Source organism: Pelecanus crispus, chromosome 6 (assembly GCF_030463565.1).
Source record: "Pelecanus crispus isolate bPelCri1 chromosome 6, bPelCri1.pri, whole genome shotgun sequence".
Lineage (NCBI taxonomy): Eukaryota > Metazoa > Chordata > Aves > Pelecaniformes > Pelecanidae > Pelecanus > Pelecanus crispus.
Genome location: NC_134648.1, coordinates 2,005,372 through 2,074,082, shown reverse-complemented (window position 1 = coordinate 2,074,082; position 68,711 = coordinate 2,005,372). Strand labels below are relative to the sequence as shown.

The window sequence follows — 68,711 nt, the reverse complement described above, 5'->3', positions numbered from 1 at the left end:
TTTGGGGTGCGGGGAAGTTGGAAAATCACCCCGTTGCTGTTGGGGGAAAAAAAAAAAAACAACATTTTGGGGTGGGGGCAGCGGCGCCGGGGTGCGGGCGGGCGGAGGGGGAGGGGGGGAGGGGGGGAGGAGGAGGAGGAGGAGGAGGAGGAGGAGGAGGCGGGGGGGGGGGGGAGGAGCCGCGGGCCCGGGCGGGGCTCAGCCGCGCTCGGCGGGGCCGATGGGCAGCGGGCGGCGGCGCTGGGCGCCCGCAGCGGCTCCGGTGGCGGCTCCGGGGCCCGGCCGGGGCGGCGGAGCGCGGCGCTGAGCGCGGGGCCGAGCGCGGAGCGGGGGCCCCGGCACGGCACGGCACGGCGCGGCGCGGCGCGGGGGGATGCCCCCCTGCCAGCGGGGACGCTAGCCCGGTGCATGGCCCAGCGATGGAGGTGGTGGACGAGACCGAAGCTCTGCAGCGCTTTTTCGAAGGTAACGGGGGGGGGGGGGTCCCAGCCTTCTCCCGCTGCCCCCCGCAGCGGAGGCGGGACGCGGCCGCCAACTCGCCCAGCGCCCGCTGCCCGGGCGCAGGTGGGCACCCTGCGGCACGCCCGTTGGGTGTGGGGCGCCCGCCGCCCTCGCCCAGGAGCTCGGCGTTGGCCTTCGCCCGTCCTCGGGCTCCCGACGGCCGCTCCGGCGCGCGGCTGGCGGACGTCGCCGCGGGGCCAAACTCTTGGCCGCCCTCTCCGCTCGGGACCGGCGGCTTCCTTACCTGTCCCGAGCCGCGGCCGCCGGGCGCGGTGTGCCGGGAGCAGGCTGGCCGCCGCGCGCTTCGCCGGGGAAATCGCTCCCCTTCGCTCCAGAAGGCAGCGGATCCGACAGCGGCGGTGCCCGGCGGCAGACCCCACGCCGTCTCTTCCTCACCATCTCTTCCTCGCCGTCTCTTCCTCGCCGTCTCTTCCTCACCATCTCTTCCTCACCGTCTCTTCCTCGCCGTCTCTTCCTCGCCGTCTCTTCCTCGCCATCTCTTCCACACCGTCTCTTCCACACCGTCTCTTCCACGCCGTCTCTTCCTCGCCGTCTCTTCCTCACCATCTCTTCCTCACCGTCTCTTCTACACCGTCTCTTCCTCGCCATCTCTTCCTCGCCGTCTCTTCCTCACCGTCTCTTCCTCGCCGTCTCTTCCTCGCCGTCTCTTCCACGCCGTCTCTTCCACGCCGTCTCTTCCTCGCCGTCTCTTCCACACCGTCTCTTCCACGCCGTCTCTTCCTCACCATCTCTTCCTCGCCCTCTCTTCATCAGCGTCTGCACGCCAGCGCTGCCCAGCCAGAGCCCGGAGCCCTTTGGGCACCGTGTGCCCGTGCATCGGAGTTTCCTTCCCGTCGGCACGAGCCGAAGGCGGCTTTCCCTGAAACCGGCGGCGGAAGAGCGGCTGTAAAGGGAGTTTGGTGTGGATCGAGCCGGCGCAGCGCAGCCGAGGGTTCGGTAGGGCTGAACCGTGAGGCTGCGGAGGCGTCGGGACCCCCGCGCCCGTTGTCGTTCCTCCCTCGGCTCGGCGTTCCTTCTCCCCGCTCTGGCTTTCTTGGCACGCTTTGCTCTTCCTTGTTGACTGTATCGCTGGCTTCGTTTCTTTTCCCCCCGTCGCTTCTTGTCTTTGTTGCTCTCCGGCGCTGCGCCCCGCGCCGCGTGCCCCTTGTTCCGGGGGTTTCGGTTGCGCGCCTTTGGCGTGAGCCCCCGCGTCGGGGCTCAGCCCCAGCTCAGCACCACGCAGCCATCGCTCGCTGCCCCGGTGGGATGGGGGAGAGAATCGGGGGAGTGAGGGTGAGAAACACTCCTGGGCTGAGATAAGAACAGTTTAGTCATTGAAATAAGGTAAAATAGTAATGATAGTAATAATATAATAATGATAATAATGATATCCAAAGCAAGTGATGCCCAATGCAATTGCTCACCACCCGCCGACCGATGCCCAGCCAGTTCCCGAGCAGCGATCGCTGCTCCCCGGCCAACCCCCCCAGTTTCTATACTGCCCATGACGCCGTATGGTATGGAATGGCCCTTGGGGCAGTTGGGATCAAATATCCCGGCTCTGCTCTCTTCCAGCTCCTTGTGCCCCTGGCAGAGCATGGGAAGCTGAAAAGCCCTTGCCTGGCATAAGCAGTACTGAGCAACAACTAAACCATCAGCGTGTTATCAACATTATTCCCATCCTAAATCCAAAACACAGCGCTGTGCCTGCTACTAGGAAGAAAATTAACTCTGTCCCAGTGGAAACCAGGACACCCCGGCGCGCAGGAGCGCTGGTCGCGGGGCACCAACGCGCCCGTCTTAGCGAGGCTGCCTCGCTCCACCTGTCCTCTTCTGCCGGTGCCAGAGCTGGGGGCCGCCGGGCCGGACCCCCCGGTCCGTGGAGAGCTGGCTGCGCCCGCAGGTCAGCTCGGGAGCCTGGATCCCCTCCGGAGTCGTCGCGGTGTGCTTCGCCTGCGGTGGGATCGGGCAGCACGCTGCCTGCTCCCGAGCCGCTCGCTCGGCGTGGGTTGGGGTCTGCGTCGCTGCCGCTTCTTTGGCTGGTGGAAGGCTTCAGCCTGGGGGGAAAGCGAAGACGCACCGCGGATGGAAGATGCTCTCGGGAGCAACCAGAGGCTCAAGCCGCTTACTCCTCACTTTCCTCTCTCCTGGCATCCGTGTGGCGCCTCGGTAACGCATCTCTTCTTCTTCAAAGAAAAAAAAAAGCATCCCCTGTTTGTTCCAGCTGTGATTCTGGATTCCCGGGAGCGACGGGATTAGCGAGGATGGGAAGCCTCGCCACGCGGGCTCTTACCGTGTGCTCCCAGCCCGCGTTCTCTTCAGCCTTCAGGGGGCTTGGGTTGCGTTTTAGGGTTCCACTTGGAGCGATCTCCTAAATCCTGCTCGCCCACCTCCTGTCCTGGGGGCACCGAGCACCTCCCCACCGTCCTGCACGGCCCTTGCCCGGCGCCCCGACGTTGTTCACGCAGGAGGCTTCCACTGCCTGTCTCTTCGTTTGTAGCGCTGGAACTTCTCTTCCCTCCCAGAGCATCTTTCTTACAGGGTGGAAGGGTTCGGTCTGTCTGTCTGTCTGGCTTGTTCTTTCTGGGTGCTGTGGGTCACCCTGCTTGAGCAGGGGTTGGGCAAGACGACCTCAAGAGGTCCCTGCCAACCTCAACCATTCTGGGATTCTTTCTTTTCCCTTCTTTTCTCTTTCCCTTCTTTTCTCTTTCCCTTCTTTTCTCTTTCCCTTCTTTTCTCTTTCCCTTCTTTTCTCTTTCCTTTCTTTTCTCTTTCTCCTTCTTTCTTCCCATCTCTCTCTCTTCCTCACTTTTACATTAAAACCATCTTGTCCCTGTAAAAACCAAGAGTGAGGGAAACTGGGGCTGAAGGATATTTCTTAGCCTCTGCTATTTGCTTACTTGTATAACTTCCTTTTTAGAACTTCTCTGAGCTTAATTTTGGGTTGGTTTTTTTTGTGTGTGTGTGGCGCCCAACGTGGCTGTTGGTTTCGTTTGGGCAGCTAGATCCCTTTGGCGGTGTTAGTGAAGAGCATCTGCTGCAGCGTTTGGGGGTGAGAGGGGAAGAGGAGAGCGTTGTACCACGAAGGATTGCTGCTCCGTTCAGTTTATGCAGCGAGCGAAGATCCGAGGCTCTTTTCCTTCTGTGCTCTGAAGGAGCACGCGGCCAAACCGATCCTCGGTTATTCGGAAGTGAAGGTCGCTGCCTTGAATTGCCGGCTTTGCAGCACGGAGTCCAATTTGCCCTGGGATCTCGCCGTCGTGAAGAATTCGTGGTGTCTGGATGTGTAATATAGTGGTGAGCAATAGATCTGTTGGAGTTTATTAATTTACAGGAATAAAATCATTAGTAGAACCGATTCCTCGCGACCCCATCGCTTCTTTGAAAGGTGTCTGCCGATTCCTTTCCTGGGGGGGAACACAGCTTCAAACCCTATTTTTCTCCTATAGTGAAATATTTTTTCTTCTCGCAGATCTTCTTCTCGCAGATCTTCTTCTCGCAGATCATCTTCTCGCAGATCATCTTCTCACCACGCGGAGATTTTATGCTGAAGGGATTTCTTCCTGTACACTGCAAACCCTGAAGTAATTTGGGAATTCCCTTTCCTTTGCTTGACTCCGGTTTGCACAGGATCTGAGCCTGCTGTAAGCAATCCCACCATGTTTAAGAGTAATCCTTTAGTGCTTGTATAGCACTCGGTATTTCAAAGTGTCAGACGAGGATTAACCGGTCTCTTCTCGCAGACTTTTGGGGAGTGGGGGCTGTGCTGGCTGAGCTGTGGAAGGGAGCTGGGGGCTGTGCGGATTCCAAATCCTGGCATTTGCCTGGCTCCAGCAGCAGCGCGGCAGGTCCCGCCACGGAGCAAGGCTTGTATGGGGGAGCGAGCGCTCCTGAGATCTCAGGTCCAAGTGCCTGCGCCCGGTTTTCCCGGCTGGAAGCGATGGACCTTTATTTTCGTAAAGAGGGCTCCCGGTATTTGCTTGGGCAGGATATCCTCATTTCTGCGGAATGGGGCTGTCTGCTCTTTGAGAGTGCGATCTCAGGCGCGCGAGGACGGGGAGGCGGAAGAACGAGGGGAAAAATCTCGGGCTTTGCTCCGATGTTTGGGAAGGGGCAAGGGAAAAGCGTGCGCGGTCTCTGGAGAGAAAAGATGGACTGGGCGAAACTTCCGCACCCTCCCGGGATGAAGATGCCGTGAGCGCCCGTCTGGCTGGCGGTACGGCCCGAGCGTCCTCGAGGCGAACCTGGCCGGCGTTAGGAGCGTCGTTGCTGTCCCGGTTTGCGTTCGCACGGCGATGGTGGATGTGTTTGGTGGGGCCCAGGACCATCCTGCCAAGGAGAGCGTGGGCAGGCAGCTGGGAAAGCTCGGAGGCAGAGAGCGTGGGATGCTGGGGGTTCTGGCAGCAGAGGGAAAGGAGCTCGGCTTGGTCTTTCCATAGTATTGGGAGTGTTTACCCAGGGCATTTGTGTTCTGTATCAAAGGCAAAAGAGGGAGTTGAAAGCGTCTGACCCTTGGCTGGCATCCTGCTAGAAACCTTACCTTCCTCCCTGCCTACCACTCGCGTAAGGGAAACAGTTACGACAGAGCTCAGCTATTCGGGATCCCTCTCTCGCTCGGCTAATTTATGAGATAAGGCGTCGTTAAAGAATGTCTATCGGGAAGGATGTGCGGAGCAGGGCTGGGGGGGCAGGGGAGCGGGCGGTTTGGCAGACAGCGGAACGGGGATAGGGCAAGAAACAGAGAAGGAATAGCGAGCGCTGGAAGTTAGGAGGATTTGGGGTTGAAGTGTGGTCGGGGAAAGACTAATTGCTTAAACAGAAAGGGCCAGTGTCGGGGTTCAGCCCCAGCACCACGCAGCCATCGCTCACTGCCCTGCCCCGATGGGATGGGGGAGAATCGGAGGAGTGAGAGTGAGAAACACTCCCGGGCTGAGATAAGAACAGTTTAATAATTGAAATAAAGTAAAATAGCAATGCTAATAGTAACAGTATAATAATAATAATGATATCCAAAGCAAGTGATGCCCAATGCAATTGCTCACCACCCGCCAACCGATGCCCAGCCAGTTCCCGAGCAGCAATCGCTGCTCCCCGGCCAACCCCCCCAGTTTCTATACTGCCCATGACGCCGTATGGTATGGAATGGCCCTTGGGGCAGTTGGGATCAACTCTCCTGGCTGTGCCCCCTCCCAGCTCCTTGTGCCCCTGGCAGAGCATGGGAAGCTGAAAAGTCCTTGCCTGGCATAAGCAGTACTCGGCAACAACTAAACCATCAGCGTGTTATCAACATTATTCCCATCCTAAATCCAAAACACAGCACTGTGCCTGCTACTAGGAAGAAAATTGACTCTATCCCAGCCGAAACCAGGACAGCCAGATTTCAGCGAGGGCACGCGAGTCCTGCGCAGCGGAGCAGCCCTTTCCAACCTCCCACCGAGCGCGAGAGGCCGGAGCCCTTGGCAGCGTGCGTTTGTCGGGCGGCCGCGTGCGGGCATCGCGCTCGCTGCCGGAGGGGCCGCCAGAGCCTCTGGGCGAGCCAGCGCTGCGCGTTTCGTTGGCGAGGCAGCCCGCGTGTGCGTGTCCGCGGGTTTGCCCGTCGGAGCGCGTGTGTACGCGCGTTGGCGGTATTGGTTGCTTGGCGTTTTTTATCGCGTATGGTGGAGCGCGTCGTGTAGGCGGGTCGGAAACACTGCCTTGCAGCCCTGCAGGAAGAGGTCTGGGCCGTTGCCCCATTTTCTTTGCACGGCAAAATACGAAACGATGGGGCCGAGCTGAACGCCGGACCCCCGGGTTTGCACCTTGTCCCCCACGCTGCGTCGTAAACGTTGGGTCTCTGCCTGCAGGCGGATCTGGTGGCAGATGGGAACGCACGGAGAAGGACTTCGCCGGTAAAACTTTCACTGATGCAAACCAGTGAAGCCGCGAGCGTCAAGGAAGAGGAGTGATGGTTTCTCTTCAGAGCTGGCCAGCACCTCGCGGTGGGGAGCCGCGTCCCTGAGCTGGAAGGGCGCTGGCTGCGGGCAGCGCTGGTGTTACAGCGCGCTGCGGGTTCGCGGAGCTACGGGGCCGGTTTCGGTTTCTGCCAGGCGGGAGGATGGCAAAAAAGAGTCGCAGAGAAACAAGGGACTGCTTTGGAGTCTTCCCGGGCTGCTTAGGGGTGCAGAGGGGAGGCCGGTGGTTTCTCGAGGCTAAAAATACTGGGAGCAGAAAGGGCGGGAGGACGCTGGCCCCGGGGCCTCTCGAGCAGAGGCTGTGGTGTCCGTCACAGCGCTGGCTGGCGGGCAGAAGCCGCAAACTGGGACAACTGGCCCCGCGTATGTTTTTAGGCACCGGGGCTTGACATAGCAACGCACCTCCAGGGGATCGGAGCATCTAGTTCCTTTGAATTGTAGGGAAGAGTGGCTTTTTGGGGAGCTGGGCTTTGCGCTCTGCCTGTCCTTACTCTCTGCATCCCCCAAATGCATCTTCAAGCTCCGATGCTGTGCTGGGGAGAGGATTTCCTGCACCGCTTGCGTGGAGCTGTTTGATGTGGCAAGAGGACGGGCAGAGAGAAGGCGGCGGGGAGAGGCTGGGAGAATGACGGGCTCCATGCGAAAAGCACGCCGTGATCTTTGCCTGCGCGTCGCCGCGGGTGCTTTGTGCCTAGACGTGACGCTCGGGAGGAGCGGGGCTGGGCAAGCGGCGGCTTTGCGGTGTGATGGTTTCTCCAGGACCTGGCTGGTGCGGTGGGGAAAAGTAAGAGGCTTTGCGTGGAGCGCTTTGCTGGACGGAGTTAGCCCGTGACAGAATGGTCCTGGGGAACCTGGTACAGCACAAACACATGACCATCCCTCCCGGTAATCCCCTCGCAGACCCAAATCCCAGCGTGCAGTAGCAGCCTCCCCACCTCCTCCCTGGCCCTCCCACTCTTCCCTGAGGGAATAGAAAAAGCAGGAGGCAGCAGCCCCGGGACCTAGACAAGCTGAGCTAGGCAGCATAATGACAGAGGGGGAGAGCAGGGACGCAGCGGGAGCTTGACGTCTGCTCTCACCATGCTCAGGATGCGCTGGATCCGCGCAGGTAACGGCACAGATCCCCCAACCCTTCCACGTCTCGGCTTGCTTTTCCCCTCCGCCTCTCCATCTCTCTTCCCAATGTGGTTGTTTCCTGGTCCTGCTCTCTCTGCCCTCCATTTCAAGCCTCCCCTGCCCACCCAGCTCGCCGCCTGCCTCCGGGCAGCGCGTGCCCGCAGCAGGAGCCGGTAACGTGAGGCTGCTGGTGAACGCAACGCCGTCCTAGGGCCCGAGCAGAGGAGGGAAGAGAGAAAAACGTTGCCTTGAGCTCATCGCCAGCAGCCTGCAGCGCTCGGCTGAGGCCCCGGGGGCATTCCTGGGCGCAGGGGGAAGCTGCCACCTCCATCCCAGCAGGACCGGCAGCAGGAGGTTCCCAGAGTCTTCAGCCAAAGCACTTGTCCTCGTCCGCTCCTCGGGGCAAGGCCAGTGCAGACCGGCCTGCCGCTTCCAGCGTGGGCTTGGGACTGGGCTGGTACCTCTCCGGGGTCTGCCCTCTCTCCCCAGTCTCCCCCAAATTCCGTTTTCCTGGAGGGGAAAAGGGCAGGAGACATCCCGATGGAGTGAGGCCAGGGAGCTGTTGGTAGGAGGGCGGATCCCTTAAGACGTCTGATAAGGGCCGGGTTGTGATTCAGAAAGAGCGGTGTGCGCGCACGCCCGTCGGGGACGGAGAGGGGTACTTTGCCCGTGTTCTGGTTAATGTGTCTTCCGCGGGTTGGTGTCCGGGGAGCGACACCTGGACACGGACCAGGAGGGGGTTTGGGCGGAGGTGGGAGGAAGAGGCGGCCGTCGGGGCAGGTTAGAAGGGAGTCGTGCTGGAGGTGTGACCGGGCTGATGGAAACGGGCACGCTGGTGACTCGGAGATCCGGCTGACCCGTGCTGCTCCATGTGCCCGGGCTGGGGTTGTGCAAGGGCTGCTGCGTGCAAGGCTACGGGGAAGAGATGCCGGCCAAGACGGAGCCTTACTGGGGTGCTGGATAGGCAGGGTTTCCCTCCGCTCCCTCACCCTTTTCTGCTAGAGCAAAGCATTCCTGGACCGATGGAGTTGCTCCCATGTAGTTAGCGATAGGACGAGAGGAAATGGGCTTAAGCTGCGCCAGGGGAGGTTTAGGTTGGAAATTAGGAAAAATTTCTTTACGGAAAGGGTGGTCAAGAATTGGAACAGGCTGCCCAGAGAGGTGGTGGAGTCCCCATCCCTGGAAGTGTTTAAAAAATGGGTAGATGTGGCACTCTGGGACATGGTTTAGTCTGGTCTACCCTTGATTGGCTTAGAGTAGACTTGGTAGTGTAGGTTAATGGTTGGACTGGATGATCTTAAAGGTCTTTTCCAACCTAAATGATTCTATGATTCTATGATTCGCTAGGGCTGGCCTTCTGGGGCCAGAGTCGTCCCAGCTGCCGTGTCACCGGCTGCAATAAGAACGCGGAATAAAAAGACTCCTGGGCATGGTTAGCCTGGAGGGAGCTGGGCATCGCCTGGAGAAGTGCAACCACACCTGAGTGGCGTGCGGGGAATTGCTCTCCCCATGGGCTTTCTGCCTCCTGTCGTAGTTCAGCGGCCATCTTCTTGCTGTCTGCTTTCACCCTGTCTTCTGCCCCGCCGTTGTTCTCAGCCCCTGGTCACTAGGTGAGAAATAAAACCAGAAGAGGCCTTTCAAAGAAGGACGAGCGATGGAGCCCTGCTGTGCTTGCTCTCTTCTGGTTAGGGGCCTTGCGGATTCCTCCTGCCGGGACAAGACCTGGGTGACGGGGAGCTGTGCTAGGAGGGTGCCAGGCTTGCGGGCCAGCGAGCCAGCGAGCCCCCCGGCCCACAGCAGCGCTGCGGGTGTCTGCCCTTCCTCTACGCTGCCCAGACAGGGTCCTAGACCGTGCCTTGGCATCCCTCCAGCGGGTCTCTGCCTAGGGATTTCCCTACCCGGGGATGGCGTCGCTCCGGCAGAGCTTTGCGGAGCTTGCCGGGTAACCCCCTTGCCTCTTTCCAATAGTGCTGCTGATTGGACTTGGACTTTGCACTCTCTGATAAGAACCCCAGTAAGCTAAACGCGTCTGAGGAATGATTAACTAGCGTGCGCGTTGCCAGAGGACGGGGGAGCAGCTGTGACTGGAGGCACAAACAGGAACAGGCTGGTGGCTTTTGGGCCCGAACTGGTGCTTGCCGGATGCCCCTCCCATGCGCCAACTCCTTGGGGCAGCATCCTTCGGGAGAGACAACCCGCACCATGGCCTTCTTGGTGCTTTCCAGACATATGGTTGGACTGGATGATCTTAAAGGTCTTTTCCAACCTAGACGATTCTATGATTCTGTGATTCTATATACCAGAAGTAGGGGCGGACAGAGAAGGATGAGACTGAGTCAGATCAGCAGGGGAGGTGCAGAATGCAAGGGAGGATACTGCTGCTGGGTAGGGAAAAGGGGAGCTCTTCGGAGAAGAGGGATCGCATCGGACACTTGGCTGTCATCTGCTGGCTCCCATGGTTTCGTGGATACCGCTCTAATTCCTGCTGACTGGCACGCTTTGGCGTACCCTTGCTTACCCGCCAGACCTTCCTTCTCCCACCGACGCCGTTGGCCCCGCGCAGTGGGGACAGAGGATGTCTTCCGTCTGAGGTGGTGGAGGTGGACGGGCTTGTCAGCCCAGGAGCCTGCGCTCCCCGCCGCCTTCCAGCGCACCCTGGAGCATGTTCGAGGCGCGTTTGAATGAAAGGCTTCCTTCCGACGGGAAAGCGTCACGTGATGCTCAGGGTCCACCGCTTATCTCGCTGAACTTTGTCTGTTTTGATGCAGTTACTCAAAATGGCGAAAGGGAGACCTGGGAGCAAGGCTGCCGGGCTGGGGAGAGTGCCCGGCCCTGGCTGCAAAACGGAGATGCCAGATTTGTTGTAGAATGAGAGCAAACGCTTGCGGATTTTGCTGGCTTTCGGGGAGGAGGGCTGGAGTTTTAAATAGCCTCGGTGTGCTCGCATCCAGGATTTGAGGGCAGAGGCTAGGGTGAAGCCGGAGGAGCAGTCCTGGCAGTGCCACGTGGCTGCGATCACAATCCCGTGGCACGTCCAGGGCTGGGGCCAGCGTGCAGGGCTGCAGGCAGAGGCGGGAGCCCTTTCCCCTGGTGCAGCACAGCATCGACGCTTCTCTTTCATGTCCCGCTTGCTGTGACAGACCGGCTTGGTCATAGGAAAGCTGGCATCGGTCTCTGCAGCGGTTCAAGTTTTCTTAGCGTCTCTGGCTTATCCTACATTTTCTTTTTTCCCCCCGCTCTTGCCCTTCCCCATCCCTTTTGCTCTATCCAGTCGTCTTTTCTTCAGCTGCTCTCACCACTTGGTTGCAGCGTATTGAGGGAGTTGTGCTGAATTATGCCCTAAGTGATTGCAAACCGCATCAGTAGAAAAAGCAAAAAAAGCGGGCCTGTGATTGCAGACCAGTGTGTAGTGTGAACAGAGACTGAACAGGCTAGCTGAAGCAGTGTGGGAAGGGACCAGAGGTGAGTAAAGAGCTGGTAGGCACGTGGTCTAGCTTCGGTGGCATCTCTGCTTTTTTTAAAAACAGTAATTAAAGCATTTTTTTTGCTGGGGCTGATTTTTTTTTTTTTTGCAGCTGTTGTTTTTCTGTAGAGTCTTTTGTCATCACCCCAACATTGCAGCGGGTGTATTATCTCGGGAGACTTGGAGTGTCAAATTGATCTGGTTTTCTTACCCAAGGAGAATAAGATAGTAATTGGTGGGGAGGGTGTGGGGCATGGGACAGGACTTGTGGAAGACACAGGTAGGGTTTCCAAAAGAGTTGGACACCTAATTCCTGCAAGCTGGCTGTCCGCTTCAATGGCGAGGACCGTAGAGCATGCCAAGCTGCTCTTGCTTGCAGCCATGAGAAGTGGACGTAATATATAGAGTACGTTCAACTTAATTTGGAATATGAAGATTCACTTTGTGTCTGACAATACTTACTAATCAACAGCTATCATTTATGACTTTTAATCCCGTGTGCTGATTACAGCGGAGTGCTAGAAACCTAGGTAAACAGCAAACCAAACAACTTATCAGCCTCCTTGATCTTGGCTTATCTCTTCTGTTACGACAAGCAATAGCTATGGACATCGATTCAATAAAGCACTAAAAAGTGTGCTTTGACTTGACTGGAAATGAAACACCTGCTTAAGTAAAGCAAAAGCTTAAAAACTGTGCATTATAAGGGCCATCAAGCCATTTCACAGTTGGCTGCTTGCTGATAATATAATCAATGCTCCGCTCGGTGTAAGAACAGAAATGGTCTTTTCCCTGATGAGGTCCCATCCGAATCAAAATCTGAGGTCAATGAGAAGTTCTGGGTGTAGGAGGACTTCCGTCCATCTCCCCTCCCTCCTGTCTGTTTTAATTCAGTCTTTGGAAAGGGGTGTTGGAATGGGGAGGTGGATGGTGATGAGTTTTCACGTGCAGCATAGTGGAACGTGTAGTGAAGAGAGAAAGGTGACAAATGATGTTTCAAAACTCATCTCGTTGGTGTTGAGGGGCTGAAGGGATGCAAGAAACAGCAATGTGGGGACCTGCAGGCTGGGGACAGGCTTCACAGCCCAGAGCGAGAAGTTTGGGTGCCGGAGGTTGTGCTGGCGCGCAGGGGCTTGGGAAGGGGAACTGGTCAAAAGTCAACCCAGTCCAACAGGATGGTCTCTTGGAATGTCAGGGTAGGGACCTTTCCTACTCCTCTGCTTTTAGACGCAGGTGCTGTGGCTCTGTTACACCCAGGAGGCACCTATGGATGCAATAGATCATGGATGATCACCGATAAGAGATTTTTACGGAATTTCTACCATGAATTTTCAGCATAGCTTTCTTAATTTAGTCAAGGCACAAATTTGCAGGTGATCATGACATTGGGCCAAGTTTGGCTTTGAAAGAGATGGGAACGATACCAGTGACAGTCTGCTGCGACATGTAGTAAAGTTGATACCAGTCACCACAAATATTTACCACCACTGGTGCAGGGCAAGACCTTGTCGGGAGGACGTAACGCGTAGGCTGGAACACTTTCGGTTGGCTCTCTGAAGGAGAGAAGTAGTGGGGTTTACTGGGCTTTTTTGTTTAAACCCTCTTCTCTGCAGTTTTGGAAACCAAACCACGCCGAGAGTGAGCTTTGAGAACTAGATAGTAGGAATGGGATGGAGAAAGTTGGTCCGATGTGTCCTTGTTTTGTGTTTTAAGAGGCGGGTTGATCGGCCAGTGAGCAATCAATGTTAGCAAGCGAAAGGGGGACATGAGCTTTCGGAATGGGGGTTGCTCCCTGGGGATAGTCACTGCCTGAAGGGGACTTGTGGAGGCCTCTGTTTTTGCAGAACTAAACCCTAAGTTTCGTAGAAGTTGTTGCTGCTTTGATCAGCCTGCTGTTGAAATGGGTGAGGGTGGTGTTTGTTGGTTTAGGGCTTTTGTCAATGCAGGAAAGCCGTGTTAAATTTTTTTTTTACTGTTTTACAAACTGTATAGCGCTCAGGAAATCCAGAAGCTTTGTGTCGATGAGCGGTTGGGAAGTCTCATATCATAGAATCCTAGAATCGTTTAGGTTGGAAAAGACCTTTAAGATCATCCAGTCCAACCATTAACCTACGCTGCCAAGTCCACACTAATCCAATTAAGGGTAGACTAGACTAAACCATATCATTAAGGTGTTTCTCCTCATTGCCGGCTGCGTCGCAGCAGGGCTGAGCTCCAAACCTCTTTGGACTGTTAGTGGGAGACAGGCCTTGCCCTGAAGTCTTTATGGTCCAGGTGAAGTGTGGAAGAGTGGAGAGATGGAGCTTCACCGCTTCCAGAGGCAGCTAAGGACCACCTGGGATAAAGTGACCTCTCCTCTCTGTCTTTCTATAAAATTACCTTCTGATTCTCCCTACTTTGATAGTATCGTTTCTTAAAATAAAGATGCTTAACTGAGTTTCACGTTAGAAGGAACTATCAAATCTTCCAGCCTGACCTGTTTGAGCGATGCAACCTCCAGCTGAAACTGTGGAGGAATAATAGGTTTGGTGGGGTTTTTTTTACTGCCACAGAGAATTTATCTATGAGATTGAGGTTAACATCCTAGCTTTGCCAGGAGAACTGTCAGGCTTCTCATCATGTGTGATGTGGGTTTGTGTTTCATCTGTTACAAAAAAAAAACCCCAAACCCCAACCAACCAACCAACCAAAAAGCCCATAGCTCTGGTTTGGGGCTTTTACAGGAAGGAATATGTCGTGTTGAACTGTGAGAAACTGGTCAGTCTTTGCCTTTGGCTCGGCCCTGAGGGTCTGTATGGGCTGAGGACTTCTCTGAGGGACAGGAGAAGCCAAAGAGGCTTAGCGCAAGTTGTCAGAAATTGTCCGTAATTCATTTGCTTCTGCAGTAAGGGTTGTTTTTTTTAAAAAAAACAACCAAACAAACAAAGAAACAAATAAACAACAGACATTTCCAACAAGAGCACGGTGTACCGGTTGATTAGCACATGGGTCTGACTTGCTGGCTGGTCTCAATACAGGTCGCTATAAAAGAAAGCTTTGTGTCTGTCCTGTCAGGGGCAGCGGCTAGGTCTGCCAGCTTCTTCTAGCAGATCTTCAGGTCTCTGTGATCTTTGCTGAAGGGATAAGCAGGGGTCCCTTCCAGACAGCACAGTCTGCAGATGTTTTTTTTCTGTTTTGAGCTCCACCACCGTTTTACAGCACGAATCCAGGCAGCTCCCTGTTGCTTTGCCTGCGTCAGCCCTTCGTGTAACAGACTTGTACGACTTTGGGGCAAGATCCATCTCTTCCTTTCTTCTATGCGTGCAGCCCTTTGCACAAGCGACTACACAGAAATAAAAGGAAGGCAATCTTGGGAATTTCTTTTGCCCCGCGTGGGCAGAGATGTCACGGGGATCAGAGCTCTAGGCATGGGTACTGTAGAAATAACTGATGGAGACTGCCGTGATTGTTCAAGAAGTGTGGACTGGCCTTCTGGGAAAGAGGCCACTCGGCTCTCCCAACGGGTGCGTGCCGGCGCGGTGCGCGGGACGAGGCGATGGGCGCAGCGTCGTGGCGGTACCTTGGACAGCAGTGCTGTCCTGGCAGGACCTTCCCAGCGCCCTTCTCCGGCCAGGAGGTCAGCTCCGTCCCGATGGAGAGCCCCCGGGCCGCAGGGAGATGGCAGGACGGCCAGCCTCTGCAGGATAGTTGCAGCCCATTTCGCGTTTGTAGACACAGTTGGGTGGAAGAGCTCCAGAAAGGCCACCGAGCACCTAGAAGGAGGTGCGTTAAGCTGAAAAGTCCCATTTAATTCAGCTCTAGACCTGAGGCGTAAGCACTGACGTACTTCGCTAGTGCCATGGTGTTGCTCTTCCCTCGCCTCATGTGTGTGCGCAGACTTCTAGGAGAGACCCGGGAATCTGCAGAAGGGGAAAGCGGCTTTGCTGTCGTGACAGACCCCATCCACACAATGAACCTCCAAAAGAAGCGGAGTGGGGGTCTGGCAGGGGGTAGATCCCGGCTGCAGGGTACACCCGTGCTGTTCCAAAGACATATTGGAGTCTGTCACAAAAGAAAGTGGGGAAATAAAGCTTAGAAAACTACAGCAAAGCGGGCTGTGCTGTCTTGGGGGAGTTTTGGGTAGTTGAAACCCTGGTCGTTCATCTTCTTGGCTTAGCTTTCCCCCTCAAAATTGGTCACAGTCAACACCACAGCCATTCCAGCCTTTTAGATCACCGTTCATTGGTAGCTCCCAATGTTGTTCATAGGTAGTGAGGAATTGTCCTCCAGCCTTTGGAGGGAAACTAGCTCCAGAATAAAAGTTAGTGCTTCTGAGGTTAAGGAATGGTTTGTCCCTTGTGTGTCGGCTTCCAGGGAAGCTCCCTCCACAGCTGGGGACTGTCTGAAAGACTTGGGGCAAGGGATGAACCCAGCGAGCTGTGCGAGAGGGAGGTGTCTGGTGGGAGCGGGACGCAGTCAGTGCTGTCCCTGTTCCCCTTCCATGGACAACTCATGATTTATGGAGCTGCGGTAACGCGCTGTGAATGAATTTTGCTAATAGAACTCCCTTGGGAAGATCGATGAACTACAGTGGGGATAAGGAAATAGGAAAATATTGTCAAAAGTGTTCCCGAACTGCTGAAAACCCTGAATCAGCTTCTAATCACTGAGTTACCTCTGAAACCTTTGTCCATAACTCAGTGATGTGGGGAAGCTGAAGGACAGTCAAACGTGGGGCCACGGTTGTGGTTTTCTGTGCTGAGAAAGTTTGGTTTGTCTCCCTGAGCTTCTCATATCTGCTGAGACGTGTTGTGTTAGATTCAGGGCTTTACAACTAGGAGGGGCCTCCAAGATCTCCAAGAGGTAGAATTGCTCCCAGAGCATCTCTTTGAGAGTAATTTTTTATAGTTTCCAAAAGATAGTGACCAATAATGTTAATATTCATATTTATTGCAGTCGGACTTGAGGGCCATGGGCCTGCTGTGGCCGTGCTTTGCAAGCATGGAGGAGCAGATGGTCCTTGACCCTGCGTGTTTTACCTCTCTGGGAAAGCTGTTGCTCCCTGCTAGGAGCAACGTCTTATTTCATGGCTGACGCTGTCGAATCTTGCACTCCAGCTGCCATATCCTCCTCGCAAGACTGAAACTCCCTCCCAGCAGGCTGCTTTCTCCAGTGCGTGTTCATATGGTTTAGTAGGCGTGGTGGTGTTGGGTTGATGGTTGGCCTGATGATCTTAGAGGCCCTTTCCAACCTTAATGATTCCTAGTTTTACGTTCATTAAAAAATAATGCAGCCAGCAAGCCAGGAAACATGAAATTATTCCTCTCCCTTTAACTGGTTTAGTGGTGGACTTGGTAGTGTTAGGTTAATGGTTGGACTTGATGATCTTAAAGGTCTTTTCCAACGTAAACGACTCTAGGATTCTATATACATGAGGATTCAACCACTGCTCAGCCTCCTGGTAATAAACAGACCAGAGAGGGACTTTTGTAAAGCTTCTTGTGCATCCCGAGTCGCGTTATGTCAACCTTTTCCAAAGTCTCTCCAGTATTTCCATGCCGCCTTCCAGACAAACAGAGGTGGGCCACCGATTCCAGCAGCGGTACGCAGAAAAGCCAGGACCATTTCTCCGTCTTCGGCTCGATAGTCCCCTTGTGCGTGGAGAACTCTGCAGTCACTCTCAGAGCTGCGACGTTGTGTCGAGGGCTTGCGTGGCTGTGGTTAGTCCTGAAAACTGGAGCCTTTCATTTAGTCTTTTTTTTTTTTTTCCCCCACAGTTTCCCAGCCTGTACGTGCTACTTTCAGGCGATTGTCCTGCCTCTTGCTTTGTTGTTATGCAGCAGACAGATTGCTGTCACTTACCAGGTGATTTGAGACGCTCTGTAAGAATAAGTTTTGGGTTTTTTTGGTTTTTTTTTTCATTTCTTTGCTATTCCACCAAGATGTTTGCCACCTTCAAACTTTGCCGGTGGAGAACAGCAATAAAAAATGCTGAACGGCTTTGGCCCAGGTACCAGTCCCTGGGGGTCTCTGCTAGTAACCCCTCTGCCCTTTGACGCCTCTATATTAACAGCTGTATTTTAGCTCTGTCGGTGGTGCAGTGTTTGATCTCTCTCATGTTCTCCCTGTCAGTTCCACGCGGGGGAAGTTTCTAATCAGGACGTTGTTCGGCATCAAGTGAAACGCACTGGAGAAATTCAAGGCTGTGAACGCTGCAGGGCAGGAGCTGTCTGGCTGATATTTGAATTGACAACACCCAGCCCAGCAGACCTCGGAGTGTGGTGTTACAGAGGCACCTCAATAACAAGTGTATTTAGCAAGCTAAAGATGCTGCCAGTACCGCAAGCATTGAGTGAGAAGATGAAAAGTGGATTTTGCAGAAGGCCAGCCTTTCTGCTCCGTTTCCGATGAAGTCAGCTGAAGTGGTTCAGCCCAGCTGGAGCTGTGGCCCTCGCTTTTGGAGAAAGCAAAAGAAGATGCATCTGGCTTGGGGAAGACAATTCCAAACACAGATATTCAAAGGGAGGGAGGCAGCTTCCCCGCTCCCGGCTGCGACGGATGCTGGGGTGGCAGTGGGCGGCGATGGCACGGGGATCGTTGCGCGCGGGCTGGGGACAGTCGCAGGAGACGGCTAACGTCAGGCTGACGGTCGTCACAACCGGAGGAGTTGGCCTGCGAGCAGTTGTGGTTAGAAGATAGTGAATGGCCCAGCTGCGAAATCCTGGTGCTGTTTAGCACAAGGGGCACCGGCGGTGAGCGGAGATAAGAAAGGGAGCATTCAGGTCGGGCTCTGAGGAGGGCAGCCGGACTCGGAGGAGTGTGGGGCTGCAGCGTCGTCTCCCGAATGGAAGCGGTGAAAGTCCAGACGCACGGGGCAGAGCCCCGAGGAGTGAGCTGGGAATGAATGACCTTATGCTGGCCTGGACAGAAGGCTCTAAGAGGTCTTTTAATCTATTGATCTAATGACTCATACAATTTGTGTAATTTCCTTGCCTTCCCACTCTTCCCTCGTAACTCGGCTCTTTGTCGCAGTTCTGGCTGGCAGCAAGACAGACTTTTTGCTCAGGACCTGCACGCTGCTTTCCCCAGCAGGTGCTTTAGAACAGCAGCGGCGTGTGAGCTCTGCTTCGGTGGAAGGAGCCGGCCGAGCGGCGCCGGGAAGCAGCCGCAGTTACTGCCCGTCGTCCTCCGCGCCGGAGGGAGACGGAGGGAGCAGAGGAGGGGTGGCTCCCCGAGGTCTGCCCGGGCCAGCTACCAGAAGAAGGCTCTCCATTTAGTTTGCGGGTCCCTGACCTTCCTCACGCGTCTCTCCTGCGCTCAGTCCTTTGTGAGAAGGTCTTACCCGTCGTCACGCAGCCCTTGCGCTTCTGCGCCCGTGGCTCAGGCAGCGCTGCCGGGAGGTTTGTCTCGCTTCGGGCGCACCTCACCCTTATTTCAGTCCCAGGATTTGCCTCCGCTCAGTCTCGCGCGTGGAGACGGCCCGTTCTGCGCATGGAGAGCCCGAGGAGCCGTTCCGCCTGTGGGAATGTGTGCAGTCCATGCCTCCCACCTCCCCGGGCCCCGGCTGACCTCCTCATCCTCTCCTCCGTGTGCTGCCCTCCCCACGCAGCGTCCTCGAGCAGCGTGCCAGGCACCTTCCCCCTTGGTTTGTACCGCTCCAGACTGCACGCTGCTTTGAAGTGAGACCCAGAACACACAGAGAGCTTGCAGGGTGGATGGGATCCAAGCAGCGCGTTTGGTATCTGATTTGTATTGTCTGGTAACTGTTTGCTAAATCCCTGGTGCAGGAACTATGTTCCGCTGCAGGGAGACAGCTCACAGTTAGTCAGAAAATGCAAACAACAAATTTTTTTTTCTTTTTTAAAAAAAAAAAGAGAAACCTCGGTTTCAGTCTGAAAGCCTGTATGGAAATAGCCTGCATGGCAGTAATCCCTAGGGATTTTTTTTTTTTTTAATAATTATTTTAATTGCATCATTACTTATTATTTATTTTGGGTGGCTAGAGAAGCTTAGCTTAGCTCAGGAAAGGGCAAAGCATGAAGGTGACTGAGCTAGTCCACAAACACCTTGCTGAGAAGCAGCTTTCTTGGAGCAGAGGGCTCTTTCGCCTGGTAGTTAAGGGTATGGAGATACATTGTGCAGACTGAGATGAGGAACCCAAGGGTGGAAGTGGATTAGTGTGGCCCCTTCCTCGGGAAATGAATTAATCATCTGAAGTCGAATTGGGAATTGCATTTGTCCGAAGGATGTGTCCTCTACGGTGAGAAACTCTGGGTTTGGTAGGGGACACCCTGAGTAAAATTCTGTGGTCTGCGTGATTCGGGGATAATAATGGTTGGTATTGCCTTAAGATGGATGAAATCAGAAAGTGTCCACCGTGCCCTTCGGTCCATCCCTCTCAGGAGCACAAGGAGGGCAAGAACTCCCAAGCAGGGCACATCAGCTCATGAATCCACCCTGACCAGAAGCCAAGCGGCAGAGCAGGAGGGTTCTCGCTGGACCACGGACACGACCCCGACGCTGCTGTCTAGCCTAGCGTGCGCCGGCTGCGGGAGCACCTGCAAACAGACCATGGGTCGCCCGCGGCTGCGGGGTAGGACTTAGACCGCTGGAGCAGGATGCGTTGAGTCTCCTCCTTGTTTCCTCCTTGGGGAAATGACTGCCCCGTACCTGTGTGCCTGACCGGTCTGCATCTCGTGGTCGCGTTGCTCTGCTCTTAGATCCTGGGAAGCGGCCTTGGGAGGTTTGTGCCACGTGTGTAGCCCAGGTCGATGAGGGTTTACTGCAGCGATGGTAGAGGAAACCCAACGACGTAAGACGCTTTTGGTGCCCTTTGTGATTTTCACAAGAGTCAATTCTGGAGCAAATGCTCTTGCGATGTAGCACTGAGAGCAAGTGCTGTATGGTTGCACGTCCCAGCTGTGTGAGAAGAAGGAAAAGCCTGATGACCTGACACTCCTGCTTGTGAAAGATCGGTGTTTGTTGCACAAAAATAGTGATGGCCCTCCCCAAGCCCTGGCAGAAGTCCCATCTAGATAAATCGCTCTGCTTTCTTACGCTCAGTCTCCTCTGGAGGCTGTCCAGGCTGGACAGGAGAGACCTTGTTGCCTCCCAGTTAGAAGGGAGGAACGAGACGCCCGATCTGGACGTGGTGTTCCAGGCGATGCTTGGCTGCCTGTAGGTTTGTATTCTGTTGCTGTTTGATTATTAATCTTCCTGTCTAAGGATTGTTTTGTTCTGGGGGGGTTTCCAGGAGAGGCAGCGCAGCTCCAAGCCCCGAGTCCCCCAGGTGTGTGGCGTGCACGTCTTTTAAGATTAGGCTGAAAGTGGTCTCCGGAGCGGCTCCTGGATCTCTTGAGTTTCCTAAGAGCTTTTCCAGGAGCCACAGACCCAGTGTTGGTGGCCCTGCAGCGAGGTCAGTGTCCGGGGGACCGTCCCCCTGGGCTCTTAGATTGGATATTAGGAAAAATTTCTTCGCGGAAAGGGTAGTCAAGCATTGGAACAGGCTGCCCAGAGAGGTGGTGGAGTCACCATCCCTGGAAGCGTTCAAAAAGTGGGTAGATGTGGCACTTGGGGACATGGTTCAGTCTAGTCTACCCTTGATTGGTTTAGTGTGGACTTGGTAGTGTTAGGTCAATGGTTGGACTGGATGATCTTGAAGGTCTTTTCCAACCTAAACGATTCTGTGATTCTATGAAACGGGGTGGCCATGTGGCTAGCGTGCCGTAATCCCGCTCAGGGCACAGCTGGAGTTGCTGGGCACGTGGTGCTGCTCTGCCTCGGCTCGGGCAAGCCCACCAGCATGAAGGAGCCTCGGCAGACGGGATCCGGAGGCTGTGCTGCAAAGCCTTTCCCCATTCCTCTCATCCTCCTGGGCTGGGGAATGGAGGCGTGAGTGCGGCAGAGCCGGCCTCGTGCAGCGGTACCTCCCAATCGGTCCCGCGCTCGGGAAACGCCGGATGAAGTGGCCTTCTCTGGTCCTGTTGTCCCTCCTGCCAGCCCTCCGACACCCTCAGTCCAGAGAGGGAGATAAAGGCGTTGTCTTCTGCCTCCGCGGGACTCCAAACAAACAGGGCAATGTGCCCCCCTGGGCAGGCACCTTGGACCCCGCCAAATGGCGACGCTTGTGTGGATGCTGCTGTTCCTGCCATCTTAGTGCATGAATGGACAAGCAGGGCATTGACGGCTGCGGGGACACACACAAACGCTCCACTGTGTCCCCTCTCACACCTTCCCCTCCTCCTCCTCGGCCCCGATGCCCGGAGGACAATGGCTCTATCCATGCCAAGGTTCACAGCTGGCAAGGGCGGAGGAGAGGCCAGGACAAGGGTGGAGAGCCGGAAGGAGAAGGGACTGAGGAGGGTCCGGAGGGATAACGGCTCCGGGAGGGAAGGGACGAGGGGAGATGGGGAAATTCGAGAGGGGCTGGAAGAGGTGGAGGTGCTGAGCGGTGGCTGGCGGCGAGGCCGGAGAGGGCCAGTGGGAAGGAGAAGAAAGAGGAGGGCTCAGGAAGGTTTGGGGGGGAGGATGGGGCTCGGTCATCTCTTCCGCATGGAGCTGCCCACCTTTTCCCGCAGGGCTCCACGAGGGACGTGCCCGTGCCCATGCCCTGCTATGGCGCAGCGCGAGGATTTCCTCTGGCTCCTCACGTCTATTCTGTCTTGGGGTGCCTCTCACCACACACCTTGTCCTCCCTGAGGCCTGGGAGATGGAGAGAGGGCATTATCTCCCTATATATACACCTACACAGGGTACCTATACTGGCTTGTACGTGAGGAACAGCAACTCTGCAGAGCAGGTATGGGAGTGAGGGTTGCCGTGGGCCTGAGCCAGGACACGTTAAATGGTTAGGGACGCCTTCCAGCTTATCCAAAGGTGCTTTTGTCAGATATATTCTTCTGTGCATGTAACCTAAGGAGCTATGGGCCTGTGTGAGAGCAGAAAGGAGCTTTCCAGGGGACGTGGAGATGCTGCTGTGGATGGTGCTGCTGACGCTGGACGCTGGGTTGCAGGCTGGCGACGGTTTGGTTGTACCTCTTGCCAGTGCGGTTCATTACTCCGAGCGTTTTGCCACTGGTGCTGGTTCACAGTTCAGGTTGTTGCCCCAGGTTCTTCCTGGCCACTGGAGACCCTTGCAACCTTTTGTACCCACTACGGTAAATCTGGGGCTTGGCTAAAGCCCACCAGTCCCGTATCTCCCTTCCTCCCGATGCGCTGCGTTCTCTGCATCCCACCCTAGCTGGCTTGGGAACGTGGTAGTTTCTCCTCTCCACAGCGAGCGGATTGCCGCCGGGTTACGCGTGGGAGCGGGGATGCTGTCTGGGAGCTCACTGAGAGCGAGCGCGCTGCCAGGGAGGAGGGGGCCAGGGGCAGGCGGGCTGGGTGCGGGCTTGGCCTCTCCGCGGAGAAGGTGTGGGGTGAAGGTGTGTGAGCGTGTGCGTTCAAAGCCCCTCTCAGTTGCTCCGTTCATTAATTCTTTTCAAATGCGTCACAAATTAGGCGCCCTGGAGCCCACGTGTTCTGGGTGATGCCCGAATTCTCATGAACCCCCATCAACTTTGCCGTGAGTTTGGTGTTTTCCCCAGGATAGAATCATAGAATCCTAGAATCGTTTAGGTTGGAAAAGACCTTTAAGGTCATCCAGTCCAACCATTAACCTACACTGCCAAGTCCACCACTAAACCAATCAAGGGTAGACTGACTAAACCATGTCCCAAAGTGCTACCTCTGCCCATTTTTTGAACGCTTCCAGGGATGGGGACTCCACCACCTCTCTGGGCAGCCTCTTCCAATGCTTGACTACCCTTTCCGTAAAGAAATTTTTCCTAATATCCAATCTAAACCTCCCCTGACGCAGCTTGAGCCCATTTCCTCTCATCCTATCGCTAACTACTTGGGAGAAGAGCCCAACACCCACCTCACTGCACCCTCCTGTCAGGTAGTTGTAGAGAGCGATAAGGTCTCCCCTCAGCCTCCTCTTCTCCAGGCTAAACTAGATCTTGTCCCTCAGGCTCCCAGAGCTCAGCCTTGGCTGCATTTCTGGTGTGACTTTGGATCTTGGGTTTTCTGCTCTGGCGTGAAGCAGGGGAGGCACGAGTTGCCCCGTTTTTTTGGAGGGGCAGGGCTGTCCTTGGCGTCGGGCTGACAAGGGAATGTCCCCAGGATGGGACACAGGGGCTGTACCTCTGCGTTGACTGGGACAGTCCAACATTTTGTGATGCTGTGTTTGCATGTGTGCGGGAGAAGGGTGTCCCGATACGACCGAAACTGCTCAAGGATGGTATTTAGGAGCGAGTAACCAGCCGGTGCAGCTCAGCATAGCTCCATCTGCGTCGGATCAAGTGAAGGCCCCTGAAGTCAAGCGGTTGCACGCATTGACGCCATGTAAAAGTTTTTCCTCGCTGGCAGCCCGTGCAGAGCCCAGCGGGCTGTCCTGGAGGGGCCGAAGGAAGACGATCATAGAATCACAGAATCGTTTAGGTTGGGAAAGACCTTTAGGATTGAGGGGTTGGCGTGAGGAGGGGCTCACCCCATGGAGGAACCATGCTGCGTTGCAGGGAGGGGGCCTGGGGGCCCCTTCCAGTGCCTCGGCCGGCCGGGGCTTCGCTCTGGGGTGGTCCCGAGAGCGCTTTGAGGGAGATGGGGGAGTGGTCTGGCTTGGCGTCCCACTCGGGTTACAGGAGCCCGAGCGACTGCTTATCGTTACAGTCAGGTAATAAAGAGCATTAATTAAGGAGGAATGCCGGGCCGGTATCTGGGGGGGAGGCAGGGGCTGCGGGGTCGCGGTCCCTGCCGCCGGAGGGGATGTTTCTACCCCTCCGCACCCTCTGGGCAGCCCAGGGGTGGGCACACGGGGCGATGGCAGGAGCGTCCCGCTTTCCCTTACGCGAGGAGCTCTGTCCCTGCGGCCGGCTCTCCCCGCCCGGCAGACGCGTAGCCCAGGTCTGTGGGCAGGGACGGGATTTTGTCGCAGCCCCTCGGCCCGTGTCCCGCTCCAGGCAGCGCAGGCACGGGCGGGATGCCATCCCCAGCCGGAGCGGAGCAGGGCTGTCATGGTGCTCTTCGGGCTTCGCCCGTATGTGGCAGAGCCAGCCGGGCTCCTGCTGATGGGAAAGCGGGTCTGAAGCCGAGCGCCGGCCCCGCAGCTCCCCGGGCTTAGGCGGTGTTTGGTTAGCCAGCCACGGCACGGATTCCTCGCGCTCGCGGCCAGGCCGGCAGCCAATCCGCCCGGGCCCAAGGATAAACAGGGGAGGAAGCAGAAGCGGGTGCTGAGCAGCGTGAGGCTCCGGGAATGTGCCGATGCGGCAGCCTGGCCTGCCGATTGCACAACCCCTCAAGCACGGCCGCCGGAACGTGCTCAGGGCCGTGCTGGGGCTCCGTGCCTAGCCGTGGCACTGGCCGCCCCAGCGCGGCGTGCCGCTGCTGAGCTTCGCGGGTGATGCTGTGCCGTCCCGGGTAATGGCTGGTGGGCCTTCGTGCCCCCCGGCATTCGCTGAGGCTGGCGGCGTTTGGCTCAGCTACGTGTCTCACCAGCGCTCGGCATCCGCTCCAGTGCGTGCTGGAGAGCTGCTGGGAGGGGGGATGCTGCACCTTAGAATCCTAGAATCATTGAGGTTGGAAAAGACCTTTAAGATCATCCAGTCCAACCATTGACCCAACACTACCAAGTCCACCACTAAACCAGTTAAGGGCAGAGGAATAATTTCGTGTTTCCTGGCTTGGTGGCTGGATTAGTTTTTAATGAAAGTAAAACTAGGAATCACTAAGGTTGGAAAGGACCTCTAAGATCCTCACTCCAACCATCAACCCAACACCCCCATGCCCACTAAACCATGGCCCAAAGTGCCACGTCTGCCCGTTTTTTGAACCCCTCCAGGGATGGGGACTCCACCACCTCTCTGGGCAGCCTCTTCCAATGCTTCACCACTCTTCCCGTCAAGAAATTTTTCCCAATATCCAATCTAAACCTCCCCTGGTGCAGCTTGAGCCCATTTCCTCTCATCCTATCGCTGGTTCCTTGGGAGAAGAGCCCAACACCCGCCTCCCTGCCCCCTCCTGCCAGGAGCTGCAGAGCGATGAGGTCTCCCCTCAGCCTCCTCTTCTCCAGGCTGAACACCCCCAGCTCCCTCAGCCGCTCCCCACCAGCCCTGTGCTCCAGACCCTTCCCCAGCTCCGTTGCCCTTCTCTGGACACGCTCCAGCCCCTCAGTGTCCTTCTTGTGCTGAGGGGCCCTTGCCATGTGGGACTGTCAGCCAGCAGCTCCTGGGGTCTCCTGGTCCTGCTCCACTGTGCACCCGCTGGATATTTTGTTATTGCCTCACTGTTCAGCAGTGATTTTGTCACCAGGGTGCTCTGTGCCTCAGTTTCCCCATCAGCACCCAGCCCTAATGTGCTTTGTGTGTAGGGAGGGCACCGAGCGGTGGTCCCTGGGCAGGTGGCTGTGCTTTGCTGGTTGCAGCGACCAGCTGAAGGACCATCCCAAAAGCCGTGTGCTCTCCAGCCGCCTGCTCTGTACCACCGGCACCACGTCCACGAGCCTCCTCTCTCCGCTGTGCTGTATCTGACGGCTCCCCAGCCTGCTCTGGACGTGAGCGAGCCGCCTGCCCTTCGCGCCAGGTTTCAGGTGAAGCTTTGCACGCAGCGGGGTAATGGACCTGGCCCGTCTGTAGGTCAAGGACTTCAAAGCAAAGGGCCGGTGCCACTCTCTCCTGCTTGCTGCTCCCTCTCCTGGCTGTGCTGCATGTCGGGCACTGCCCAGCGCGTTGCTTGATTTGAAGGCAGCGCAGCAGGGCAGCCCCGGGACCGCAGACGCTTGCACCCGTGCTGGCAGCGGGGCGGGAGGTTCGGCTGCCGCGGTGCCACTGGAGCGCTCCTTGTCCTGTCTGAAGCGAACGCAGGGCAGCGCGACAGCCAGTGACGTCTGCTGCGCTCCAGGCAAGTGTTTTGGAGAAATAGCCGGGCTTTCAGAGCAGCCCATGGTGGAGGCCATCGCTTGTACCCGGCTGTTCTGGGAGCTAGGCAGGGCTGAGACGGCGGGGCATGGAAATGTGCAGCAGGCGGGCTTACCAGGGTCCATGGCTTTTCGTTCGTCTTAATCGCAGTCCTCTTCTCGCCGGCTTTCCCAGCACTCGGGTCGGAGCGCAGCGCTTCATTTGTAATTCAAGCCTGCAAACCCCCAGTGGGTCCCTGAAACTCAGAACAAAAATTCACCCTCCGGTACGTGGCTTCAGTGCTACGGGGAGGCTCTGGGCTTGGCACAGCCTCTTCTCCTCCTCCTCACTGGTGTCCCCCCACCCTTTGCTGATGTTCCCCAGCCCCTGAAAACACTTGACCTCATTGTCATCTCCAGGTTCCCACATCTGGTTCTTGTTAGCACATCCCAGGATGAAGTTCTTCAGCTCGCTCCCTTCCTCCCACCCCCAGGTGACCCAGGCAGGATTATGGGCGATTAGAAGACAGGCAACAGAGCAAGAATAGGTGGGGGAGGGACTGTTATAAATAGAAATACCATAAACTTATCAGCCTATCACTCGAGGTAAATTCTGGTTTTAATCTCTCAGACCTGTAAATATGACGACTCGCGGGGGCCAGACGCCGTTAACTCTTTCGGAGCCCGGCGGCCGCGTGCCCGTCTCCGATGGGAAGCGGGATGCAGCGGAGCACCTGAAAACGGGACGGGGAGCAAGCTGTGGAGCCGAGAGGATGTCACCAGGAGGGACGAGCTGGCAGACCCACACCGTCGGAGCAGGGGCAGGGAGGAGACGGTGGCGCGGGAAGCACCTCCGCTTGGATGTCGATTGTGTTTGGAGGTTTGGGGAAGGCAGAGAAAACCAGTCCAAACATTGGGATTCCTGACATTCTCACACGTAGGGGGGCCTCTGCTCGCCCGGCTCTGCTCGCAAGGAGGGTGCTGCGGGTTTCACATCTTGTTCTTCAGGCGAAGTTTACTTTTGGGGGCTCTCCTCAACCCTTTTGCAAGGGAAGGGTTAGAAACTGGAGCAGACGGAGGGGTGACGTGGTGTGAGCGCAGGGTGGCGACGCGGGGGCCAAGGGGAGGGCAGGACGCAGCGACCTGGCAGGTTTGGGAGTTTCTTTGCAGCAGCGCTGACTGAAGGAGTTGTCAAACAGAAGGTTGTCTGGGAAGAGCTTGGCCTGAGGAGCCTCCGTGTCCTGTATGAGGAGGGTCAGCGTGTTAGAAGTGGCTGAATTACTTGGTCCTGGTACCCTCCTGCCCTGGGGTGTTCGTGGTGTGCAGCGAGCACTGGTTTGCAATAAGCTGGTTTGCAAGACGCTGCTCTTTGGGCAGCTCTGCGGGTGCCGGCGGCACCTCTCCCGGCTTGCTGCTCTGAGATGACAGGCAGAATTCATCCTGCTCAACCTTTGGGGCATCAGAGGGGTTACAGGTGACAAGAGCTCTCTGGAGCAGGCGGTGCTGCAGGGGCAGGGCTGTACACAGGAGATGCTACGCGGGGATTGCTGCCGTTCTTCCCACAGTGAGAGGGCGAACGCCGGCAGCATGGGGGAACTCGGAGCTTCCCTGGGCTCCTCTGTCTCTCTTTTGCTGGGATGAGGAGATGTGGGAGTCTGTCTCATGCAGAGCCGCATGGATGTCAAGCTTCCCTGGGTCCCTCCTCGGTGGCTTCCCGCTTCCTCCTAATCCCCACTTCGGAGGGGGAGGGAGCGTTGTTAGTGTCATTAGGAGCTCGTGACTCTATGGAGAAGTATTAGCTTTTAATTAATCACCTAAGCTGGCTTTTGGTAAGAGCCTGGCCCGCGTGGAAGCTACGGGTGGTGGGACGTTCCTTGTGCAGGTTTGCCAGAGTGACCCACTGCCCTGATGTCCCCGTGTTATTGTAGCTGGTGCAAGTGCCTCTGTCCCCATGCAGAGGAAAAGCCTTTCTTTTTAGCGGGCAGCCCCTTCCCATCGCACATGCGCAGGCGGACCCCGCCACGGCTGTTATCGCATCTCTAACAGCTCTGCAGCGGCGCAGCCGACACACCTCTCGCGTCACCGTGCTTATCTCACCCTTCGCCTGGGTCTCAGCTGAGGGCTCCTGAAGGTGACTTTTAAGACAAGGTAGCAAAGAAATAGGAAAGCCCAGCAGCACTGCTGTCTATCAAGAGCCTCCTGTCCTTTCTGGGTAGGTCCTGGGCTCCATTTCCATCGTGGAGAAGCTCCTGGAGTTTGGAGGTGTGAGGGAAACCTGCTGGGGTTAGACATCTTGAGAACTTTTCTTGGACAGGCTCGGTAGCTTGTGGAAAGGCAGGAAAATTGGTAAAGCGCCTTTTTTGCTTCTTCGAACCTGGGTCCCAGCCCTGGAACTAGCTTTTGCGGTGGAGGTTTGCCAAGCACATGGTGTGATTTACAGCGCGGTCTCTTTGGCCAAGAGCGAGGCAGCGGAGAGGTGGGGGGAGTGCTCACCCCCTGGCAGAAGGGTTTCAGCCGATGTTAAGGGGTCACAGTGGCCGAGGAGTGATTGCTTGTAGGAGAGGTGCCTCGGTAGAGCCACGCGCGGTGAGGTGTCGGGAGCAGGCTACAGCAGAGGTCCTCGGGGACGAGCGAGGGACACAAGCACCCATGGTGTTGGCCATCGGTGAGCTCTTCCAGTCAACCATAACTCGAAGCAGGACGACGGCACGGTTGCTACCACATCACTGCAACTTCAGGAGAGGACGTGGCCGTCACAACAGAGCAACCCTGCGCTGACCTGGGGGCTGCAACTATATAAGCGAGGTGCTGGCACAGCTCGGGACCTCATAGGCCCTGCTTGCCCTGTCCTCTTCTCACCACGATGCTAGCCTGGCAGCAGCATCGCCCGTCTCTGCTCCGGCTGCATCCTTTCGTAGCAAGAGTTCGCACGGGAGAGCATCACCACCTTCTCCCCCAAGCCCCCGGGCTCTGCTGCGGAGGTGCATGGTGCACAAAGGGTTAGGTGTCTCGCAAGTGAACGGCTACCCAGGTTTTTTTCCCTCTAGCCAGGGTTACTAAGGGAGAGATCCCTCCATCCGCGCACACACCCTGTCCGTTTGGCAGAATTCCTAGCTGGATTTATTTCTGCCGATCTGCTTGTCTTGGTATGAAAGGGATTTGCAGAGGGGAGAGCTGCAATTGGCCGGGGGTGGGCTCAAAACCCCCCGCTCTGGGTTTTGCGGTTCAGCGGCTGACCTTTCCCCAGCGCATGGTCTGTGGGGGGGAAGGCGGGGGTCAGGGCCTTCTCCTGGGCAAGGGACGTCGTGCTTTAACGTGGAGCTGCCGGGGTCTTTCAGGAAGGGCCGTCGTCGTTATCGGAGCTCGGGGAGGTGGGGGGAGCCAGGCCTTCTCTTCCACTTTCTTGGCAGTGTCTTTGGCACCCAGGGCTGGCACCGACCCCAGAGGGCTGCAGACTCCCACTTCAGAGAGACAGATAAAGAAAGCACTTTCTGTCAACAAAACCTGGCCCAGCTTCCCCAGGACAGGAGAGGGGAGGAGGAGCCCTCCGGGAGAAAGGAGAGGAGAGTCCACCGCTTGCCCGTGCAGGAGAGGAGAGGGAGGAGGGCTCCTGCGGGGTCGGGAGCTGATCCAGAGCTGTCATGGCAGCAGCGGAGAAATTCCAGCGCCTTCTGCAAAGCGGAGGCAGGGGTCCGAAGGGAAGGGAACCGGCTTTCCCAGAGCACCCCCTGAGCCCACGCTCACAGCCCTGCCTCTGCAGGGGCTGCTCTCTCCCGTGGCCTGCAAAGGGGAGCCCCTCCATCGGCCCCGGCCAGGCCAGCGGCTCTGGCAGCTTTGCTGACAAAGCTGTTGCAAGCCACGTCAGCGCCAAGTTGGTGCTGGTGGTTGGGCAAGACCTGGCTCTCGTGCTCTGCGGAGCCATGTGTCTTGCATAGCTCGGACCTGACCCCATGATCTCCCTTCTCCCAAACATCCTGAGCCTGGCTGTGGGAAGCCCGTGTGTGTCCTACAGCCAGCAAATTGCTGTAGACAAACCCCCCCCGTGCGTCCGACTTCCCAGGTAGCATCACCGCCCTGGCTTGGCCCACGCGCCCCATTTCTGTCTGGTTTTACCCTGGGATGCAGATGGGTATGGACAGATGGCAGTCCTCAAACTGAAGGATCTGCTGATCTTCTTGGATCAGTTTCTCGACTCTGCAAAGGTCTGGCGGTGTTTCTGACCTGCGAAGCGAGGGCCTTTCGCGTCCTTCTCATGCCTCATGCTTCCACCTCCTCTCCCCTCGCAGGCCACGACATTAATGGAGCTCTGGAACCATCTAACATCGACACTAGCATCCTGGAAGAGTACATCAGCAAGGAGGACTCACCAGATATGTAAGTGCTTCCCTTGCTCTGCAGCAGGAACAGCGTTCGCTGTTGTTTTCTGTGGAGAGATGTTGAGCGATTTCCAGCCCTGCAATTCGAGGAATCATTTAGAAATCACTGTGCACCCTGGCTGCACCTCTGTCCCTCCTAGAGTCCTCCTTTATTGCTCTTTGCTCCCATTACTAATTTCCAATTCTTCCTCCTGTCTCTTCCGGGCTTCTTGTCTTTGAATTTCCCCAGTCTCTTCTGTCCCCTCTCTTTCCCCTCCTGAGGGCACTGCAAAAGACTTTTCCTGAATTTGAGCAATGGGAAAGCAAGGACTAGGAGCTCGGCGTGAAAGGTTAAATCCCCAGCACAACGCGGGTGTGGAGAAGGGAAGGGTCTCCCTGAGCGTGCCGACGTTGGCAAAGAGGCGGGAGCAGACTGGATAGCAGCCGAGGCGATCTGGGCGCAGGGTGGGAGCAGGGTCTCTGGGGCTGGTGTGGCAAAGCGGCTTCCCCGTGCTAGTCCGTAAGCAGAAGCACGGTGAGCAGACCCTGCTGTCTCCTGCTGCCTTCACAAGCTTTGAGGTTGGTGTCCTGGGCATTTCTGGCCTTCGCAGCTCCACAGGTGGATTTTGCACCCTTGGGGTTGCATCAGTCCCACCAACCCCGGTGACTGACCTGCCTGTACGCTCCTGCTGGTGCCACCACAGTGCTGTCTGGTTTGCTATTTTCTGGGTGTCCCAGAGCACCTGAGCGGCTCCGTCCCCATTGCTGCGTGGCTGGGGAGGGGAGGGGTGGGCGGAAAGTACCATCTACCTGTCCCTCTGCTGAGGTTGTCCCGTTCTCTCTCTCAGCTGTTTCCCTGACATCCCTGCTTCAGCCAGCTATGCACACCCCCAGCCCTCCAGCTCAACCACCATCAACGCGCCTCTTGCCAGCTCCATCGCCAATGTGACCAATCCCGCTTCCAGCGGTTCCCTCCACCTTCCTCCCCCGGGCAGCCAGATCCCAATCCGACATGGTCCTCTTCTGGCCAACCCTTGTGGACCTGGCTACGGTGCTCACCTCAACTGCAATAACAACAATGGCATGGTGGTGCCCAAGGGCTACCTTGGCGGCCACTGCCTAAACAACGTGGTCCCTCCAATCAAATCAGAGCCCAAGGCCTCCTACGCACCTGGGTAAGTGGGGTTGGGGTGGCAGAACAAGGACGAATGGTGGGCCAAGTGCTCCTCCAGGCTGGTGGGGCCTGGAGGGTTGGTGTGGTTTGTCCCACAGCGCCCTGACTGCCATCTGTATTAAGCCCTTGCTTCACAGAGAGATGCTTTTTTTTACAAGAGTAGGTCCTGAAGTTTCCTGAAAGGTTGTTTGGAAGATCTTGTCTGTATGCATTGAGTTAGAGAGGCTCGGTAATGTCCCCCAGGTCTGCAGGTGGTGGTAGAGCTGTCGGCTCTGGGTGACCAGGGTATCTATGGTGCACACCTACAAGTGTGTGATGGGAGAATATTGTAGCGCTGTATGTTTTTTTAAGAAGGAAGAGATGCGGAGTAAGTTTGAACAAGACAAAATTCAGTCTCCAGGATGTTCCCATGGCTATCCCAGGGGAAGATGTTAACTACACTGGGCAGAGAGACGCACTTCTCTTGGCCTAATGTTGTCGATACTCTACTCAGGAGAAGAAAAAGATGGCATCTGAGCTGGATTTGTGCTTCTTTGCTACGAGCAGATGCAGACCTGGTGAAGGCGAAGAAGATGACCAGGTTTTAGTATTGCTGATGGCCTCAACTGGCCAATTAGTCCTGGGAGGAGAAAAGACGTGGTTCCTGCTCTCTGGGATGGCCTTGCCTGGAACAGGCAGGAAGGGAACGACCCTGGCAGGCTGGGAGAGCGCAGCGACGTGGCAGCTGCCATCTGCAGTGGCCAAAGGGGCCAGACAAGAGACGGTGTCAGTAGAGAGAGCTTTGGCAGGCATGGCACGCTGAGAGGGTACGGCCCCACAGCCGTGTCTGGGATAGGAGCTGGCATGCGTAAAGCTTTACTGCCTGGAGACCCAAAGGGAAGAACATATCTGGTCTCTTCCTCCTCATGCACCTCTCCGGTCCCCTTTGACTTGGGAAGAGCAGCATGGAGCGAAACAAGAAGATGATCAGAAGCTGGACAGGTGAAAATCAAAGCGTGCAGCAGCATATTCATCAGCAGGAGGCCTTGCTGGTTGGCAGTAGTCATACCACGAGGAGCTGTGCCGTGGTCCAACCAGTTTCTGTAGCACGGGTGATGGGTGGCCTTGATGCGCTCTCTGCACAGCCAGCCTCTGGGCCTTCTCCAGCAGAGATGGTGGATGTAAGGGACAAGGAGGCCAGGATGGCCTCAGGACTGCTCATCTCTGCAAGCCCCTGTCTGGCTTTTCTCCCTCTGCCTTGTGCCCTCTAGTGTTGTCAGCAAGTATGGCGTGGCGATTCCCAGATTTGGAAGCCTCCAGCACTTGAACCAATGATTCAGCCATAATGCAGCTCCATTGGGATGACTTTGGCCCTTTGGATGAACTTGGAAAGATCTTCCAGAAAGAGACAAACTGAAGAAAATCTGCCCTTGTTTTATTCCCAGACCGGGGAGTTCTCCCTTGCTGTGTACCCAGAAGGCTACATGCAGCAAGCCCAAAAGCGTGATGCGATGCCTCGCCACGTCCCGTTCTTCTGCATGCATCTGGCATTCTCCAGGATGTGAGAGGTCATGAGTAAGGATAGTAGCTTGGTATTAGAGGTAGAGACCTTGTTTTGGATGTAGATGAACTGGGTCAGCTTTGACGACAGCATATCTTCAGCATCCTAGAATGACACTTCCCCATTGTACTAGGCTTTTCCCGGAGGAGCAATGTCTCACGTGTTGGATACCAACAAACCCTTCCCTTGGACTGGGCACATCCATGCTACTTCCCTGTGTGAATTCTGCGGTATCCACCTTTGCGCTGCAAGGCCTTTTCCAGCCTCCAGAATTCCCTGAATCGTCCCAGGCCATTTTGTTATTGGCTAAAACTTGGCTTGCTGAGACACAAATCCTGATAAATTCATAGGAAATATAGTATGAAGTTGTGGCCAGCATGGCGAGGAGCCTGGAAATAAGGCTGGTGATAGCTGCTCCAGACCAAGCGTAGGAGGGGAGTGGCGGAATGATGCTACAGGTGAAGGTGGAGGATGAGGGAAGTATGGTGAGGGCTCTTTGTTGGGGTTACCCTACCTCATCCCTCTCCAGCTATTGCTGGGTACCACTTACCATGGAGAACCAACCCATTTACTGGGTCTTGGGCTCCTCTGGTGCAGGCAGGTCCTGGTGGGTGTCCTGGTTCGCTGCCGTAGTTGTGGGTGCCATCAGGAGCAGAGTTTCGGAGAGGCGTGTGCGCGGTGTGCTGCACCTTTCCTCCCCCCAGCCCTAAGGGCTTCGTTTGCTTTTTGGCCAGCTTTCGTCCGAGAGGCACTGGTTTGTCTGGGATTATTTTGCAGCCACAAAGCTGATGGTGTAAGATGGGGGAGTGGAAAAGGTTGAAAATCCACTTGTGATGAGGAACAAGGTGTCAGGAGCTCTGGAGGAAAAGAGCCGTGTTTGTCTTAGATGGAGCAGACTTTGCCAAAGTACTGGGCTGCTGAAACCTGCTGGGGCTTGCTGAGGCTGTGTGTCACCGGCGATGGAGCGGGTATGACTGGGCAGACGAGATATCTCCCTGCCAAACATCTCCACAGGACAGAGCGTACTGCAAACGCCAAGGTGAAGCGAGCCTTTCTCTAGAGCACAGGCAACGACTGCTCCAGCCACCGTCTCCCTGCCCATCTCCACTGCAGCTTTGGCTTGCAGTGACCATGGCTCAGTCTAGCTGGGAGCAGGGCCTCATTTTTTCCCCTGCGCTTGATCTCCAGAACGTTGCTAGAGAAGAAGCAGTGTCAATGAGACAGGCAAGTCCTTTACTAGTGCACCAGGATGGTGGAAATTTTACCCTGGCCAGAAGATGCGTAAGGCCTAAGCTTCTGCTGCGGTGGGATGTGTGTTGAGGAGAGACTGCGAAAAGAAAAATTGGTTCAAATGAATTTCCAAGGAGGTGCTTTGGAAATGGCTGAAGAGCCCAGCTGCCTGGAGACTGTGCTGGCTCGAGGTTAAATAAGAAAGGATGCAGGAGTGAAGTGGCTCCCTGCAGTGCATCTGCCACCGCGCACGACGGGGCTGGTCCTCAGTCCTGCCACCCCCAAGCCGTGGGTGTGCTGGAGAAGGCAGCTGAGAGCTCCCCCTTTTTATCTGGTTGCATTTTGCAGTCAGGGGCAACTCCTGCTCCTGGTGATGTTGAAGTAGAGCCAGGGTGATACAGCCAGCAGCTGTGGTGGTGCTCAGGTTCGTACAGGTCACAAGGCAGAATCCACCCCGTGGGCTTCCCAGCCTTCGCTTTTGTGCATCAGATCCCAGGTCCCAGCCCAGAACCTCCCATTTACCCATGGTGAAGGTCAGAGTCTTTCTCTGGAGAGCGGATAAATTTCTGTTTGGCTTCTTTTAACTGGAGGTCTCCGTGGCAGGTCAACAAAATGTCTGTCCCTGCTCCCGAGGTCCAGGGAGCCGCTGCGGGGAGCGGGCTAGCGGTGACAGCTATGGCATTCCCGAGCCCAACAGCTGGACAGGCTCGGGGTGACGGGGATCTGCTGTGGGTACAGCTGGGATTTCCGACCGGAGCCTGGAGGGTGCTTTGATCAAACTGGACCTATCGGTTATGCTGGAAGCTGGTTTAAAATGACCTTTCCTTCTCTTTCCCCATTGCTCTGCAGCACTTTACCTGACTCTCCCCCGGACTCCGGATCAGAAGCCTACTCCCCTCAGCAGGTGAACGGTAAGTGCTTAAAAGAGAAGGGCGGGAGTGGGGGAGGATTAATAATCCAAACCCCAAACCCAACATCCTCCCCCTCTTTGTTCTGTGGAAGTGGTTGGCTCTGCAATCTTTATCAGACGGGAGAAAACAGGCGGCTGCAATACGTGGGGAGATTATCAGTTAGTAAATATCCCTAGACTTTCGCCTATTGTTCTGCTGCTGGTCTTTGCAAGGGGGGAGAGCGAGTGCGAGAGGGAACGGGAGAGAAGGCAAGGTGGGAATCCACTTCCACGGGGAGAGATCGGCGCTGTGGCTTGTCCCCGGGCAGGGTGGGATGTGGAGCCGGCGAGCCTCCTCGTCCTGCCCTCCGCCCCGGGTGAGCGAAAGGCAAGGAGCGCGAGCGCGTCCCTGAAATGGAGCCTGGCTCGGGGAGACAGACATGAACCCGCCGTTCAGCAGTAAGTTCCTTCCCAGCCTTTCCCTCCCCTCCAGTTGGGGCCAGCTGATCCTGGGGGTCTTCTGCTCCCCCTGCAAAGGGCAAGGAGAGCTGGGTCCCCCCGGGCGCAGGCAGGGTCACTGCCAAGCCCTCCTGGGGAAGCCACTGAGCGTTGTTTGGTTCCTCTGGTGACCTTCACTGCTCTTTGGTGGAAGAAACTCCTTGGTGAGGAAGGAAGGTTGCTTCTGGTCTCCCTTCCCCCTCGGCAGCAGCACCCTCTTCCCCAGGCTCCAGCCCAGTCCCCACCAGGAACAGCGCCTGCTTTTTTTTTTTTGATGGAAGAGGTCAAGAGTTCTGTTTATCTTGCTAAAAAAAATCCCTGGAATTCCTCCTGGCCCTTCCTTAAATATAACAAAGAGGCCGGGTTGCTCACCACGGGGAGAGCTGCTTTGACGTGCTGGCAGAGCAGCAGCACCTCTGCTTGGGGAGGAGAGGAGGCTCCGGAGAGCACCCGCAAAGCAGCTCCTTCCTCCTGAGGGAAGGATCAGATTCCCGGACCTGGTTTTTCCCTGGAGCTGGGAGCACGGAGCATGGGTCCTGCGTTTGGCAAATGCGTCGGCCCCGTCCCCACCCTGCTTAGAAGCCTGTGGAAACGGCGATGCGCCGCAGACACAGTGAAGATGCAGTGTCCGCTGTGAGGGCGTGTTCTCGGACGCTCGTGCGTGGGTTGTCCCTTGGAAGCTGCACAAGGTCTCCCAGCTTATAGCCGAGCCACCAGTGCCAAGGCTGACCATGCCGCGGGGTCAGGACATTCGCTTAAGATGTTGTAAAGCTGCGTTTCTTGCAGCGCTTCACAGGGGAGGATGCGAGGCTCCTCTCCCAGCCCTGACCTGGCTGTCCTTCTGTGTGGGCTCGGTCTCCGAGGGTTGTTCTGAGGCTGTTGGAAGCTGTGTCCATCAGCGGGGCTGAGCGGTGCCAAAGCTGCCTGGCCGGTTGCGTTGTTGAGCCGTGCTGGTCTTTGCTCCAAGTTACGCGGGTGGAAGTTGAGTGCTTGTCAGGATGGCAGGAGCAGAGCTGGCTAAGGGGAATGTCGTGCCCGATACCGTCACTACCCGGCTGAAAAGCAGGGAGATAACTCTATCCCAGGGATGTCACCTGTCAGCCCTGGCCGTTGCATGAAAGCACGGCTGCTCCTCGGTCCTGATCTCCAAAATCCTGAGGATGGAGACCTCCCCTCCTCCCTGGAGCCCTAGTACTTGGCTAGGCTGTCCCTGAGGCAGCTCCAGAAGGCTGGCCCAGGAGCAGGACCCTGCCTGTGAGCATGGGCAGAGGAATCCAGTTCGATGTGTGCTGGAAAAGGGCATTGAGAGATCCTGGTGGGTAGCAGAAAGCTTTTGAAGGGAGCAGAATGGCTGAATGGGTGGAAGCTGCCCCGGCAGCCTTCAGTAGGAGTGCTCAGCGTAAATACATTTCACCTTTCCAGACCTTGCAACGGGAGGAGTTTTCTGATTCCTGGTCAAGTGCTTTGGCCTCATTAGTCAACCACTGACTGGTTGTTCTGAGACCAAAGTCCATCCAGCCCGGTGTCTGGCTCAGGGCTGGTGGCACTTGCTGGTGGCACTTGCTTAGGGGAGCAGCCTGGCAAAGACCCAGCAGATGCCTTCCCTGCTGTCCCCCTCCATGTCTCCATAGCCTGTAGCCAGCTTGGACAGCCCCTGGATGTGTTTTCTCCCTCCTGCCATTTGCTGGTGCTTAATTGAAGCAGATGTCCCCAGCAGGGTGCAAAGAAGCTTTGTCTTGCGCTTTAAAACACCTGCAAAGTCGCTGCCCCTTCCCACCCCTTGGTGTCCGTATACCCCAGGACCAAACGCCCCAGGAGCCAGTCCCTCATTTCTGCCGGGACCTCGGTACCCTGTGGGGACACCTGAACGTCCAGCCTCACGCAGACACACCTCCAGCCATTAGGCGAAGGCTGTGAAAACAAATGAGCTTTGTCCTGTTGGAGAAAAGGTCGGCGGAGGCTTGTTCTGTGGGGTTGGGGACCAGGCTGCGCCTTTCCCACAGGCAGGGAAACCCAGCGACGAGCTCCTGTTCCGAGGCGCTGGCTCGGCTGCACGTTCGGTGACTGCCTGGGCCTTTCAGTTCCAGTTTCTCGTCGGTGATGTGCTTCGGCTGGGCATCAGCACCTGCCTTGCTGCCAGGTTTTGACCAAACCTGTCTGAGCGTGCTTTGTCGGCACGGATTTGGTGCGCTGGATGCTGGGGCTGTCTCAGGAGGGCAACGGGAGTTTAGCTGATCTTTTTGCTGTTATTTTAAAGGACCGTGCTGTCAATCTCCTTAGCAAGTACCGGCTTTGGGAGTGGTATTGAGATCTGTTTTAATGCTAGGATGGGAAGGAAGGACTTCCATGCAGGAGAAATGTTGAACTTCCACGTGAGGCTTCTGTCACCCGCTTCTCCAGGAGCTGCCTGTTAATGCCGCAAACTCCCACTCATCTACATCCAGGATGTTGACTCACATTTTCCTGGGAGATTTTCATGGGAAAATTTGCAAATTCTTCCAGGTCATGTTTTTCTCAGCATGACGTCTTCAGCGTGCACGGTTCTGAAAAGTTTCTCTCACATGTAAAATCTTGAGTATTGGGATTTTTTCTGTGCACAGATTTTCTTGCGTAGATCTGCTCGCGGTCTTTGTCAGCTCGTCTCTCATGTGCCTTGCACTAAAGTTGGTGACCGTTCTTTTAGTTTTCCTGTATTTTTTCATTACAATTCTTTGCCCGCAGAATCTAGCTGTGGAAGTGTTTGGTTTTGCTAAAGAAGCATGTTCCAGGTGAAAAGTTTCTTCTCTTTACAGTTGCTTTCTACTCTTTACAGCTTCTGCAGTGAGAATAGAGAAGCTGCAATAAGAGATCACTGCAATTCATCAGACTCCGATCTTTGCCTTCCACTTGCTCGTGGCACAAGCTCACTCTCTTTTAGGGTGCCTTAAAACATAAAAATAAGCTGCTGAAACGATGCCAACACTGACTATTCCCAGAAAGTTTGGAGCAGGCAGCCTGTCATTATGGCTGAGTTCTGATGAGACTGATGTTAAAACTTCATCGGTGCGGTCACGAGCGTGACCGGTCCTTCAGTGCTGTAGGCAGCGTCATGCAAACACCTGAGTTCAGGGAACGCAAAAATCACCTTCTGCTCCATGTGAGATGAGCGCTGAGCCTGTTCAAGTCTTGCCGGCACACCAACTTTCGCACCAACGCATGTGTTTTTTCTTTAGTAAAATTAGTCATATTATTTCCTTTGCTCAAATCACTGATTTCTAGTCATTCTCTGGGTATGCTGGGCGAGAGTCAACCACGTTGCTTTCCTTTACACACTATACTTTTTGCTCTTAGCCTCCTAAAAATGTTTTGGTTCCAGTTAAAGCCCTCAGCTGAGCACTGGCATTGCTGTGCAGTGAGCTTATGGCTTGCTGGAGGCCTAAGCAGCTGCAGAAAGGGAGGTGGATTTGCATGCCCCTCCATACCCCAGGCATTTCTTTTGATGGTGATATAGTCAAATCGACCCTAATCGTGGCATGGCTTTAGTATCCAGTTCCAAATAGAGCAGGTGAAAGGTAAGATCACATTTGAATGTCCCTCTTTGTTTATTTAAATTCAGAGAGCAAAGTCTCCTTCTGGTTTAACTTTAAAAAAAAACCCAAGCAAGTTGCCCCCCACAGAAGTCCTCACGGGTGATGCTGATGAGCTGGAGGTGTTCAGGTCATTCAGGTGTCTCTTCTTTTCTCTAGTCGTTCCCATGCCTGTCTCTGCTCCTGCTGGAGAAGAGCGCAGCCGGCGTCCTCGCACGGTAGCACTCGAACGCGGTGACAAGCCCTCTTTGGTGCCTCTGGCCCAAGCTGGGTGCGGGCACCCTTGGGACATCTCTCTGCTGGGACTGCAGAGGAGACCAGGCGCCGCACCCAGCTGGGACCCCAGGCTCTCAGCTGACCAGCGGGATGAATCCCACCCTTGGCTTCCCAAGGCTCTGTCGGGGGGGGAGAGGCTGTTTCCTTGGCAGGGTGTTGCGGCCCACAGCTACGAGGAGCTCTCTGGCATGACGAAGTGGGTCTTCTTCGCGACAAGAACGTAATGCCGGGCATTTTCCTTGGGCCGTGCCCAGAATCAGTAAAATTAGGCAAAGTTCAGGTGCTTTCTCTCCAGCTCTGCATTTCCAGGCACAGGCTTCAGACCCTGTTGCTGACTGTGGGACCTTTGCCCCCAGCTGTGCTTTCTTGGTCCATGCAGTTCCGTGGTGCTACAGGAATATTGCGGTTGATGGATTTTCTATTTGAAGGGAAATACAAAGCTAACACAAAAGCTGCCTGGGAATTCCTAAAGATGCGCTTTCACTGCAGAGCATCCACCTGAGGTACCGAGGTTTAGCAAATATCAGGAATGTTTTTGGAAATCTTCCTTGTTGTCCCTCAGCCTGAGGACCTGGTTGCCCTTTGAGTTTTGGTTCTTTGAGCTTCAGGGTGCTGGGCCTTGCCTGCTTCCCTTGTGCTTACCGATTCCCATCTCACCTCTTCTCAGAAGATGTATGGTAGAAGACGCCTGGTTTTGTAGCGTTGCGTGTCCCTTTATCAGCTGGCCAGCCGGGACCCCGCTGTGTCCTTGCTCTGTAAACACCATTTGGAACAGACTACGTCTGAAGTTGGCAGCCAAGGCTGCCGACACGAGGAAGGAAGCGTGGTTCTCCCACTGGGGAACCGTGGAGGTGTCTGTGGGATGCTGGGACCATTAAGGAGCCTGGGAGGAGAAGTCAGCGCAGGGCAAGGTGGCCATTGCAAGGCAGACGGGGACACAGCCATGCTGGGGCTAGGCAGAAGAGGCAGGGAGGTTTGGGTTCGTGAAGATAACCAGGGCTGGGATGGTTCAGGGGGAGAGGAGCGGTGTCTGTGCTGGAGCTGGGCTTAGGACACACGCTGCGTGGCCCTACCTGCCGGTCTAACAGCCATTACTCTTTCTCTCTTTCAAGATCCTCACCTCCTCCGGACCATGACCCCTGAAAACATGTGCCACATGACTCCTCCTTCTCGCCTGGAGCACCCTCCTCCGCCGCCTCCACCTCCACCCCCCCACCTCCAGGGTCCCCCGCCGCCACCCCCTCACCCGCACCAGCAGCAGCACAACCCTCACTACCCCAGCCTGCAGCGGGACATGTACATGAAGGCGGAGCCCCTGATGCCGCCGTACGGCATCGGGCAGGGCATGGCACCTGCCGACCTCCACCATGCCCAGCAGTCGCAGATGCTGCACCAGCTACTCCAGCAGCATGGAGCAGAGTAAGGCCTCAGGGCGTTGGGGCTTTCCAGCGTTATTTGTGTCATTTGGGGAAGCGGGGCGGCGGCGGGGCTGAGGGAATGGGAGCTGGAGGCTTGCAGAACGCGCGAGCAAAATTACCGCGTTCAACTGCAAGCTAAGGAGCGTGCCCTCGTTTTGTAGGAGCGAGCTGGGGAGGCGTCGAGGTGGAGGTGACCCAAAGTGCGGGGCAGGGGTTTGCAGTGCATGGCTCGGAGTCGGGCGGTGGGGACAGGCAAGAGGAAACGGGAAGCAAAGCGAAGATGTGGCTCGGCACACGGATGGCGCAGAGATTGGCAGTCACGGGGTGGGTGGGCAGAGCCTCGTGGGAGAAGGCGGTGATAGTGCTGAAGGAGCCTGTGGCTCCCTGCTTGAAGGTTTTGGTTTTCACCTGAGATCCCAGCTTTTTCCTGGTCACGGGCTTCGGCGCTGTTACCTCCCCACCTCTTGCTTTCCTGCTCAGCCTTTGCTTTCCTGCGGGTCTCTGCAGCCTCCCGGTGCACCCTGCCAAGAAGCGGAAACACTCCGAGTCACCCCCCAACACCCTCAATGCACAGATGCTCAACGGGCTGATAAAGCAGGAGCCAGGTATGGGGTCCGTGCCACTCAACCCTGACAGAGTCCAAACGCCTCCCTGGCACCAGCCGGGAGCGCTTTCACCAGGTACGTGGTTTTTGTCCCCCCCCGTCCCTCTTTCCCTTAATACCCCCAGCATGCAAACCCCCGCTGCAAGCCCGGGCACCCCGCTGGGCCAGGGTGCTTGGGAGGAGGGCACGTGGGCACCGCAGGGTGCCAACCAGTGGGGCTCACCCTGGCTGGGGAGGAGGAGAGCAGGGCGGGGAGTTCATCCCGGCCCAGATCTCGTGCCCGTGGCGGTGCCCTGGCAGTCAGGCAAGCTTCAGGCTGGCCGCACAGACAACGCCGGTCGCTTCCTTGTGCTCTTACCCAGCTGGACGCTCTGTCGGAGTCGTTGAAATTGGTCTTTTCCCCTCACCGCAGGCCTGATTCAAGATAACGACAGCTTGAACGGCTCCTACCTGGATCCCAACTACCAGTCCATCAAGTGGCAGCCCCATCAACAGAACAAGTGGGCAACTCTGTATGATGCCAACTACAAAGAACTGTGAGTAATTCGCCCGCCTTTGAGGAAAGTCAGATTCACCTTTCGTGTATCGGTGGCAAGGGACTGGGGTTGGGGGGATCACACTCACAAGATGGGGCAGGGATCTTCCTGGGCTCCCCCTTGTCCTCTCCTATCACCCGCTTGCCTGCACTGCGGTGGAGATACTCTCCCCACCGTCCCTTTGCCGCTGGGGAAGTTACTTCTCTGCACTTCTGCAGGGCTGGTGGAGGATTACGAAATGGGGCTGGCTCTGTAGGAGCCAGCAGAAGGCAGGTCAGCAGCTTTGGTGGCAGTTCAGCAGCCACCCGGACCTTCGTCTGCTGCGGAGGGTTGTATTGGCAAATCCAGCCTTGCCCTGAGCATGGTTTGGCCCAGCGGCGCCCTTTCCTGCTGCCCAGGCGTATCAAGGTCCTGGATTTTAAAAAATAAGTATTAGGGTTTACTAGACAATGCATAGCATGGATGACTGGAGGTAATCTAGAGCCACTTCAGCACGGCTTGAGAGCAGCACAAAAAGGAGCCTGAGGAGGAGGAGTGGGAGTGGTTGATGGGCACAGGAGGAAAGGGGGAGAGAAGGAAAGGAAGAGGGAAGGGGTTGAGGAAAGCTGGGAAGCCAGGAGGGGCAGCGAGGTGGCAGAGAGGCAAGGGGAGAGGGTGCAGAGGAAAGCTGGGGGGCAGAGAGTGGCTGGGGGGGCTGCGCGGGGTAGGAGCTGGAAGGAGAGGCTGGGGCAGAGGAGGGTGGAGGCAGTGCGTGGACAAGCTGCGTAGGGAAAGAGGAGCGCTCAGGAGGAAACCGCTCTGGATCCTCCCTGCATTCCTCGGAGGTGACAGAGATCTGGCAAGCAACAGGCTGGGTTCCAGGAACCACTCGCTGAGCAAATGAACCCCCCGCCCCCGTTTCCCCTCCTCCTCTTTCTGCTCAGCCAGGGGCTGGTAGGGGTCCTCCCGGGGGACACGGAGCAGGGGGTGCTCTGTTGGCTGCGATACCAAATAACCCAAGGCTACCGTCACACCTTGCCTGGATGGGGCTCGGGGTGGGAGCCAAGGACCCCAGGCGAGGCCCGTCGGGGAGGCCGAGGAGGATCTGTGACGGGCAGGGAAGCTGCTGCTGCAAGCCCCAGCCCTCCTGCACACGGATCTCCTGCTCAGCCCTAGGCCTTGTGTCATCTTTAACGCAGACGTGGTGGCGGCTGGGGCACGCTATGGGTTGTTCCCCGGCGGAGAAGTGGCTCTTGGAGTTGGGTGCTCCTTTGGTGACACCCTGTCATTTGCAAAGACTGTGTTTGTGGCTCTTTCCCCAGCCACAGCAGGAAAGGGGTGATTTGGGGAGGTGGTTACTTCTGTTTCACTGAACTCTTTCCATGAAGGAATCCCCTCCCACCTTCAGGTGGAATATCAACACCCCGATTGACCTGTTCCTGTTTGGGGAAGGAAAACAAGGGCGAGGAATAACAGGACAACATGGGATTTCTACGCTGAAAGGATAGGCTGCATCCTTCGCCAACAGCGGCATGCTCTGTGCTACCCAGAGCTTTGCTCCTCTCCCCTCCCTGGCCATTTTCTCCACTGCTTTATACATTGGGACTGTGTAGTTTAGGCAATTGCCTGCAGCGTTTGTCTGTCTGGTAGTTTTAAACCCAGGGTGTAGCCCCGGACTCCCCTTTCCAGCGGATTTGGTAGTCTGCTGAAGCGCGCACCTCCTCTGCTTCAACTTTCAGCGTTGCCCCTGTGGCATGCAAGCTTTCCTTTAGGGTGCCGTGGCTTGGCACCCTTCCCAAGGGGCTCCCTTTGCCAAACCGTTTTCCCATCATGTGTTGTGTTGACGTGAGGGCTACTTCTGGGAATTCGTGAGCAGCTCCAAAGTCCAGTCCTGCAGCCCTGCCCCTGCTCTCCGCCATCAGTTTGGTTTTCTGTAGATTGCAGGCCAGGGGAAGCCGGCCACCTCTCGCTGAGCGCGCGCACGCCGCAGTCCCCAACCCCGCGTTCTTGCTTTCCTGCGCAGGGCAGTGTTTGCAGCCGGGTCCCACCTCCTCCGAGCGCTGTCTGGACGCATCACCTCTATCGCTTGGTTTCCAACCTGGGCGTCGCTGGGCAGTTGTGACGCTGCCGTTTTCCCCCCCTGACAAAGCCACCTTTGGCTTTTGCTGCTGTTCTTGCTTCTCCCAGACTCCGGTTTTGGGCCAGTACTGCCTCCAGCTGTGAGCCTTGGTATCTTTGCCCTGTGTCAAACGAGTTCTCAGAAGTGGAGGTGCCAGGAGAAGCGAACCCCCGTTCTCTAACCTGGGCAACCTTTGGCCACAGCCTGGCAGTCCCTGGAGTGGCCTCTCTTCCACCATCAATCTCCGCAGGGCTTTTGCTATGTGGCAGAAGCACAAACGCGCCTGTGTAGTCAGCAGGGTCCAAAGAGCCCTGCGCACCGTGGGAGCAGACCTTCTGCATGGCCTCGCTTTTCTCTTCGACGTGATGAGTCCCCCTTTTCCTTCCGTCTCGCTGTTTACCTGCGCTGGGTAAAGGGTCCCTCATCTGAAACACGTCACGACTCTTTCAGCTTGTCACGGACCGTTTGCAGGTGCTGCAGTCCCCGTTCCAGAGACTCGCCGTGCACCCTGGTATCATACTGGCAGAGGCAAACTACCGGTATTTTCTGCTGGGCACCGAGAGGTTGCTGGAGTGCTGCAAACCACAGCTTTTAACTTCTGCAAACCCAGCCCTGCTCTGCCGTGTTCTTTGGATCTGTGCTTGGGATCGCTTGCCTAATACCTGCTTTTAGGATTTGGGGCGAAAGCCAGAGCAAACCTACTTCTGTGGCATTTGGGTCATCATCCCGTTGTGTAATGCATAAATTCCTTTTAACTGACTTCATGTAGATTTTAGGAACCCACGTGCGGTTTGTTGTGGCGCTCGATTTGACCAGAATTAAAGGTGAAGGTCAAGGGTTGATCGGTTAATTTTTAGTTACACACTAAAAGTGCGTGGACTCTTCCTCCTTTGCGATGGGTTTGAGGCCAGGTAGCTTAGGAGAGCCCGTGCAAGATGAGCGTACATCTCTTTCTAAAAGGAAGATCACTTAGTTCTCCTGGTACAGCACTGCACCAGAACAGGTCTCTGAGAAACACCAAAAGATCGGGCTACCCTTCCTTCTATAATGGCATTTTTTAGGTTGACTAATTCAAGTTTCAGCAGGTAGGAGTCTCCTCTTTCCTTTCTGCCTTTTGGGTATAGTCAGCAAATGAGCAGGCATCTGTGTCTCTTAGAGATCCGTGAGTATTTCCACAATTTAGTTTCCTCTGCGATCAAGGACCAGCCGTTCCCGGACTGTTTTCTGCTGGAAGCCATCCTCTAGTTTGTTGGTGCTGTTAGAGTTTCCTGCCCCTAGAAGGAACATATTTTTTTCCCCATGATCCAGGTGCCCACAACCTATTCACAGCCCCAGGAATGTGAATCATCTGAATCATCTGGTTTTTCCTACTCATGTTCTTAAGAGACCAGCAAGGTAGGTTAAGGAGGGAGAGCGAGCCTTTAGGATGCCATGAGCCCGTAGGAAGCTGTTCAGATCCTTACCCCAGCATGGCATTTCTCACTAATCAAGAGCTTCTCCGTGTTCTAACAGCGATTGCAGCACACAAAGAGCAGCTCTGTGCCCTGGTGTGTGCAGAAGATTGACTTCTCCAAAGCTGTCCCTGCGGGTCTGCCCTGCTTGCAGCCTCCACGGAGGGGAATTTTTCAGCTTTGTAGTGCTTCCTCCTGTTCTGCCTCAGAGAAAGCCGGGCCGGTGGTTGCTGCTGCATAGGAGAGATCCAGCTCTGCTCCTGCATCTCGGCATGATGCTTTCTGTTGGGCTAGTGGAATAATTGCTTTGTCCGTACTTTAATATATTTTTAAACCTATACAGAATAGTTTGTGCTGGTGCCTGTGGATTTATGTGTAACGTGCCACGCTAAGTATAATCTTACAGGGCAAAAAATACAATTAAATGCTATGCCATCTTCTCCTCCTCTTTCATATGCAAGATTACGTCCCTTAGTACAGAATCATAGAATCGTTTAGGTTGGAAAAGACCCTTAAGACCATCGAGTCCACTAGTAACCATCGCTGAAAGTTTTTTGTTCCTCAGAAGAGTTTCCTGCTATGGTTTGTGATGATCAATAGCCCTGAGAGTTTGTTCCAGCTTCTATCAGCACCATTCAAGCCCATTTAACAGCTCTCTTTTCTTCAGCAGTGAGCGGACCTGTCGCATCAGATCATATTTATATCTTGTGCCTGTGAGTAAGTGGAAAATTTCATCTCTGTTCAGTCATTTTCCTGGCAGAAAGCTACAGCGTAGGACCCCTTCAACCATTTCTCTTTTTCTGCTGTTCTGGGCTGTATCTTGGAGCCAAGCTCCTTCTCAGCCATTGCTGTGGCTTGATGAGACGGGGACAGCACAGGGGGGATCTGAACTCATTCTGCAGTTCCTAAGTAGCTTTTCTGCCTTCTAAGAGACCTGTACGGTGAACTTTGTTGTGCGAACGGCAACAGGTTCCCCATTCCCAGGCAGAAGTGGAGAAGTGGAGCAGCCCTGCAGCAGCCCTCTCTGCCAGGAGAAGAGCAAAGGGCTCATGTGAGCTACGCGGGTTTAGTTTTGACACAGACTTCCTAGAAATAAGCTGGATTAAGGAAATGGAGGAAGGGAAGGGAGGGTTGCTGCATGGATTCAAGTGGAGGTGCCTGGAAATCTGTGTCTTGGCTTGCTAGGCTTGTGTCTCGGGCTTTACTTATGTGGGCTGAGGAATCTGTGTCTTGGTTGAAGGAGAGCAAAGTCTCTGGATTAGTTTTATTGATAATGTGTTTCTTCGCGGCCTTTTGCAACTGGTTTTGTGGTTTCAGACTCACTGAACCTTCAAAAGGGTTAGCTGGTTTCCAGCGGCGGTGCCGAAGAGGCCTGGAACCAGGCAGTTCACTAATTTACTCCTGGGAGCAGGAGTAATTCATCTCCCTGACAGCGTGCTCTGATAAATGCCAGCAGGCTCCCTCCTCCCTCTCCCCATTTGTTTACGGCTTGAGGTGAGGCAGCTGGCGAAGGGGAGCGCAGCGCTCGGCAGGAACGTTTCCATGCTGAGGCCAGAGCCTCTCTGCTCTGACCCTGGGAACTGGGCTGGTGCCCTTCTCTTCCCATCAAGCAAACTGGTGCTCTCCATGCGCCCTCCTCTGAAGCTCAGGGCTGAGCTTTCAGGCTTGCGCTCCTTGGCTGGAAGAAACGTCCTTGAAACAGCACCAAACCTGACCTTCCTGCAGAGCCTGGGTCTCACCAAGGGGACGGAGACCAGCGTGGCGTGGTCCAGCGCCGCTGGCTGGGTGTTGGGTTAGGTGACAAGGAGCGTCTTGGGCAAAGCCTTGTTGGCCGGCTTGGCTGATCCCGTGGCGATGGATCACTGAGGTCCCGTGCTCTCACGCCGTGAGGTCCGAAGGGACCGCGTATGGCGCTGAGCCGTGGGCGTGCTGGTGGGGTTGCGTTGGCCTAACGTGGACTGGGGGAGACGGCAGCATCACGCTGCTCAGCTCTAGGTTCCTATCCTCCGTCCTGGCCTTTGTATCGTGGAAGAGAAGCAGAGACCGCATGGAATTAGTGAGTGGTCCTTGAATTGGGTCTGCAGGCATTATGTCTTAGGAGTGGTTGAGATATTGGGGAACCTGGAAAGAAGGAGGAGAGAAATAGGGGAGGTTTTTCTTCCAGAGAGGAAACAACTGAGGCATGTGGGCATCCCTCTGGCAATCCTGCTCTCGGCCACAGATCCCTATACGGTTCCCTTTTTATCAGGGACACATTTCTCCGCGCAGTGCCTTCCCCTTTGCTTTGCACTTTAATGTGGAGGGTGAGGGTGCTCCCTGCTCCTCTAAGTGTGGATGCCAGCCCTGGCTGTGGGGAGTCTGTAACCTCTCACCCTCACTCGGATTGGGAGAAACCTCCTCTCCTCTGATCCTGGCCTTCTAAGTCCTGCCTAATCTGCTTTTGTCAGTGGGGGCACTTTGGCTAAAATAATCCATTTGACCCCAGACCTTTTATTCCTGACGCTTTGCCCTCTGATCCCTGCACTCTCCCTGGGAAAAGCCGGCACGGCTTTGGCTGCCCGCGGGCTGTTGACTTGTCAGCGGCTGGTGTCATCCTAATCCCGGGAACCGCTTCTGCCTCGGGATCGCCTGCCCTTCCTTCTCTGACCGCCCCGTTCACAGCAGGCACGTCTCAGGAGGGGCGTGCTGCCAGCCCGCTGCCCGAGGACGGGGTCCAGGGCAGGGTGCTGGTGACTCCAAGGTCTCTGTGGGTTAAGATGAAGGAGAGGATATTTTTTTAGAAGTGTCACCGGAGTCCTTACAATGCCTCAGGTGGCGACGTCCCCACACCACATGGCAGTGGGGGAGCGGGTTCGCTGTTTCCAGGTGGGATTTACAATGTGAGAGTAAAGAAGCACCGGAATAGGAGGTCCAGGGGATACCCCACCCCGCGCGCTGTCTGCAGCGGGGGAGCGATCTGAGAGCAGCTCCTTGGCTCAGCCGGAGGTGATGGGCTGAAGGCAGAGGGCTGGGGAGATCCATGGCCTCTCTGATACCTGGAAAGCGGCTTCTTGCCTCCCATCCGCCCCAGCACAGGGATCCTGCTCTGGGGAAGCACCAGCCACAGCCACGGGGAAAACTCAGTGAAAAGGAGCCTCTGAGAAGGGGACTCTGGAGGGACCAGGCATTTCTAGAAGACAGAGGAAGGAGAGCCTGACTGTCTCCCCTCTCTCAACGCGTGTTTAGCAGCCATCACTTTGAGTGACGTTAACCAGAGCATGTTTTGGAAGCATCCGTGGTTTGGAAGTTCAGTCAGTCCCTCCCTCTGCTTTCTCTGTTAAAAAGCAGTGGGGCAAGTGGTGAATGCTCGGGGGTCCTGGGCAGAGGGAGGCAGAGGGGGTGGTCTTGGTGAAAGCAGTCAGGAAGGGCTCCGGCACCCCTGGGGTGAGCGCAGAGGGTGCTCGGGCCAGCCCAAGCCACAGCTCCGCATCAAGAAGAGCCAGATGGAGAATTCGGGGCTGAGGCTGGGAGGAGGGTAGAGAGCGGAGGGGAATTCCTCTCGTGCTTCTGGGCTAAGGTAGTGCTCTGCTCCCACCGTCTGGTTTGTGTTCGGGGCACGGCAGCCCCAGGTCCCTCGGGTGCAAGAAATGAGTAGTTGCTCACGGCCATCCCAGTATTATTCATAGCTGCCTGGAAATACCCACGGGTTTCGTCCACGTTAACTCCCCAAGTGTGTGGCGGGGGAGAGTGGCTTCCTTGCCAGAAGAAGGGAGGTGGCCAGCCCGGTGACACCAGGGGAGCAAGAATGACCTTTCCGTATCTCCTGCTTCCCTGCTGATGTCTGCCTTGTCCGTCGCTGTCAGTCTGTCCGTCTCCTCTCCCATTGCTCTGGGCAGTATCCATCTGTCTTGTCTGTAGTAAGAACTGGAGGTGGAAGTCAGAAGTGGTTTGCTTTCATGGCAGAGTGCTCCATAATTTTTAAGCCTGATGTCAACGGCGAGGCTGAGCTCCCTTTTACCTCAGCCGTAGTTCTTTAATTAAAAACAACGGGATTTTGGTGTTCTGCTGGAACTGCCTGATGGGGAGGTGGGATGAGAGGCATCTCCTTCCCCCCTGCCTCGGGCGGGCACTGCCCCGGGGGCCCACCAGCCCAGGTTTGGGTTTTGGATGGTGAGAGAAAGGGGACTTGCTGCAAAGGCCACATATTTCCCTCATTCCCATGGTAACCAGCCCATTAAGGAGATGTAGATTAAACCTCCCCAGCTGGTGTGTGTTCATCGGGCAGTCAGGGCCCGCTCCTCCTCCTCCTCCTCTGGACGTGCCCACTGAGAGCTGGAAGCTTTTCGCAGCAGCCGGAGCAGGTGGTTGTGATTTCGGCAGGAATCTGGCACGCAGGCGGTACCGCCTGGTAGCAGGGGCAGCGCAGGCGACGTTGGGAATGCAATGGGTGAAGCGAGTGGTGGTGTGGGACCCCACCGCCCAGGTCAGCCTGAGCTGCTTCTCCCAGCAAGCAGCATTCAGGGGTCTGCTCCAGGGTTTGGGCAGGCTGTGGAGCCTGGTGTCTCCAGTGTGGGTTGAGCCAGGGCTGAGCAGCTGCACGTAGGAGCAGCACTCAGAAAGGAGATACCAGCCCGTTGTGGCTCATGTTCTACTATGTTTATAGTGTTAGTACTATAGCGTAGCATATAGAGGGGTGGTTGTCCCAGCATCCTCACCAAATCCTAGCCATGGCAACCATATTCCTTTCCAGTTGAAGACCCACCCAAAGCAAAGCTTGCAGCTTCAAGGAGGTTCTCTTGAACCTGGACCTTCTCTGAGCTCTCATCCCTGCACAGCAGGATGGGTTGCGGCGTGGGCTTAGGCAAGGCGTTGGGTTCGTGTCAGGTAGTGCCTGCCTGTGCCGGATCAGCCCTGCGAGCACCTGAGAGCAGCGTCAGTGCAAGGCAGGAGGGACAGCACCAGAGGCTGTTGCCCCAACGCAGCCCTCCTTCCCCTCCCACACGCCTGCTGTGCCTCGGGATTATTTTGTGGCTGTATGTGTGAGTAGAGATGGCCTTCGCGGTCTGCGGTGAGGTGGGACTGTTGACAACACAGTCGCTGCTCACGTGTGGTGGGACGTGGAGGTGACCGCGGTGGGGTGGTTCAGGTGCATCCGCACCCCGGGATGTGGCCGTGTACCGTGCCATACGGACCCCTCGTTGCCTCTGCTTCTGGGCATGTGGTTCATCCTTCCCCCAACAAGCGTGAGCCCCCTCTCTCGTGGTGTGTGCAGGGCTCTGGTCTAACTCCTGCCGCCTTTTCCACAGCCCGATGCTCACGTACCGCGTAGATGCTGACAAGGGGTTCAACTTCTCGGTGGGTGACGACGCCTTTGTGTGCCAGAAGAAGAATCACTTCCAGGTCACGGTCTACATCGGCATGCTTGGAGATCCCAAGTATGTGAAGACCCCCGAGGGCCTGAAACCCTTAGAGTGCTTCTACCTGAAGCTGCACGGAGTGAAGGCAAGCGGGAGCTAAGGGCCAGTAGCCAATCCAGCAGGGAGAAGGGATGCTTGGCAGAGGGCTGGGATCAGGCAACACCACGTCTTCGTGCACTAAGTTGTAAGGGAGTTTGTAGGGGAGCACTGAAGGCCAGAACAAGGCAGATCTTGAAATACGAGTCCTAAGATGGACTCAATCACTGCCTAGGTGTCTTCAGGGCTGCCTCTCACTCACCTTTGACTCCGGAGGTATACAGGCGCTTTGGGAAGATCCTTTCACCCTCAACTGCTCCCCTGCCAAGGGAGGCACCCGCGCTTGGACGATGATGACGCTCGAGTTGGGTGTTGCAAGTCAGTTGTACTGAGCCATAGGAGGGCTGGGCAGACAGCTGGCCTGTGCAGAGGCTGGGGAGAAGGAGGTGGGAAGGGGAAGGTCTCAGCTTTCTGCTCTTTTTCACGCGCCCAAATCTTTCTTTCCAGCTAGAGGCCTTGAACCAGTCGATCAATATAGAGCAGTCGCAGTCTGACCGCAGCAAACGGCCCTTCAACCCCGTCACGTGAGTATTGCCCGGGGTATGTTCATGTGGAGGAATTGCTACCAGGGAATAAGCAATAGCAGGAGAGGGTGGGGAAAGGGGCTGAGTTGGAGTCCTCAGTACTGTGGGTATCCCACTTTCCAGCTTTCTCCTCTCTTTCCCACAGCAAAGTTTTCCTTTCTTTACATTCCCCACTCTGCTCTGTGCCCAGTTCATAGAGCTGCCTTGGTGGAGCAGACCAGGAGGTGGCCGTTCCCCAAAGAACCTCCTCTCCAGCGGTACCCTCACTCGCTCCTCTGTTGTCCTTTCCTCAGGGTCAACCTGCCTCCAGAGCAGGTCACCAAGGTCACCGTGGGGCGGCTGCACTTCAGCGAGACCACCGCCAACAACATGCGGAAGAAAGGCAAACCCAACCCAGACCAGAGGTGAGGAGCACAGATGCCTTCTCCAAGCCGTTCTGAGCCCTCGGGGCCTGTGGATGTGCCAGTCCCTGCGCTGGGGAGCGCAGCTGGAGGGAGGGGGACATGGGGGACAGGTCCTGAATTGGCCATCGCTGTCTCTGTGGAGGAGAGGAGGTGTCTGCTGTGGCCACAAGAAGGGTCTCCCCGACTCTGTGAGGGGTTGGGGACAGTGCCTGTGCCCCACAGCACAAGGAGAGGGCACGTGCCAAGCCCACCACGACAGCTTGGTGCCTCGGCCTCCAGAGGGGAAGCAGACTCGGCAGTTCCCAGTGCAGGATGGCACCCTGACCTCTCTCCCCTCTTGGCAGGTATTTCATGCTCGTGGTAGCCTTGCAGGCACACGCGCAGAACCAGAACTACACGCTGGCAGCCCACATCTCTGAGCGCATCATTGTCAGAGTAAGTCCCTCTCTCCTCCCTCAGGCCCCATGGGTGCCCCACAGCCCTTTGCTGGATGTCCTGGGCAATCCTCCTACCTTCCTCCGGCTTTTCAGTGCTTTCTCCACCCAGCCCTTGCCTACCTTCTCCAAACCGTCTCTGCCTTGCTTGTAGCTACACCTATCCGTACCTGGCTTCTGGCTCCAGCCTTTCCACACCTGCTTAGCCAGAGCAGCCTCAGAGCATGCAAGAACCTGTTGCAGGACAGGGAAGGCATCCCGTTCTCCCAAGGCTGGACAAGTGTCCAGGGTGGAGTTGTTCGCAGTGAGGGAACAGTGGTGCTGGGACTCTGCAGCAGGGACAAGGTGCAGGAAGACTGGGTGCACCTTTTGCACATGCTAAGGCAGCAGCGCTCAAATGGGAGTGCAGAGGAGCAGAAGGGGACAGGCACTGTCCCCAGATTCTCCTGGGGCTCTGTTAGAGCACTCAGCTGCAGGACATGAAGGCAGGGTGTAGAACACAAACAGAGGGACCTCAGAGGCTGCAGACGGGTAAGTCCACCATGAATTATGCAACCTTCAGGGTGCCCAGCGCAGAACTGCAGGGAATTGCAGGAAGCCTGGACTGCCCCGTCTCGACCTGTGCATGGGACCACGGCAGCAGGGCAGAACCCCAGGATTTGGGACCCAGGAGCAACAGCCACATCACTTGGTCTCCTGCTGTCCTGTATGGTTCTGGTTGGGGTTGTTGGAACAGCTCTGAGAGCTGAGACAACGGACAGCTCCAGAAAACAAGGATATTCCATTAGGGAGAGGAGCAGAGCAGGCACAGCCTTGGTTCCTGCAGAGAGACGCTTAGGCAGGGCCAGAAGATGAATGCCAAGGCTGCCTCTGCTGTGAGGGCAGGCTGGGATCTGTTCCCAGGGCTGGCAGCAGATCCCTTTGCCTTGTGCTGCTGCAAAGCTCTGTCTCGCACCTCCATGGCCTTGCTTGTCCTTTCCTGGTTCTGCCCTGCCTGTCCAACTCCCTGCTGTCCCTCCTGCGAGGCTGGGGCTGCTACAGCTCAGCCTCGAGGTCTTCCTAGGGCTGTAGCTCAGTGCGCTGCGGGCTGGAGAGGGCACCCATGCCAGGATCTCATGACATCTCTGAGGTCCAGCTGTTGCCCATGGCCTCTCCATACAGTCCTTCTTCAACGTGCGTAGAGAAATGGGTCTGTGGGGCTCTCCTGACATCCTTGCTCTGTCCACGTCTCAGAGTGCCTCCGCCTAGCAGCACTGCAGCGTTTCTCCCTGGTTTTGCTACTGCTGCTTTTCAGTCCCCTCTTTCCTGTCCCTCCACAGGCCTCCAACCCCGGCCAATTTGAGAGCGACAGCGATGTGCTCTGGCAGCGGGCACAGCTCCCCGATACTGTTTTTCACCACGGCCGGGTTGGCATCAACACGGACCGCCCCGATGAAGCCCTTGTGGTCCACGGTAACGTGAAGGTCATGGGTTCGCTGATGCACCCTTCAGACGTCCGAGTGAAGGAGGACATCCAGGAGGTAAGAGCCAGGCAAACCAGGCCAGGTTTGCGGTCATCAGGGGTTTGAAGAGGCACCACAGAAAGTGTGAGTGTCCTTGTGAGCCAGTTTCAGCTGCTGATTTTGATATAGTCCTCATGGGCAACCTGAGCTCCTGACTAGATGGGAAGTGCCTTAGAAGTCTGTCTGTCCGTGTCTGTCCCAAACACAGCTTGTCCATCATTTCTTAGGGAATACTGACTCTTCTGCTGTTAGCCAGAACTAGCAAACGCAGAAGTTACAAACCTGGAAACAGGTGAACACATCAGATAGCACACTGGGGGCTTGCCAGGGCCTGGGTGAGAGGCTCAGCTCTGCTCTGAAGTCATCTCAGCTGGATGTGCCTGTCCAGAAAAGCTGGGTACAGTCGTGTCTCATATTTATGAGAACTGCCTCTGCCCTGTGCCTGGTTGTGCAATGGGACTTGGTCTCCTCCTGGCTTCACTACCCAAGGGACTTGTCCGGTGACAAGAACTGGAGATTAACCGCAGTGCAAATGCCATTTGTCCTAATGGCTGGTCTGAGCAGGGTTCGGGGCTGTCTCGTGCAGTGCAAAGGTATTACCATGAGCCATAGTGGGTTTTGCTGCTTGGAGTCAGAGTCACGGGAACTTAGGAAGCAACACCCCGCTTAGGAGTTGCCTGTTTTGTCCCAGGTGGATACCACAGAGCAGCTGAAGAGGATCTCCCGTATGCGGCTAGTACACTACAACTACAAGCCCGAGTTTGCGGCCACGGTGGGCATTGACAACACCTCTGAGACAGGTATGGGCCCTGCGTCACACCACGGTGACCTGCTTGCGTCTGCAGCGCTGGATCTCACGTTCTGCAGCCTACAGCTGCGTTTTGTTCGTGGTGCCAAGCGGCACTGCTCTGCCTTTCTTGGCGGCTGCACCCAGCTCTGCCCTGGGGCAGCCCCCCCAGAGCATGGGGTAGGAGAGAGGGGGCTTCTCACCACCTGAAATTTAGGCATCTAATGAAATTCCCTCTTTAGTGAGTGGGAGAGAAGATGGCGCTTCCCACAGGTAGCTTACAGGGCTTCTGCGATAAGTCTTCTCCAAGTACCCACCTCTCTCCAGGGGTACAGCTACACACTGCAGCGGGGTGATGCAAATACCCCTGCCCACGTAATCTGGGACCCAGCCTTGGCTCAAGAGCCTCTGCTCTTCTGTTGCTGAGCCCGTAGGGGCTGCCCAGGCCACGGGGCTTCCAACGAGCTCTGCCTGGCCTTGCACAGGCCGGGGTGAGGGGAGGACGGTCCTTGCGTCGTCCCCAGTGAACAGGGTTTCTGCCAATGACCGCGTGGGCCAGAGAAAGAGCTGTGGCAGGAGGAGCCGTGCCCAGACCACCTTGACCCGCTGTGCTGTTTCCACGCAGGCGTCATTGCTCAGGAGGTAAAGGAGATCCTCCCTGAAGCTGTGAAGGACACCGGGGACCTGGTCTTTTCCAATGGGAAGACCCTTGAGAACTTCCTGGTGGTGAACAAGGTAGGTGGCAGCCAGGAGGGGCAGGGAGGCTGTTGAACCTGGCTCGAGAGACTTATGGAGCTGGAAATGGAAGAGGGAAACTGTGATGCCTGGGAAATGCTTCTAGGCCAACACCACCCCTATGAGTTTCAGACCTAGCTGGTCTTTCAGATGTCAGGAGCAGCCCTGGGTGGACAGCAGACATCAGCAGGGAGGAACCAGCCTGATGTCAGTGAAAGTTGGCAGCATCTCCCTCAGGAAGGGCTCCTTGTTGGCAGGCTCCTGTAGGGAGGCTCTTAGTCATAATCTCTCCTTTCTAGATAAGATAAGGTGGTTATGTCAAGATAACCCAGAGCACCTGGCTCTCTGACCTCTCCGTAACCTGTGGCAGCCTGTTTGCTACTCTGGGCATCGAGGGGACAGCCTCCCGTAGCCCACGTCAAGGGGACAGCCTCCCAAAGCTGCCAGCTCTCTCCTGCATCACTCTGTGCAGAGCAGGAATGGCCAAGACTGACCTTAGTGCCTTGTTTCTCCTTTGTGGAAGCCTCGATCCCTGCAGTTACATCACCAGCTAGGAGTAGCTGTGAGCGTGACCTTTTCTGTCCCGTCTACACGTGGCCAGGCCATCGCTGTCCTTTGTTTCTGCGTACAGCCCTCCTCCATGGGCCGCAGCTCAGCGTCAGCCCTCCAACAGGAGCTGGTGCCCGCTGCAGAACAGCCTGTCACAGCAAGCTGTGTGGTCTGAGCTCTCCAAAGAGGCATCTACCTGCTGCCACAAATTATCCGTGGTGTCCAAGATCCTCTGAGCGTAGTGCTGGACCAGCACACCCGTGAGATGTTTTGCCTTGGGGAGCTCTGTCTGGGGAAGTGGAGTGGCAGAGCCTGAGGGTGGAAGACGGGCAGGGGTGATACCACGGTGCCGGCAGCAGTACGTGGGATGTGGCTGCAGTTGTGCCGGAGGGAGATGCTTGTGCTGGAACGCCCTGCCTTTACCCGAGGGGCTGCAGGAGGAAGGTTGCTCTCCAGAGGCTTAGAATAGAATAGAATAGAATTGTTTAGATTGAAAAAGACCTTTAAGATCATCCAGTCCAACCATGAACCTAACACTACCAAGTCCACCACTAAACCGATTTAGGGTAGAGTCATAATCTCATGTTTCCTGCCTTGGTAGCTGCATTATTTTTGAATGAAAGTAAAAACAAGGAATCGTTAAGGTTGGAAAGGACCTCTAAGATCATCAGTCCAACCATCAACCCAACACCCCCATGCCCACTAAACCGTGTCCCAAATGGCTTCTGGATTTGGGCTCTCCACTGGTCTGGATCAGCTCTCTGTTGGATAATGCTGCAGAATAACTCCAGCAGCTTGCAGTATAGAGCAAGAGACAGAGGGCTGGGGGGCAGAGAAGGGGTGGATGGGGAGCATTGCTCACGTGATTTGACCAAGGGCTCCTGATGAAGATGGGGACTTCGTGTCTGTCCTTTGTGACTGAGGAGGACTCTTCGGATTAGCGCCAGCGGGAGACCTCAGGGATCCTGCACCAACATTTATTGTTTTGGTTGGGTTTATAGAATCACAGAATGGTTTGGGTTGGAAGGGACCTTTAGATCCCACCCAGCCCAACCCCCCTGCAGCGAGCAGGGACAGCTTTAACCAGAGCAGGGTGCTCACAGCCCCGTCCAACCTGGCCTGGAATATTTCTAGGGATGGGGCCTCCACTGCCTCTCTGGGCAACCTGTGCCAGTGCTTCACCACCCTCATTGTAAAAAATTTCTTCCTTATATCCAGTCTAAACCAATTCTTCTTTAGTTTAAATCCATTACGCCTTGTCCTGTCACAGCAGGCCTTGCTAAAAAGATTGTCCCCATCTTTTTTTTTTTTAAAAGGTTTGAAGAGGTTTTGAATGGTTTGAAGAGGATGTCTCTTGTTCTTGCATCCAGGGGCTGTAGAGATCTAGATGTGCCATGTTGGATGCTTCCCTACGCCCAGAGCTGGGTGTTGTGCAGCCTTTCCCCTGGGGCAGGGCATGGGAGAGCAGTCAGGGTGGCCAGATCCCGAGCAGGAGTGCCTCCACGTGCCAGGCCACTCAGTCTGCCGACCTGTTCCCTGGCAGGAGCGCATCTTCATGGAGAACGTGGGAGCCGTGAAGGAGCTGTGCAAACTGACAGACAACCTGGAGACCCGCATCGATGAGCTGGAGAGGTGGAGTCACAAGCTGGCCAAGCTCAAGCGGCTGGACAGCATGAAGTCAACCGTGAGCTCTGGGGCGTTCAGGTACGGGCATACTGAGGCACGGGAGCCAGAAGGGATGTCTCCTTTTGAGCCCAGGCAACCCTGAGTGACAGCTCGGTTTGGGAAAGGGGAGACGGGGAGGGGTGGTGGGGTGTTGGCCGTTGTCATTTAGCCTGGAGCAGATTCAAGGAGCTGAGATTGGTGAGACAGGTCTGGCGTACACACACCAACAGCCTGCTCTTAGACCAGCCCAAAAAACCCCAGTATGAAATTGTCTCCACGTTTCCCTAGAGTAAGTAAGCGGCTTTGTCAGGGCGAAGAGTTTCTCATGCTTCCAAAATCATCATACTGACCCTGGTCAGCTTATGCAGGTTTTGGGACAGAATTCGGGCAATGGACCAGCGCTGGTCTGACCTCCCCCCGAGCAGATGAAGTGACAAGGGTTTATGACTTGCCATGCAGAAATTTCTCCCCTAGTAGAGAATCACATTCTTGCCTGGGAATCGCTTCGAGTGCTGTTCCTGCGCAGCTCAGCTCCGCTCCTCCTTTCTCCTTGCAGCCAAACAGGAAGCCAGTTCAGCCGCGCGGGAAGCGTGCCCCACAAAAAAAGACCCCACAAAGCAGCCAGCAAGGTAAGGGACCGCTCCCAAAGGAGCAGCGCTGCGCGGGGAAAGGTGGCCTGTCCGGGAGCGGTCGTCTGCATGGTCTTCATGCGCTTTTCTTACACACTCTGCAGAGGGAGAGACCCTCTGCTCCTGTTTCCATGCTCTCTCCTTCCTTTTTGTCTGTCCCTAATGAAGACGTTATCCGGCTTCTGCGCTGCAGGGCTTCAGGGCTTGCAGGGGAGCAGGAAGAGAGCTTGGAATGGGCTGGGTGGGATCTGTGCGAAGACCCCAGAGCATTAAGGAGTCCTGAGCTGATCTTGGGGTTCTCACCAAGCCAGGAAACATGAACTTGCTACTCTCCCCTTAACTGGTTTAGTGGTGGACTTGGTAGTGTTAGGTCAATGGTTGGACTGGATGATCTTAAAGGTCTTTTCCAACCTCAACGATTCTAGGATTCTATGATTCTCTTGCAGTCGCCGTCAGTGGTCCCGGAACAGGCCTGCATCAGCCAGCGCTTCCTGCAGGGCACCATCATTGCCCTGGTCATCATCATGGCATTCAGGTGAGACCACGCACCCGGGCTGCCGCTTCTCCGCTGTCTCTCTCCAGCTCATCGGTTTGGCCCGTGCCATCCGTGGGGTGTGTAGCGAGGGGCTGTGGACCTACGGCTTCTTGCACAGGCTGAAATCCCTTGGAAGCAGATCACTACCATGACATGTCCCTTGCCCCGTGCCCGTCCTCAGCCTCTACCTTTCTCTTTCTTTCCAGCGTGGTGTCCATGTCCACGCTCTACGTGCTGAGCTTGCGCAGCGAAGAGGACCTTGTGGATATCGATGGGTAGGTACTTCTGGGCTCTGTGCGAGGGATGTGGTGACCGGGGGAGTCTGAAGCGCAAAAAGCAGCCGCTGCAGGGTTTTTGAGCACAGTTCCAGCAAGTCAAGTTGTAAAGCCAACCAAGCACATCCACGTCTGATGTCAGTTAAATTATCTCGAGCAAGAAGTGAGGAATAGAGAAGAAAAAGGAAACACCCTCTTGTTTGGCTGCTCACATATCTACTCATGACCAGTCTGAACGTTCTTTGGATGCCTCTAAAACCGCATCGTCCCGCTGATTGCAGTGGGGCTGGACCAGTCTGCCCAAGGCAAGAGTTTTCCTCTGCAAACAGTGTCCTTAGTGTGGAGAGAGCATTGAGGGAACGGTCGGAGCTCGGCAAGCGTGCACGCGGGCAGCCTGTGCTGGGCATTCAGTTTTGGCACACTTCACTCCTTTGGGAGCTCGCGTTACCAGATAATGAGTCTCTTTTTCTCTCTCTCTTCTCCCTGTCCTATTTCTTTCCCTCCTGTTCTGGTTACGTCTCTCATCCAACCCATTTTTCTTTCCACTTTGTCATTAATTTTCCCCATTCGTGTCTTTTCATTTCCATTACCTCCCATATCCTCTTTCATTCCCCGCTGTCCTCCTCATCTTCTACCGACCTGCCTTCTCTTCCCATCTCCCTTCACTGTCCTGTAGCTCTTTTGCCGTGCCCACTGCCTGTCTCCTGGCCCTCTTTCGGCACAGGGGTCCCGGGGTCCCGGTCGCTCTGTGTCCACGGTATGTTACTGTTTCATTATACTGTTATTTAATTGCTGCATCCCTTCTCTCAGTTCCTCTTCTTTGTTCCATCTGCACCACAGAAGACCAAGAATCTTAAGGAAAATTGAAAACAAAGAAAGGGATATGGATATAGTTCAGCAAGTGGGACTCCAGGAGGAAGGATTAGGGGGACTCCCGGTCAGGAAGGGGAAATCAGGGTTAGGAGATTGAAGAACCAATTAATCAAAGGCTAAATAAAGAAATTCCATGCTACAGGTAGAGCAGGAGCAGACAGTTTGAAAGGAATGGAGGGAGTATGTAAAAAGGATGAAGACTTTGAAGAATTAGCCAAAAAGCTGTTCCTACCCTCTCTTCATATGTGAGTAGCTTTATTGCGGAGGGTTGCTCTCAAGTACAGGACAGCTTACTGTGCGAAAGAAGGACAGGAAAAAAAAAACCAACTAAATTATTTCTTTTTATGAGGCATCACCGCTGGGAATGTTTGGAACAGTACTGACTGCCTGAGTTACTCGTTAGGTCCAGACCTGTAAAGCACCTCAGTTAATGGGATCTGCAGGGCTGCAGCAAAATTCTTCCCTTAAAAGCAAAATGGGTCCTACCGGCCTGTCAGCACCCTTAGAACAAAACGCTGCAGAAAAAGCAGTGGAAGGCACAATTAATTTGTTCTTTTAAGAACTCCGCATCAGGGTGTTTCACAGGAAGCTGCTGAAAAAGTAATTGCTTGTGGGGTGCCAGATAAAGCTATGCATGGCAAGTGTTGACGAGGCAGCGGAGGAACGTGAGGGATGGGGTAGGTTTTTTGGCTGGGATGAAGGTTAGCTCCAGAGGCTGGTGCCCACATTCCCTCCAGGAGACCGGCGTTGCCTCTCCTTTCACCAGAAAAAGAAATACGTGTGGTAAGGTAAGTCTTGCAGGTGACAAAGCGGTATTTAGATTTCTCTCTAAACGAGTGAAGGCTCTGTTTCTCTTGGAGAAACCTAAGGGGACAGGCAAGACAAGAGTACAAGCAAAATGTGAGACAGATAAAACTGAACTGCTCCTGTGCCTGGGCAGGTAAAATCTTGAACATCTTTGTTAGGAGCTCAGTAAAAATTTCTGCTCAGTGGGCAGCTACAGCGCGTGAAGCCGAGAGCCTTGGTTTATCCCATCTCTCTGTAGGCGGTAGCTGGTGCCCAGAAGTGCTGTTGCTCCGGGCTCCTTGTGCAAACACGGGAGAAAAACAGCACGAGGCAGCGGTTCCTCCCCTTTCACATCTGCCTTACCCTCGGGAGATGCCTGTGGTGTCCTCAGCTCAGGTCTTGGTAGCTTCAGTGAAACACCTGACATTACGTGGGATGCATCTGGGTGGGATTCTGTGTCTTTTGAAAAAACAAGATGAGGAACGGTCTGTCTCCGAGAGATAAGGGGCACCTCCCGTAGGGAATGGTGAGTGCTTGGAGCCCGTTACGGCCCAACGTGTTGAGACCCGAGCACGTAAAGCCACCCCGGGGATCACTGTTGCAAATCAGGTCCCCTGAGTACCCCGTTCCATGGCGAGCACTGAGGGAGCATTGCTGGTGTCCTCTGAACCGGCTGGGGCTTGTCCCTGCCAGACATGGGACTGCCACACGATCTGCGGTGGCATTTCCGAGCTCTCCTTGCTGTCTTCACGGCTTGCGTGCCTCTCTCCCGCCTTTCCTTTCCCAGATCACTCCAGTCCGTGCTCCTCCTCACCCTCGCGCTCTCCCCATCTGCTCTGGCTCCATGCACCTGGTCCCATCGCCCCACTCGCTGCTACAGCCGCTTCTCTCTTCACGTACAAGTGACACCGTTGTCCCCACGGTAGAGGTTTTCACCATATTTTCCTGCGTTTCAGGTCAAGCCAGAGCTTTGACAAAACGCAGACGGTGCGATCCACAGCTGCGCCGAGCGGAGCCGGCGGCAGGACCCCCACGCACCACGGTAGGTTGCGATGATGGGTTCTGGTGCAGGGTGAAGTGCGTGGCTGCTCCTCCGTGCCAGGGGCTTGCTGGCACCGTGCTGTCTTCACGCTGGGAGGTCCTGGGGCTCTGCTTTTGTGGAAGGGATGCCGGGGGCAGTCGGTGCTGCTCCTGTTAGATCCTTGACTTGCCTCACGTGTCCCTGCCGTTTGTCCTGCAGTCACAGAGGACACGCACGACGCAGTCTTCGGCTTACCTGGTCACAGCGTGCTAGCCTGCTTCAGCCCACCGTGTTTCTCCGTGTGCTGCTCTGCTGCTCCCACCAACGTCTCCTCTGTTGCCCTCTCTGAGGCCAGCCCCACTCATGCCACTAACCGGACAGGTAAGTACCAGCCCAGGCACCCAGAAGGTGCTGGAGCAACGCCGAGGTGTGTCTGTCCCACCATTGCATCACCTCGTATCCCCAGCCCCCTCTCGCCTCCTCTCCTGCCTCTGCACGTTACAAAAAGGCCGCGCAGCTTGCCCGTCAAAATGGGCCCCGGTTCCCTCCACCCCCGCTGCCTGGGTTGAGACCTGCCGCAGCAGGCAGCTGCGGGGCAAAGCGGGACTGCCAGGCTGAACAGCCCTCGCTGCCCACGTGGCATGGTTCAGACGTCCGTGGTCATGCTGCCAGGGGTAAGTGGGGGCTGGAACGTCTTTGGAGCTGCCTGCTTTGCCAATACAAGGTCACGAGAGGCTACGCCGGGCTGTGTCTTGCAGTCTCACCTCATTCTTCTGTTTGCTTTGAGCAGGGTTTTGACAGGCCAGGAGGTTTGCTGCCTCTTGGCTGCCCAAGCGGGGCTTTTGCAAGCTCGCTTGCTCCATCGAGCACTGGTCAAGCATTGGAAGAGGCTGCCCAGAGAGGTGGGGGAGTCCCCAGCCCTGGAGGGGTTCAAAAAACGGGCAGACATGGCACTTTGGGCCATGGTTTAGTGGGCATGGGGGTGTTGGGTTGATGGTTGGGCTGATGATCTTAGAGGTCCTTTCCAACCTCAATGATTCCTAGTTTTACTTTCATTATAAATAATGCAGCCACCAAGTCAGGGAACATGAGATTATGACTCTGCCCTTAACTGGTTTAGTGTTGGACTTGGCAGTGTTAGGTTAATGGTTGGACTGGATGATCTTAAAGGTCTTTTCCAACCTAAACAATTCTAGGACTCTATGGTCGCTGTTGCAGGAGGAACAGCACCTCAGGCAGCCACTGCAGAGCCGTAACACCCCCGGAGCCATGCCTTCACCCTGCCTTAAGCACCGTGCCCTACGCAAGCACAGAGCTGTGCCCCCACTTTGTCCCCCCAGGCTGCTCTGGCTTCGCTTCGCTGCGAGGATCCCGCCAGCCCCTTCAGGCACGGAGGCTGGGAAGCCTCCGCTGCTCACAGGGGGGTGACACGGGGGGTGACGTGGGGACAGGACGAACCCAGAGCTGGGAGCTCTTCTCTCTGCACCGGTCCCGGAGGTCGGGAGTGCTGCCAGCCTCTCCCTGCCTCTCAGCCCAACCTTTCTCTCCCTTCTCTTTGCAGACCAAAGTCAGACCTCACTCCTGCCAGTGACAAATATCAAAGCCAAATCCAGGGGCATCACGGGGAAAGCGACATCCTACACCAAGTGGCCAAAGACGCCTGACAGGTCTCAGAGCTTCGGCAGCCCCAATGCCAGCCCCTCCTCCCCCTTCACCCACAGCCAGGGCAAATCCAAGTACATCTCCAACCTCTCGCTCTCCCGCAGCAACTCGCCGCTGGGGCAGGCCCGGCAGCAGCGCAGCATCAAGCAGCCGGTGAGCGAGTGGCCCCGCACGCAGGATCCCGGTACGGATGGTAGGTGAACCCTATCTTCTTCTCTCCTTGCAGGGACACCGTGGTCCTGAGTTCTCTCCTGGGGGTATCCTCAGCCAGCTGGGTCTCATCTGTCCTGCACAGCTCTCCCTTTTTGCCTCCAGCTCTCCCAGTGCCGCCAGCTTCAACCTCCAGCCCTGCCCTACGGTTTCTGGCCACATTAGCCAGTTGCTAGTTCCCTTCTGAGGCTGCTGTACCAGCATCTCCATTCTTACCCGGGTCTCGGCTTGCTCAGCCATTTCTAAATCAGATCTAGAGGAAGAAATGCACAGATTCAGTCACGCTGGCAGCAGAGAGAAAGGAATGTCGATGAGCAGCCATTGGCGTAGTCTGGGGCACCCCTTCTCCAGGCTCTCCGTGGCTGGGCACGGTGTTAGCGCAGTCTTGCAGCAATCTGACTGCCCTCTCCGATGACAGGGTGATGAGGAAAGGTGGTCTCAGTGCCAGGCATCCCTTCCAGCCCTTCTTGCTCGGGGTACCCCAGCTGCCATCCCTTTGCTGTTCCTAAATAGCCTGTTCTCCCACCCGCAGGGCCAAGCCCAGTGCTGCACTCCGTCCGGATCGTGGAAATCAATATGGCCATCCAGTCCCAGTACTGCGCAGCCGCCGATGCATGCAGGTGAGCGAGGCAAGGCCGGCTGCCGGCGCTTTGGTGGCAGCAGCACTGTGGGAGCTCCAGGGGAAGCAGCGGATGGGCAGCTCCTGGAGTCTTGAGTTGTTTTCTGCCGTCGTCCCAAGGCAGCCCGTGCTGCTCCTCGGACAGAGGAGCTGGGGCTCAGAGTCCTTTGCTCAGAGAGCGGGAAGATTGCGTTTGGTGATGAGCTCAGCCTTGGGAACTGGCCTGGGAAGCCCTGCCCTCTGAAGTCTCAGCCCAACAGAGACTTTGGGTCCTGTCCCGGCCATCTCACAGCTGCCTGCAACGCTGCAGTGAGGTCTAACGCTCTCTCTGTGTCCCTAGGGCTGGAAACTTCACCTACCGCATCCCCGTCAACCAGCTCACAGCAGTCAACACCAACCTGACGCTGGAGATGAAGTGAGTGGACAGGGCCCATCTCTTCGGTGTTTTGGTACCCCTGAAGTCAGCTGGATGCTGTGCCACGTGGCCATGGTGTCTCCTGCCCGCGCTGGGGAAGCGACAGCAGGGGCTTAACTGTGTCTTGTCTCCCCAGCTCCTCCTCCGCTGTGTCCGTCTCCCTTTGCGGCCTCGTCGCCAGCGACCCGTGCCAGGATGCTGCGAGCACGAACAGCTCCGCCGATGCCACAGACGCACAGGTAGGGAGGGCACGGCTGACAAAATCCACCGTGCGTTGCGTCATCCCAGCCCAACGCCCATCCCTCCAGAAGGGACTGCAGCAGCCTGGCTAGGGCAGCACTGGAGCTGCTGGAGGGAATTCACGCTCGGAGTAACGCAGGCTAACGTCAGCGACCCTCAGACATCCCTGCAGCCCCAACGGGAAGGGGTCTGTAAACCTGATACGTGTGGTCACGCGTATGAAATCATCTCACCCAACCCCTCTGCACGAGCCGCGGGACTGGGGGGGGGGGGGGGGGGGGGGGGGGGAAGAAAAACCAGGCTGTAAGCTGCCGTAACGCATCCAAACGAAATCCCTTCGGGGGGACTTTGTGGGTCTGTGTGCGCAGAGCCTGCATCAGACCCTTCGTACCCTCGCGTGCCTCCTTGCCCCTCTGAGTCCAGCTCTATCCTGACTTTGGAGAGCTCGCTCCTCCGCTCGACAGTGCAGGGTTGTGTGGTTCCTGGCCACTCTGGCCTGGGAAAACGTCCCCGGAGGCTCGGCCCCAGTCTCATCCTGGCTATTCTGTTTTCTCCCCCAGGAAACGATGCACCGTTGGCCTCTCGTGATGATGCCATTCCGGGAGTTTACCTACCACTTCCGAGTAGCACAGCCTGTGAGTACCAGCAGCTGCTTTGCCTTTCCTCTTGTCTGGGGCTGAGCAGAAGGAGGGCGATGGGACCATGGGCAGATTTAGTGGCCGCATTGCACCGAGAGCCTTCCACAGCCCTCTGCGTGGTGGCTGCTGCCTTCCGTGGTTACCTGGGTAGCGGGGGTATGATTTTACTCTGCCCCAGCACATAATTCGTGCACAATTCCCCCCCCCGCCTCACAGCATGCATCCTACCCCTGTCTGTAAGCTCTTTTTCTCGCTCTCTCCCAGGGCCGAGCCAACTGCAGCACTGCTCCCGAGCAGATGGGACACTTTTTCACTGACTATTATTTTCAGTTTTACTGGCTCTGTGAGTGAGTCCTGGCAGCACCAGTGCCCTCTGGTTGGAGAGAGGAGGGGGACTGGTGACACTGGGGCGATTCCCATACACCCTCCTCCGCTAGCCCCCAGCCCCACCTTACCCCCGTCTCCCGCGTGGGGCGTGGAGCTGGTTTGGTTGTGGCTGATGGCGCAGGCACGGAAGAGAACGCAGAACGTAGGACCTGAGCCACAGAAACATAACCAGCCCTGTGGTATCTCCCGGGCTCGCCTCGCACCGACTCCTGCCATCCCACGCCGCCCCAAACGTCTCTCTCCTTCCCTTACGGGGACGCCTGTGTCCTCCGTCACTTCTCCTTCCCCTCGCAACACTGGATTCGAAAGGATTACACTGGACTGAGCGTGGACGGGTCTGCCACATCCCAGAGCGCGGATGGGAGCTCCGTCCTGTACTGGCCCAGTGGTCCCAGATGTGCCACATCAGTTCTTCACGACACTGGAATGGCTCAACACTGGAGCCCTTTCCAAGAGCGAAACGCTGGAGTTTGGCCTGGAAAGGAAGGCTGTGCCTGGACGTACTGGAAGTCATACACTGGAGTTGCTGGTCCTTCTAGTTGGCCCAGGGCCACCCCCCTACAGCCCCGCTCCGCAGATCCCCGGAGACCCCCAGGACCCGCGAACGGACTGTCCTCTGTGGACAACAAGAGAAGGTGCAGCTTCGACATTAGCCCTGTCTGTCCCACTCCTCACCGTACTCTTAACTTCCACCGCATCCGGATCTGGATGGATAAACTCAAAAAAAAAAAAAAAACCCCACTAAAGATGCTGCTGAGGCTGTGCCCAGGCCAAACCGTGCGTGGGGACACTTCCCATCATTTCTCACCGAGAAAAATTACCCTGAGTCATCTGCATTAAGTGTCCTGGGACCCGATTTTTGTTGGTTTGGTTTTTTTTTTTTTCCTTTTTCATCTGGCAGCAGCATGTGTGGAGCTGCCTGGTTGGCTCTCAAGTCACACAGCCACCTCTGCCCAGATGTGCAGACGGAGAGACCACTGGCAAAGCCCACTGTGCCCTGCAGAGCAAGGCTGAGTCGCTGGGGACGCGCGGCGCAGCTTCACCGCACGCCCTGGCTAACGGAGCCCCGCCAGGCACTGAAGAGGCCGCTCCTCTCCCACAAAGCGGGGAACAGCAGCGACCGCGGGCCCTCGCCGTCACTGTTCGCGGAAAGTAGTTATGTATTTTGGGTATTTTACTGTTACAAGTTCTTAACTTGCTAAACTACTGATTTTTTTTTTTTTTTTTTTAAGCCGTATAAAAATGGGTCTCTTAATTCTGTCCCTGTTGAGCTACGCATGTCTCGCATAGGAAACCAAAGGGGGCCGCTGCTAAGCTCTACGTTAAAACTTGACTGCCACGGCGGTGCTGGGACGCATCAGACCGACTGACGAGCGCGCACGTCCTCCTCCCCGTCCTGCTCCGGCACCTCTTGCTAAAAAGGAGACATACGCGTTCCTGGAGGCTGGGCCATCAGCAGGTTCTTACGGCCGAGACGCGTTTCTCTAAGGAAACAGCAGCCACCGCTGGGGAAGGGCGGCGAGGGGGAAACGCCTCTCACCAGGCCTGAAGCACGCTCAAAAGCTGGCTTCAGAGAAGAGCACGCCATGCCGGCCCGGCCCCGGGCGTAGGCAACTCGAACCAAAGCGGTTTTGGGAAATTGCGTTGGGCTCTGGCTGCTGCAGTTTGTTGCTTTCAGTGGAGACAGACGCAGCGATCCCCTTGCCAGCTGCAGGCCGTGTCGTTACCAGCACTGAGGAGCACGTGGCTGGCTCCGGAGAAACAAGCTGCAAAGATTTTTTTTTTTTTTTTTCTTTTAATCCAGCTAGAGAGATCGTGGGACCCTACGCGGCCTTCTCCCCCCAGTCTGGGGAGCAGTTTGATCTCCTGTCACCCATCTCAGAACTTCTGAGCTTCTCCCAGCAAAGCAGCCCCAGCCCTGCAATTCCTTGCGACATCGCTAGGCGTTGGCGTCTCTGCCGCCAAAGGACCTGGCTCTTTATTGGTAGGGCGGTTTCAAGGTCAGGTCTTCGTTCCCACTGCATGCCTACGGGCAGCAAACACTAAACTAGACCTTGGTGATGCTTTCCAGTTACTAAAACGCACTGAAGCCCGGGCAGGTAGGAAGCAGCGGGTGAGCAGGGAACGCCGGGCAGCCAAGCAGGAGTGAAGCTGGGGGAACTACGCGACTTTGGGGAGCTCAGTGGGAAAGCAAGAGGTCCCAAGGCTCGGGAGCACCACAGGCAGGTCAGCTCCACGCTCAGCAGGGATCTCTGTTTCTCCCTGCAGCTGGGAAGGAAACCCTCCGATGTAGCGCTCTGGGGAGGCCGCTCTTCCCTCCACCTGCCCTGAGCTTTTTTTTGTTTGGCCTTAAACCGGGAAGTTACTTTCTTGGCAGCTTTTATTCTCCGCTTGGCAATCAGTGGCCCAGCCTGGCAAGTCCTTATTCAGGCGAGCGATGCCATGTGCTCTTTGATGCCTGCTCAGCTGCGAGGTAGCCTTCTCAGACCTGCTCTTTTCCCTCAGATTGTCGAGCTGGACTAAAAGCCTGGGCACTCCTTTAGCCCCTGAAGAGGTAACGGGCGGTGCTGGGAGAGCCGGAGCCGAAAGCGCTGCCTGCAATCGCCACCACCAATCCACCCCCTCGCTGGCGGGCCCGGCTGAGGTCAGCCGAGACCCACGCGTGCATTGCATCCCACTGCGGGGAAAGCCACTCCTGGAGGGGAGGAATCAATCAATCGCTAGAACCGTGCTAGCAGCGGTGGCCCGAGAGAAG

General features: G+C 56.1%; 1 protein-coding gene across 1 annotated transcript; it reads left to right on the top strand.

Moving 5' to 3' along the window:
• The first annotated feature begins 17,592 nt into the window (after nt 1-17,592).
• On the top strand, nt 17,593-65,920 carry MYRF (myelin regulatory factor). Its single transcript, XM_075712243.1, has 28 exons — nt 17,593-17,697; nt 28,156-28,201; nt 30,226-30,313; nt 31,143-31,469; nt 35,088-35,149; nt 40,580-40,886; nt 41,393-41,565; nt 41,902-42,025; nt 50,860-51,055; nt 51,514-51,590; nt 51,884-51,994; nt 52,339-52,429; nt 53,748-53,948; nt 54,622-54,730; nt 55,343-55,452; nt 57,545-57,705; nt 58,223-58,295; nt 58,742-58,830; nt 59,037-59,105; nt 59,782-59,862; nt 61,721-61,806; nt 62,005-62,166; nt 63,347-63,640; nt 64,190-64,277; nt 64,617-64,691; nt 64,828-64,930; nt 65,492-65,566; nt 65,834-65,920. The coding sequence occupies exons 1-28, from the start codon at nt 17,593-17,595 to the stop codon at nt 65,918-65,920; spliced, it is 3,570 nt and encodes a 1,189-aa protein (XP_075568358.1).
• Nucleotides 65,921-68,711: the final 2,791 nt, after the last annotated feature.

Coding starts and splice junctions, on each gene's coding strand:
- MYRF (XM_075712243.1), top strand. CDS start 17,593: ATGGCACGGGGATCGTTGCGCGCGGGCTGGGGACAGTCGCAGGAGACG. Junction 59,106..59,781: donor GACCTTGTGGATATCGATGG/GTAGGTACTTCT, acceptor ACTGTCCTGTAG/CTCTTTTGCCGTGCCCACTG. Junction 61,807..62,004: donor CAGGACCCCCACGCACCACG/GTAGGTTGCGAT, acceptor TTTGTCCTGCAG/TCACAGAGGACACGCACGAC.